The sequence below is a fragment of the Rosa chinensis genome, chromosome 7, assembly GCF_002994745.2.
Source record: "Rosa chinensis cultivar Old Blush chromosome 7, RchiOBHm-V2, whole genome shotgun sequence".
Classification (NCBI taxonomy): domain Eukaryota; kingdom Viridiplantae; phylum Streptophyta; class Magnoliopsida; order Rosales; family Rosaceae; genus Rosa; species Rosa chinensis.
In genome coordinates this window covers 22849492-22918468 of record NC_037094.1, presented here as the reverse complement: position 1 = coordinate 22918468, position 68977 = coordinate 22849492, and the positions used below count along the sequence as shown (strand labels likewise).

The 68977-nt window shown below is 38.1% G+C and overlaps 2 protein-coding genes, 2 long non-coding RNA genes and 1 pseudogene across 22 annotated transcripts; 4 read left to right on the top strand and 1 right to left on the bottom strand.

The window, feature by feature from the left end:
- The first annotated feature begins 17129 nt into the window (after positions 1 to 17129).
- Positions 17130 to 19257, top strand: LOC112177609 (annotated as a pseudogene).
- A 4998-nt stretch (positions 19258 to 24255) lies between these two features.
- On the top strand, positions 24256 to 38959 carry LOC121050555. 14 transcript variants are annotated; one of them, XR_005803413.1, is made up of 9 exons: positions 24256 to 24431; positions 26585 to 26723; positions 26985 to 27054; positions 27329 to 27403; positions 28182 to 28561; positions 29369 to 29520; positions 37647 to 37927; positions 38220 to 38287; positions 38464 to 38959. It is a non-coding gene; the product is annotated as an uncharacterized LOC121050555 (long non-coding RNA). The 14 variants fall into 14 exon arrangements; XR_005803412.1 differs by having other exon boundaries at positions 28159 to 28561; XR_005803418.1 differs by having other exon boundaries at positions 27138 to 27403; positions 28159 to 28561.
- A 452-nt stretch (positions 38960 to 39411) lies between these two features.
- LOC112179577 lies at positions 39412 to 45098 on the bottom strand. 6 transcript variants are annotated; one of them, XR_005802710.1, is made up of 7 exons: positions 44375 to 45098; positions 43808 to 43871; positions 43573 to 43639; positions 42700 to 42777; positions 42111 to 42177; positions 41152 to 41273; positions 39412 to 40726 (listed from the first exon to the last, which is right to left on the bottom strand). It is a non-coding gene; the product is annotated as an uncharacterized LOC112179577 (long non-coding RNA). The 6 variants fall into 6 exon arrangements; XR_005802707.1 differs by lacking the exon at positions 42111 to 42177 and adding an exon at positions 41708 to 41854; XR_005802709.1 differs by lacking the exon at positions 42111 to 42177 and adding an exon at positions 41772 to 41854.
- Positions 45099 to 53079: 7981 nt separating this feature from the next.
- LOC121050626 lies at positions 53080 to 62522 on the top strand. Its single transcript, XM_040511373.1, has 7 exons — positions 53080 to 53138; positions 54328 to 54555; positions 56526 to 56617; positions 56925 to 56954; positions 57225 to 57303; positions 61873 to 62143; positions 62280 to 62522. Exons 1-6 carry the CDS (start codon positions 53080 to 53082, stop codon positions 61874 to 61876), a joined length of 492 nt encoding a protein of 163 aa, XP_040367307.1. The 3' UTR covers positions 61877 to 62143; positions 62280 to 62522.
- A 1093-nt stretch (positions 62523 to 63615) lies between these two features.
- On the top strand, positions 63616 to 64956 carry LOC112177608. Its single transcript, XM_024315891.1, has one exon. It carries the CDS (start codon positions 63616 to 63618, stop codon positions 64954 to 64956), a length of 1341 nt encoding a protein of 446 aa, XP_024171659.1.
- Positions 64957 to 68977: the final 4021 nt, after the last annotated feature.

The window sequence follows — 68977 nt, the reverse complement described above, 5'->3', positions numbered from 1 at the left end:
AGACATATTCCTCTGGGCAGTGTATACCAAACACCTTCATATGTTATTAGAAATTTCTTACTTTTCTCGTTCAAGTTATAGCTAAAGAACTGAGAAATCATTTGCGTTGCAGTGCAATCTTAAGATACATCCATATGTTGTCAGACATTTCTTAGTACTATTGAGGTAAAGGTGATATAATTAAAATGCAAAATGAAAACTGTAAATGTATAACAAGTAACAAGTAACACCTCTGATGATACATGAGTCCTGAGCCTTTATAACCCCCATATTGGGCCATACAAAGAACTTCATAGGTGCACTGGTTTTAACCTAGAGAATAGAGGAAACAATCAAAAATAGAACAGAACAGATTTACAATGACAGAATTAAATCTGATTAACCAAACAAAATCGGTACCTTGAAAGCTACATGGTGTTCTGTATTACTGACAACTTCTAGATCACAAAAGCTTTCCTTTTTCAGTTCAACTGATCAACATAAGTCAAAATATAAGTGTATTGGAAAAAAGAAGAAAAAACAAATCATACCATGACAGAAGAAAATATTTAACCAAGAATGTGAACTACTCCTGCCTGGACTATAAAACAAATCATGTTATAGTACATTAGCTGTTATCAGATTACCTATAGCACAAATTCTTTCAGTTAGGAACATTTCAAAGACCAAGCAGACTAGTATTGGCAGCAATTATCATATGTATTGTAGATGATCGATTTTTTAAATCACATGGATCCAAGACCTGCTTAGCTTTGGGAAAGATATCTTTGATAACTTGTGATTGGCATGTGCTCTACTGTTCGCACCAGTTTTTCATGTGGTTTCTAGTGGGACTCTTTAACAGGTTATATTTATATTTCTGTTATATCTCCCATTCAGCTGTTCCTATATTTCTTTCAAATTGTTCTAGGACTAGTAGTGATATAATCACCAGTTTCCACTACATATTCACACCTCTAGTGATATTCACATTACATATATTCGCAGTCTCACACTCAGTGATATATATATATATATATATATATACAGATCCTATCCAGAGCGAGGCATCGCTTTGAAATTTCAGAGCGAGGCATCGCTTTGAAATTTCAGAGCGAGGTTAGGGTTTAGGGTCACTTTTCGGTCGCATATCCACATCTCAACCGTTCAGTTTTTAGGTACTAATGTATAGATCATCTCTGCAAAATTTCAATGAAATTGATGGTCTTTAAGGTATCTAACTCGATCGCTTAAACCAATGGACGAACTGAATCTGTCTAACTTGAACCGTACTAGCTTCAAGGCAGTTATCAATGCCTTAACGACCATCAATTTGGCTGAAATTTTGTAGAGATGATCTGTACATTAGTACCTAGAAACTGAACGGTTGAGATGTGGATATGCGACCGAAAAGTGACCCTAAACCCTAACCTCGCTCTGAAATTTTAAAGCGATGCCTCGCTCTGGATAGGATCTGTATATATATATACACATATTACATATATTTCAGGCTAGAACCTCATTATGTCCTGATTCGCACCAAAACCTAGCTTGTAACCATGGGAATGGTATTAAGCATACAATTATAGCCAAGTTGACAGTCACTGCAGGGACGTAGCCACGTTGTGGGCTAGTTGTGCAGCCCAACCCAAAATTCGTCTAATATGGTAGATAGCATAAGGATGCATGTTGAACAGCAGGTTTGGCCCTGGTCCAGTTGGCAAAATGGCTAAGACTTTTAACTCATTTTAAGAGTGCAGACCTAGGGTCGAGTCCCAGGACAGTTTTCTTTGCTATTAACCAACATATTTCTCCCTTTTTTGCATCATTTTCTGCCCTTTAGTTCATGTTCTTTTTTATTTTTGTCTCTTTCCCCATTTCTCCTCCCTTTTTCTTTTTCTTTCCCCTTCTTTTGTTACAACTTTTCTATCAATTTTTCCTATCAGTATTTTTAAAAAAAAAAATTTCTCCGAAAGGAAAATTTTGTCTGTTTTTCTTTTCTTTTTCCACATTTTGTTCCTTTTTTTTTTTAACTTACAATATTCTTCATTAATTTTTCTTTTAAAATTTAGTGTCAAAATCTATCAAATTATTATTGACAAAGAAAAAAAAATTGTAAGCAAGCCTTAAATTAGCCCACCCAAAATTTAGATCCTGGTTACGTGCCTGACAGTCAGCTAGCTCAAACCACCACAGATGCAGATTAGGAAGAAGCTTAATTACGAAGGGCTCAAAACCCGAACGATACATGTTAGAGAGATATGTGTAATTGAAGATCCACGCAATCAAAACTGAACATTCAGTTTTGATTGCATGGATCTTCAATTACACAAATCTCTCTAACAATACAAATCTAGAGGCCATGCATGTGAACTAAATAAGAAATCACCCAGTGTCAATGAGAGGTCGAGCAATACACAACTGTATCAAACTCCCTATATGACTTCCAATGGCTTAGTAGACAGTGATCTTTGATCACATTATCTTAACCCTATCAACGTACCGTCAAATTGTAACTTAAAGCCTCTCCAGTCTCTTTCTAGATCATAATAAACTTTCCCAAGCTGTTAACCACAGCAATCGAATAATCAATAATATCTATTGTCTAATTTTCATATAACCACGAAGAACAAAATGCCCAAGGTTCGTTTGTTCATGCAATTCAATTCAATTATCATTGTTCAAGATATTTGAAGAGAAAGATAGAGAGAGTAAGTACACGGAAATCTGAGCTCATCGGGATGAACAGAGATCAAGTGAAAACCACCACCGTCACTCTTAAAAGACGAACAGCAAGATAAGAAGGTTCTCTTCGATCCTCTACCATGCCACAACCTGCCATATATGCACATTACCACACCAAACCCTAGCTCAGAAAGAGAGAATTAATCCCTAGCTAGCTCTGTGAGTGAGTGAAAGAGAGAAAGTAGGTGCGAGTTGAATCGTAAAAGAAAATGTGTGTGTGAGAGAGAGAAGTTCAGTTAGGATCTAACACATGGTGGAAGCAACAGAAATGCTGAGTTATCAATATCTTCAATAATCCAACTCGCTCTGCTTCGGAGATTCAGTCACCAAGAGAAAAACAAAGCTAAGCTCCGGATTCCAATGAGAGAGGACACATGCCAGTGTAGAGGACGTATCAACAGGATGCAAATGGTGAAGTCCTCTTCCTAAGGTGAGAGAAAGAGGGAAGGGTAAAGAGAGGAAGCAGTAGCTTTTTGAGTTTTGACTTTTGAAGTTTTGATTGAGGGGCGCCATTGTTGACATGTCCAGCTGGTTTTCAATTTTAATTTTTTTTCTTCCACATTTACGTCTCGGAAAATTTTATTCGCACATATCTAAATACTTAATACACACTTTTTACTTAATACACCACCCATTTGATTTCTTATTCTATCATTTTATTAAATACACCACTCAAACTGCCTAAATTATCCTCAAATCTCAAAATTCTATATAAAATCACTATATAAAAATCAATAATAAAATCATCATGCTAAACTTTATCATAATCACGACATTCTATATATATATATATATATCATAATGAATTTAAATGCATTTAATTATCAGAATCATCATAATAATTTTAATTTTCTTTCAATTATTATCATGAGACCTGTACAATCTTAACAATATTGTTATTCAAAATTGTTGGTAGTCAAAATTGTTGAAAAATAATCAAGAACACATGAAGAGGATCCCAACTAGGTTTATAACTACATTGTTATTATTTTCTCTCCATTAGTTATCATCAAACAACATATACAATCATAAGCAAAATTGCTAGTAGTCAAGCTTGTAGAAGAAGATTCCAATTAGGGTTTATATATATCATACTAGGTTTTATTTTCTTTCTATTAATTACCAAGAAATTTCTATTCTTAATTTCACAATAACTTGGCATGATCAATTTATATACTCTATATGGTGCTTGACAAATGTTTTTATGTTAAATTTTATGTCACCGCTTAGAATTTACTTATGTGTTACTATCAAAATTAGGTAGCAAGATAGAAGCTAAGGCGGCTTCTCCTGCCCGCACTAGTTCCAACACTACTGCTCTTGGTAATCTGGTATGGGTTTGCTTTTTTTTTTTTTTTTTGGTGTAGCTTGGAACATGATCTAGAGTTTTCTTGGGCTTTTCTTTTGTTCTATTGACGTATTAGAGGCACTGTGCTTTGGATAAATAACAACTAGATATTGTTGATGGATCAATGTTCTCATTGCACCTGCAACTTCATTTATTTATAGCTTCCGTTTTAGAATCAAGATATGCCCTATTTTGTTCTTCTTATGTATGGCATTCTCTTAATATGTGTATGTATTTGATTTTTTTTTGCTGGGTGAATTGATATAGGAGAAGACATCTTAGGCATACTTTAAACTGAAGGTGCATATATTGTTGGTTAGTTTATATATGCTATATTGATCTTGGCTTTGTTGATGTTATATCCAAGGCTGCACACGGATTGGGTTGGTTCGGTTTTGACTCTAAACCATCTCTATACTAAAGTGAGCGGTTTAAGCATTTTGGACAACCGATCATTAAAAAAAATAAGCTTAACCCGATCCAATCCATCCAATTAAAGATGGTTTGGTTTGGTCGATTAAGCGGTTTTAACCTATATTATATTAACATACTATTTATGAAAAAAAAATTCTAGTAAAATTCAATCTAAATAATAAAATTATATTAAATAAGCATAATCTAAATTTAAAATACAATAATCGAATCCAAAACTAATATTCAAAAACTAAAATCTAGAATATATTCAAAGTGATTGAATTATTTGATGGCTTAGCTATAAATACTAGCTTAATAGGGTAGTATTAAAGGTTAGAGAATGAGAGATTGAGATATGTGATATGAGAGGATCAAATTAATTGTGGCGATTATTTATTAGACTTCTAGGCCTTTGGGCATTAGATTTGATATGGTAATATATCATTTGAGAATAAAGTTATAATTAGATATTTAGAACTTACTTACAACGACTGGACAAATGAATATATATATATATATATATATATATCTAACACTTTTTCTTATTATATTTCAAACATACCGGTCGGTTCGGGTTCCGCGGTTTAAGCAAAAGAGAAACCAAACCAACCCAATTCATAAATAGTTTGGTTCAGTATTGAACCGGCTTTCAATTTTTAAAGTTAAAAAACCTTAACCAAACCATATTTACCGGTCGGTTTTGACCGGTTTGGCAGGTTTGTATCGTGTTTTGCACACCCCTAGTTATATCTTCTATTATATGAAGTCTACTGGAACTTTGAGGTACATTTGATTCGTTGTGCTTCATCCTTGTCATTGTTCAGCTTGGTTATTTTGATATTATCTCATTAGTGCCAACTTATAAGTCATTGTTCATTTTGATTCTGAAAGGTTACACTCTTGAAAAAACTTTATTGGTTCATTCATTTAATCAAACTTGTGCATTGTATATATTGATAAAGAATAATAGTAGTAATAGTGTTAGTGGCATGATTTTACCCCTCACCCTTAGATTGTTAACCTTACTAGCTAAAGCCATTGAAATCACTTGGTTAAGTATAGCCAGCAGAATAAATAGGATTACACATTGTCATTTTCTATTTTTTGTTCAATGAAATGGAATATGAATTTCTGTCATTTACATGGACTTTAAACTGAGTTCTTTAGCTGTTTTTTGGTGCAAGGTCGGGACATGTATGTTTTGGTGAGCTACTTGATGGGAATTCTAGAAGTTTACTTACCTAGCATTGAGTATGTGGTTTTGTCAAGTGAATTTAACACTTTTCAGAACCTAAAGAATTTTTTACTTGATGCGCTTGCTTTTGATAATGTTGATAGTTTTCCCATTTCTTCGACTTCTAATAAAGGTGCTATAGTGTTGGCATGAGTTGCTTTGGCTGATCTTTGTTTTTAAACAACCTTTGGCTAGTACTAGCTTTGGTGTGCAATTCAACCTTTGGCTGATCTTTGTAATATTTTTCAATTTATGATATTTGTTGTAGATGGTACTAGCTTTGGTGTGCAATTCACACCATCCTTTATTTTTAATTTTTTTTTTATAAATGAAATATTCTTATTGTGACGGCAAAGTTTCTGTAGCAACCAATTCATCCCATTTTTTTTTTAAATGTGATATTTTGCGACCGGGCAAAGTACCTGTCGCAAATAGTTTAGCCATTGAGACGGCAACAGTTTTCCATCGCAAATACTTTTTTCAACGGAAATTTACCATCCCAAATGGATCTTGTAACACCACCTATTGCAACATTAACATTTCTGTCGCAAAAAACTCAATTTTCCATCGCAAAAGCTTAAATTGCCGTCGCAAAATAGGCGTCGCAAATGGAGTTTTTTTTAGTATTGAAACAATATGAACGATCATAAAATTTTTGTAATGTTAAAGTAAAATGACAATTGGAATTTGTCTACTCATTTCATTTCATAACCCTTTTATATAAGGAGAGAATTACAATGGAAAGAACAATTACAATGATGACATTAACTACTGATTGGTCCGTAATCCATGCTGATTGATGTTAATTGGTAATTGCTTGATTCCCCCTCCGTCAATCACTTTGACGAAGGCACATAATGTGTTTTTCCTTTAACACTCCCCCTTGTGCCAAGTCAAAGATGAAATGGTGCATGAGTTGTTGCCTCACTAAAAACCTTGCCAAGTAACAATAAAAACCCTGTGGGACAAAAATACACTTTGGTCGAAGGAAAAGAGCACAACGCACCTTTTACATTTGAGTATGACATGTGTGTGTTAGACTCCCCCTGACGTCTACACCTCCCCCTGATACTTACATTAATCTAGGGAGCTTGAAAAGTCTTCGCATTCCTATGCTTTTCACATGTTTCTCAAATGTGTCCTTAGGCAATGATTTGGTGAACAAATCTGCCACATTCTCCTTAGACCTTACTTGATTCATTTGAATCTTGAGGAGAGTCTGTTGTTGCTGATTGTAGGACAACTTTGGCGATATGTGTTTTGTGTTATCACCCTTAATATAACCTAGCTTAATCTGTTCGATGCAAGCTGCATTGTGTTCATAAATGCAAGTAGGCTCTTCAGTGGTAGAACTCAAACCACTAGTCCCCGGAATATGTGCAATGATAGTTCTTAACCATACACACTCACGAACCGCCTCATGTAGAACAATGATCTCTGAGTGGTTCGAGGAGGTAGCCACAAGGGTTTGCTTGGTTGATCTCCAAGATATCGCCGTGTTCCCATTGGTAAATACATAACCAGTTTGGGAACGATCTTTATGTGGGTCAGAGAAGTATCAAGCATCAGCAAATCTGACCAAAACGTCATTTGGCGTTTTAGTGTAGTGAGTGGCGTTTTCGCCATCAGCATTTCCTTTAGGGATTACATTTCCATATGCGGTCCCTTTTGTCTCTCTGTAGGGAAAGAACAGTTCCAAGTCAATGGTCCCTTTTAGGTATCGAAGATGTTCTTGATACCATTCCAGTGACGCTGCATTGGCGCTGAGCTAAATCTAGCTAACAAGTTCATTGAGAATGCAATGTCTGGTCGAGTAAATTGGGCTAAGTATAATAATGCGCCTATTGCACTTAGATAGGGAATTTCAGCTCCCAACACCTTTTCGTCATCTTCCTTTGGACGAAATGGATCTTTCCTTGCATCCAAACTTCGACCGATCATGGGAGTGCTAGCAGGATGTGCTTTGTCCATGTTATTTCCCCTGACTTTTGGACATATGCAGACTGGTGGATTAGTATTCCACAAACTCGGTGTTCTAGTTCAATGCCTAGACAGAATCGAGTTTTCCCAAGATCCTTCATCTCAAATTCAGATTTCAAATAGCTCGCGGTTTCTCTTATTTCATCAAGAGTACCTATTATGTTCATATCATCAACATATACTGCTACAATTGCAAATCCATAACTTGTTTTCTTTATGAATACGTAAGGGCATAATTCATCGTTCTTATATCCCTTCCCAATCAAGTAGTCACTTAGACGGGTATACCACATCTGTCTGGATTGTTTCAATCCGTAAAGTGAGCGTTTCAACTTAATTGCAAACGCACTCTGTAGTTTAGAGTCACTTAACTTGGGTAATGTAAGGCCATTAGGCACTTTTCATATATATCTCTGAATCTAGATCCCCATAGAGATATGCAGTAACCACATCCATGAGCTGCATTTCCAATTCTTCGGAAATTACTAAGCTAACTAAGTAGCGGAATGTTATAACGTCCATTACGGGAGAGTATGTCTCCTCGTAGTCAATTCCAAGGCGTTGTGAGAAACCTTGCGCCACAAGGCGAGCCTTGTACCTCAGGACTTCATTCTTCTCATTACGCTTTTTGACAAAGACTTATTTATGTCCTACAGGCTTTACACTTGGTGGGGTTAGCACTACCTGACCAAATACCTGTCTCTTTGTCAGATAATCTAATTCTACCTGGATTGATTCTTTCCATTTAAGCCAATTTGCTCTTTGTTGACATTTTTCAACAGAGCGTGGTTCAATATCATCGTGCTCTATAATTCCTTGAGCAACAGTATATATCATCAATGTGAATGGAAGATCTTTCTATCAACTCATACGCACTCTCGTAATCCTTTGAGATTTCTTTGTTCTCTGGAATCATTTCAAACATCGGAGCGTCCTCCAGTATTGATTCATGGACATAACTATAATCAGAGACAATCTCATGAGAGGGATTCTATACATTGATGATTGGTTTGTGCCTTACTCACCCTCTTCTTCCTTTGGTGAGTGTCATTCGAACCAAGTGGCCTCCCCCTCTTCCTTGGGGAGCCACGGCCTCAACCACACCTCCACTAAGTGCGGTTGCGGTGCCTCTATCTGTGGCACCGTGCCCCTTGTTGGGGACTTCTAACCTTGCAGGCATATTTGCAGCTGGTATATGTGATCTCGTCACTTTTACGATATCAGAAAACTCATCAGGCATTGAATCTGCTACGTTCTGGAGATCGATTATTCTTTTCACTTCACTTTCACTTTTTGAAGTGCGGGGATCAAAATGAGACAGAGTGGGGACAAACCACGACAATTCCTGTCGTTCTCTTGGAAAATCCTTTTTCCTATCTCCCCCTAACGACGGGAAGACTGTCTCATCAAAGTGACAGTCCGCGAATTTAGCGGTAAATAGATTGCCTGTCAAGGTTTCCAAATAGCGGATAATTGTTGGGGATTCGTATCCAACATAAATACTTAATCGTCTCTGAGGACCCATTGTAGTACGCTGTGGGGGCGCAATAGGCACATATACTGCTCAACCAAATATGCGTAAGTGTGAAATGTCAGGCTCATATCCAGTTACCAACTGGTACGCAGAAAATGGTTGGCTAGCTATGGGTCTGAAACAAATAAGTAAAGCTACATGCAATATTGCATAACACCATGCAGATATAGGCAGGTTGGTGCGCATAACCAATGCCCTAGCCACCATCTGTAGCCTTTTGATGGTGGCTTCTGCGAGACCTTTTGGTGTATGCACATGGATATAGGATGCTCTACATCGATCCAAATAGATATGCAATAATCATCAAATGCTTTTGATGTAAACTCTCCAGCATTATCAAGCCTTATAGACTTGATAGGGTGATCAGGGCGGTGAGCCTTTAAACATATAATCTGTTCTAGGAGTATTGCAGCATTTCTTGTGGACAATAAAACGACACATGACCAGATTGTCGAAGCATCCACCAGAACCATAAAGTACTTGAATGGTCCGCATTCTGAGTGGATAGGTCCACAGACATCTCTTTGTATCCTTTGTAAGAATGGAATGTTTTGTTTTTTTATCTTTAGCATAGGAAGGTCTCGATCCTGTTTTTGCTAAAGAGCAGGCTTTGCAAAACGAGTGATGTGCCTTTGAAATAGTCAATGAGGCATAATGGAAGGGAGGTAGTGCTTCTGGTACTTCAGAAGACAATGACTGCATTTGAACAATACTAGAACCGACACCTTGCAGTGTGGCGGATTTTTCTCCCATTTTTCACGACCTCGGTGCCATAGGCAGTCATGCAAAAGCCTGTATGAGTCAGTGTCCCACATTTCATTGTTGGTGACAGTATATGATTCAATGATCTGAATCGTAGTGAGGTACAATCCACTAGATTGATTCATAAGTTTCTCTAAGATGTGTTTCCTTCCACAGTCATTAGATGTAAAATCAAGGTATTCAGTTCCATTCTCACGGTGTGTTTTTACATGATAACCGTTGGCACAAATTGCTTTGAAACATTAACAAGGTTCGATTAGCTCTTGGTGCATACAGAGCGTCTTTGACTTTAAATATATCTCAGATTCTTTAGAGTAATTCTATTTTAGTAGGATGATAATCTTTTCATTCTAATAATAATTTTTTCTCTAGATGTATTGCTTTACATCTTGATATTGCAATTTCGAACCATGTAAATATGTGTAGTAAATAAATTTGAATAAATTCAGTGCTTGAGAATAAAATTCAAAATTTATTAATGAGCCAACGATAATCAAATCAAGATCTTGTTCTAATTCATCAAACCATTATTGAAATAAACTTTAAGACCAAGTAATAGTCTAATTAAGAATGAGGCATTATGCCTTCACAACTATTTTTGGAAAATAAAGTAAATAAAGCAGATCAGTCAAAATCTGGGGCATCGGTTGACTGAGCAAGTTCCTTGTTGCCATTAAAGTCTGCAATTGTGAGGTTGACGTCTGGGTCATGGCCTCCTTCTTCCATATAGTGAGCCTCTTGTTCTTTAGACTCCCTATACCTCTTGTAATTGGCTGCTACTCTGTTGCTTGCTTGGCAGTTCTTGTACCAATGCCCAATGACTCCACACCTATAGCATGGTTCATTGCCAACTCTATTCTGTTTGACTGAAGGGTTCTTAGGTGCCCTTTGCACCTTGTTTCCATGACCACTAAAGCCAGCGCCACCATCTCTGCGCCATACATTGGGAGGGCCTCCACGGCCCATATCATGACCTCCATGTCCCTTGCCACGTGGTGCATTGTTGCCATGTGGGTAGGGATCAGCACGTCCAATCCCCTTTGCATTGGGGTTCTTTCCACCGTTCACTTTGCCATAATTAGCCTCAGGAATTTTCTTTGTTCCAACAGGCCTGGCATTGTTGTTTAACAGAACCTCATTATGCCTCTCAGCCACTTGCAGTAGGTTGATCAGCTTGTTGAAGGTTGTGATTCTTTTGTTATCATACTCCAGCCTATAGTAGTTCGCTAGTATGATTGCTGAAGTAGGAAAAGTGGAAAGAGTCTTCTGGATCATATCATCTTCTGTGATTTCCCTTCCACAGAAATTTAGACGTGCCTTTAGGCGCAACATGTCCTTGTTGAAGTCATTGACCCTTTTGTAGTCAAGTAAGCGGATTTCATTCCATTGAACGGTCAGTTCTGGGAGTAAGGTGTCATGAATGTTCCCAAAACGTCCCTTAAGGGCATCCCACAGTTCTTTGGGTGTCTTCAACTGAACGTATTCCTAGTGTAGGCTAGTATCAATATGCCGCCTTAGAAATATTAAGGCATTTGCTTTTACCTTATTAGATAGTTCATCATCTTTGGGGTCGGTAATGGTGGCAGTGTAGTCTTTTGCCACAAAGGCAGTTTCTACATCGGAAACCCAACAGTGGTACTCAAGTCTGTCTAAGTCTAAAATGTCAAATTCAGGTCGAGTTGGATCAGCCATCTACATAAACAAGAGAGAAAAAATAAACTACGCAGTCATAAAAACATCCACGTGAATTATTTTCCAAAATATGAATTAGATTTCAAGACCAAGATTCGTAATGGTCACATTTTTCGATGCTATGTGAAAATACTTTATCACAGTAAGTCTGTGTTTATAATGCGCATGAACTTTCATTATCATGGCAAAACGCAATTCTTTTTGTTGTATAGCATTCTAAACAAGTAATAATCATAGCACTTAAGAAATAATAAAAACATAGCATATATTAAAATAAATTACATGGCATGCTCAAATTTCACAAATGTATACCAAAATATATGCTACATATATCATGCGTAAAAATAAAATATAAATAATAGCATAATGTAAAACATGCGTAGGCATTATTTATAAAAGCGTAAATAAAATAAAAACATGCTCAGAATTGCATAAATAATAAAGTATAAAGCATGCTTAAAAATAGTAGACATAAATGAAAATCACATGCTTTAGATTCCACGAATATATATCACATATATAACAAGCAATAAAATAGCATGCTCAAAAATAAAAAATTCTAATTATAAATAATTAAATATACCATAGTATGAAAATAAATAAATAAAAGAGAACATACTTGGTATCGAGTAAATAAAATGATTCTAGCGCAGGCGTGTGTAGCGATATTTTTAGACTTGAGAACTGGGCCGCTTCCTCTTTTTCCTTTTTTTTTTTTTAGCAGTGGGCCGGATCTTTTCTTTTATTCCTGTTTTTTTTTTTCTGGCCCCGGGGGGGGGGGGCCTGTTTCTTTTTTTTCTTTTGCTTTTATCTTTTATCTTTTTTTTTTCTCTCTCTCTGGGCCGCAGGCCAGCCTTTTTTTTTTTTTTTCTAATGGGTTGCGTCACCACGCAAGGCCCATTTGTTTTTTTTTTTAATTGGGCCGGACCTTTTCTTGGGCCGGGTCACTTTTTTTTTTTCCTTCTTGCTGGGCCGGGTCAGCCTCTTTTCTGGGCCGGGTCAACCCGCCCTCTTTTTTTTTATTTTTTTTTTTTCTCTTCCTCTATTTTTTTTTCTTCTTCTTCCTCTCTTTCGCGTCCTCTTCTTTCTTCACGTGTTCTGTTGTTTTTCTTGCAGAGCTGCTGCTGATGGGTGGGAGACGCTGGCAGAAGCAGCAAGCTAGCGGGTCTGTTGGAGGCAGGGTGTGCGCAGGTGTAAGAGCGCTGGGCTGACGCCGATCTGGAGGAATCCGATCTGTAGGCTGACGAATCCGATCTGGAGGCTGCGATGGTGGAGAGCGCCGGCGAGCAGTGGCCTTCTCGGGTCGTGCGAGGCTAGGCGAGGTGGGCAGCGAACCGTGCGAGACTAGGCGAGAGTTGGGCCGTGCGTACAGGTGCAGCAGCGCCGTTGCAGGTGAGGTGTGGGCGCGGGCTGCTGGACATGAGTCTGCTGCAGGCAGGGAGGGTGGCAGGCCAGTCTGGGGAAGCCGAGGTGAGGGCAGGCTGATGTGCAGCTGGGGAGAGAAGGAAATTTTTTTTTATAATTTTTTTTAGGGTGGCGGCCAAGAAAAAGTTTTTCTTCTAGGATTTTTGGTAGTTTTTTTTTCTTCGAAATGAGGGCTTTTTCTCTTTGGCTATTTGCTCTAAGCGTGCTGATAACGTGTTAAAGTAAAATGACAATTGGAATTGGTCTACTCATTTCATTTCATAACCCCTTTATATAGGGAGAGAATTACAATGGAAAGAACAATTACAATGATGACATTAACTACTGATTGGTCAGTAATCTATGCTGATTGATGTTAATTGGTAATTGCTTGATTCCCTCTCTGTCAATCACTTTGACGAAGGCACATAATGTGTTTTTCCTTTAACATGTAATGCATAATTGCTAATAATCAAGCTTGTCATGAACTCATGACAAAGATTTCAACTTGACTTTATAACAATATTAAAAGCTATTAAACATATTCCAATTATAGTTCCTTTTCTAATATGAATGTCTTTTCAGTCATTTCATTTACCCATATAATCTGATTATAAATGTAAAAAAATTAGAATAATTAATGTGTATTAAGTATTTAGGGATGTGTTAATAAAATTTCTCTTACGTCTCTACTTTTTTGTAAAATCTTGTTTTACTCTTTGCAAAGTCTAAAAAAAACAAAGCGAACTGAGGAACTATGTCTATGACTGTTGAAGCTCGGCGTGCATTTCCCACTACTAGAATTTTGGCTATAGGACACCATCTATTATTGGTGCCTATTGCCTACAATAGCAACCAATATGAGCTTTAGGCACTATGCAGCCACCCAAGCCCAGTCAGTGGTCTTTGCTCCAGTTTCCATTGTGGCATAGAACACCAATACTCTAATGGTGCCTAATTTGAATGTTAGAGGATTTTGTAGTCAATAACTACTTTGCTTTTTCCCATATCTTTTGTCAGCAATAGTACAATGTTTGGTATCAATTGTAACCACCGTTTCTTTGTTTTCTCGTAAATGGTGTGTAATTAACCCCCACCTGCATATAATGGTGGGTAAAATTTCTCTCTACCTAGCAATTTTTCATGAGATTGGCCTCAGCAATATCAGTGCTAGTAATGGCAAATGGTGGGAATGGAATTTTATTTGAATTGGTTTGATGGCAGCACATATGGATGGTTTAGCTGCTTGCAAATTGTAATACACCATTACTCTGTATTCAATTTCAACAACACCAAGATGTACTCATAAAGGTAAAATTAATCATCATCAATATTAACATTACATCATAAGGGCATTTACATCCCAATAGAGTCAATACAAAGTTCATAGACCTAAAAGTTCATAGACCTAATACCTACCTAATACACTTCACCTTGTCTATTGTGCTAAACCATTCAAATCTTCCATGTTTTTCAAAAAGTAACACTGCATTGCTGGGTAGTCGATTTATTTGAACAAGCTCCTCCATTTCAATGGGAATGTTGATGGCCTTAGAAGAGAACTAACATCATGCTACTTGATTTATACCAAAAGAGCACATAAACAAGGTGAATATTTACCTTGAGCTTCATAGACTGTTATCAAATGGCAAAATTGGTGAATAGACCTCAACATTCTCCTGATCAGCCATTACACAATCCTCTTCATCTATTCTGTCCTTTGATGCCATTTGATTTTCCATTACACCTCTTTCACCATCAGTACTTGATGAGTTATGACATAACTTGTTTACCTCATTCATCATGTTTTCCTTCATTTTTGTAAATGAATCTTCCATCTTTTTCTTGTATGCCTCCATTGTTACGGCTTGCTCGTGTCTCAACTCTTCAGCCAAGTTGACATTGGCCAACCTTAAACTCTCTATTTCAGCATGAGCTTCTTATGTTTCTCCCACGCAGCTCTGAGAGTATGCACTTCCCTACACATACCTCTTGCCTCAGTGACAACTCCTGGAACATCAGTGAATTGGACACCTAAACCATAACCTCTAACGCGATTCCTTTTCTCTGGACCAAGTACATCACTGTACACTTTGTGCCAAATCTCATCTGTCAGTATCTCCTGCCTATCTTCATACTCCTTTAATCCATTTTTGAACTTGGCCTGCACTTGTTAGAAACATTGAAATAAGTTAACCGACACTTATGCATAAGCTTCGATATAACATCATGAAAACTAGTAGCTAGGTTCTATCCCCATGATTCCTACATATTCAAATATTTTAGCACTCACTATTATATCTGCTGACTCGGCATCTACTACTGTTCCGTCTTCAAAAGTATGTGTCATTGTGAAAAATGTTATGCGATCAGGAGCATAACCATTCAATTGTTCCTGAAATTGAATGAACATTTAAATATAATTCCTTTCATAATATAAGATACAGAAGCTATTTTCAGAAATATCCTCACATATTCATATCACATCTGTGCAAAAGTCTTTGTTCTATTAGTGTGACTCGACCTCAGCTCCTTCCTATTGTTGGCATATGTCAAAGCATGTTCCTGAGATTACCAAACATATATGTTCAAAATCAAGGATAATGTGTTTAAACAAGCAGCTCTATTGCTTCTTAATAGCCCATGACCCCCAAGTCTCAAGCATTTTTAAATAAATTTCAACACATGTATGAAGGACACAACAATCATACATTCAGTTTTGTACATCGCTGCAACCAACAATAATGAGTCGAGATGGTTGAAAAATGAAGCAGTTCCAAAGTTTTCAATTTTAATAGGGTAATTCCTGAATGAGGAACTAAATAGTGCAGTTGAATTGACCCTAAAAACTTATATGACTTGTAATACCTGATTAGGCTTTTTATCCCACTCAGCCATAAGCGACCTCCATTGGGCTTGATTCACACTAGGGTGGCTGCAGGCAAATCTCCTTGGAGTACCGATGTTTGGCTTGTAGTATAACCTCCAGAGTCGTGACTTATAACTCCTCCATCTATCATTCAATTTGAGCTTGCAGACTCGGCAAACAAATGGTTGCATTGCCACATCTACATTGCTCCAATCAATCGTTCCCTACCAATAAATACAATTCAACAGTCATAATTGGATTACAGTCACATTATGTTATCTTACAATGAATAATATATGATTTGAGATGGAAAACATGCTCAATTTCATTCTTAACATAATAACATTTTAATAACATTGTACAATTACCTCATTGCTGTATATATTCTTGTGGATGAAATCTTTTTATAAACTTGATTACTTACCTTAATCCTCTCCCAAGCAGCATCCATGTTTGAGGCCTTGTAGAAATTTCTCCAATTAGTATTATTAATCGGGAAGAACAATGACTCCAATGGGAGCCACCCCAAGAACCTAGAGAACCTGGCAACTGTGTGAAGTGGTGCAACTGGTTGTCCTTTGGCATTAAACTTCAGTTTCTCCATAGTCCTGTTTGCGGCCCATCTAGGCCTATTAGGGCCTCCATTAGGCCGAAATCAACGCATCTTCGCTGCACTCAATCCTTCAACACAATTTGGATTTTCAGTCTCCTCCGCTGTATCATTCATAGCAGAATTCACCTCCATATTGTAATGGTACAAAGGGTCTAGCGGTTGTTGCGTCTCTATGTCTGCACCTAATGATACAGCCCAACTTCCGTTCCCAACCGTATCATTGGTCATCTGTATCAATGTTGGCCATATGTATTAGCTAACTAAATGGATTGCCTTTGGGCACACACATCAATGTTGGCCATAAGTCATTCCGTCAATCGACCGTTAAATAGAGTTGTTAACTCGCTGATGTGGCATGCCAACTCAACTATAATGGGGCCCACATGGAAGGTAAAATTCTCAAACTGTCCTTGGTTCTCTTCAAAGTTCTAACCCAAATTTCATCCAAAATTAGGATTTTTCAGCCTCCTTGGGTTTCTTGGCAGATTAGTCTGAGTTTTTCCCCCACACACCCCCCTCCATATTTAGTGTTTTCTGCAGTAGCCAAACAATGAAATGGGAAAAGGAACTGGTGGCTTTGGCAAGCGCCGAAACAAAACCCACACTCTCTGTCTGATGTGGACGCCCAAGCTACCATCTCCAGAAGTCTCGCTGCTCTGCCTGTGCTTACCCCGCCACTCGCCTCAGAAAATATAACTGGAGTAAGAAGGCTCTGCACAGAGAGACCACCGGAATCTGGCGCATGAGGTACCTTCGCGATGTGCCGAGGAGGTTCAAGAGCAGCTTCCTGGAAGGTACACAGGCTAAGCCAAGGAGCTGCTACTGTCTAGATTTGAGTGGAAGAATCCAAGTTTTTTTTTTTAAAAAAAAGGGTTTGGAACCCAGCTTGACTAGGAGGCTTAGCCCCACGCCCGAATATTATTAAAAAAAAGGAAGATTGTACTACGAGGGGGACATAAAACCTTCACCTCAAGCACTAGTACAAGAGTGCAACTTACATGACCCAAATAGTGTGAGAGGACCTTGAAGAAAATTTGCCCTACCTTGAAGAAAAATTCTTTTTTTGCACTGTTGTGGGTGGATAATGAAGTAGAAATCTCATCAATAAGATGGTCATCTTTTGAACCTGTATATTGTTACTGGAGAAAAGTCCACCAACAATCCCTCAACTAATGTGCACCGATCAGTTTGATACCCACACTCTCAATGGTATCAATGTGATACATGAACCCATATTTCACTATCGATGAGGTACTTTCGTCAGATTTCGCTGACGGCTCCGTCATATGTCTGACGTGGCAAGCACGTGGACCCCAAAAATGCCAGGAAATGACTTAAATGACCCCAGACTACCAGACCTTGATTTCCCGCCATTTTCCATAGGGGATGACCACCATTCCCTCCATCGTCGTTTTCCAGAACTGCTGCGACTCCTGCCTCTCCCACCTCCACGACCTCAGCTCTAAGTTTAAGCATACAAAATGTTCAATGTGATTTCAATTTCAGCTCAATCCAAAGTTCCAAACTTTACTAAAGCAATGCTCCATTAAACCAAAATCTAGTTCTCTAATCACAGCCAAAACCCAGTTCTCCAATCACAACCAAAACCCAACATATTGTACACAAACCTTCAACAGGGTACAAAGCAAATTAATGAGGGAAAGTGAGGTTGAAAAAGATAAAGAAAAAGGCCCACAACGCAGATGGTATGAATGTATTGCCATTGTAAACCAGACGCAAACAGATGCAGGTGCTCCACCATCCCAAAAATCTCAGAGGTTCAAATTAAATTGTAGCAATTCCACTTGCAAGTCTTGACCAAAATTGAAATCCGATAACAAACCAAAACCAAATCTGAAAAACAATAAATTTTCCAATCAATTGGCATTTGACATCATTCAAAATCAAAAAACCATTTGTAAACATAGACTCAAGCTTTATGCTTTCTTTCCTTACGAGTTAGATCAAAAACCCATTAATCAATGCTTGCCCAGAAATCACTTACGGAAGAATATTTTCCAATTTGAGAGAAACCCATTGATCCAAACCCACATTAAAAGCTTCAAGCTTTAACATAAGAGTAGAGGAACAACCGAACAAACCGAGATCTAGAGGTGCTGAGGGTGCCGCTTGAAATTGAATCCGAGATCGGGAGGTGCGAAGAGGGATGGGGCACCGAGGCCGAGTTTGGTGCCAATGCCGAGACCAAGAGGTTGACATAACTAATACCCTCGCTGGGTTCCGATACCGAGAGGAGATTGGGCGTTGGTCACCGAGAAAAGCTTCTGTGTTGACTACCAGGATGCACGGCCGGGATTTGATGATCAGAGAGAAATACGAACTCTGCTCTCTCTCTCTCTCTCTTCCATACACGAACCCAGAAGAATTGGTGGGTTTTGCAGAAGCGATTGGGTCGAAGGAAAGACGGGTTTTTAACGACGTCGGAGGGAGGAGAGGTCCTGAGATCTATTTTGTTTCCCCTTGGGTATTGGATTTGATGGAGACTTGGTTGCGCCTGTGTAGTGGATTTGCAGGTGTAGCCGACTGGAGAAAAAAGGCAGGGTCATGGGTTGAAGATATAGGCATCCGGGGTCTCCTTCCAGTCGATTCGGGTATGGGCAAAGGCGGATGTGTCGCCGGCAGTGGAGGAGGAGTTGACGAGAGAGCCTATGTCGAGAATTAGTTGCTTTGGATGATTCTGAGAATGGAGGAAAAGTGGAGGTTTTGATCGGGGAGAGAGAGAGAGAGAGAGAGAGAACAGAGTTCGTACTTCAACAACTTCAGAGTGTGGGTAAAAAGACGTGTTTGCCCTTTTTTTTGGGCCCACGTGCTTTGCATGTGACTTTTTTAACGCAGCCGTCAGCGAAATCAGACGGAAGTACCTCGTCGATAGCGAAATATGGGTTTAGGTATCACATTGATACCATTGAGAGTGTGGGTATCAAATTGGCCGGTGTACAAGAGTTGAGACACTGATGGTGCATTTTTCTCTTGTTACTGACAACACAAAAGAATACCATTTTGAACTTTTTTCAAGACTAAAGTGGAAAATTTTGAAGAAAGAACAAGCTCTGAGTATATGTGAAAATAATCTATTTTGAATATCATAATACTTCGTATGGAAAACCTATTTGATGGACTTTATTTCTTAGGTATGTGATATATGAAAATGTGATACTCCTAACATTATTTAATTTCTCGTACGATAGTGATAAACAAACTGCTATTGAGTATCCAAAGCTTTAATTATAGAAATTGTTGAGAACTATAATGTGACTGAGTGATGACTATAAATTGAGCAAAAAATGCACATTCCATGTGTACGAGAATTTGAAGTTTTGTCCAAAATTTTAGTTACATTGCCTAATCCTAATGTAAAATATCTGATCTTGACCCAATGTCCTAGGCCTGGGATCGGTTTGGCTCGGCTCGGTAACATGCCTATACCGATACCGATACCGATTTTATAGTCGGCTCGGTTCGGTTCGGGACACCGGAAAATCAGCTGCCATACCGATTAGGCCCGAATCCAATCGGTTCGGTACCAATCGGTACCACCTGCTTTGCATAGCAAAATTTCCAGAAACCTGATAAAATGCAGCATTGTAAATTTGCAAACATCTCTAATTAGTTCTCCAATGAACTTCATGCACATTTATGTCCAAAATGCAAATCAAAGCAGAACTTGGAACTACAAGTTAAACCACAGTAGCAAGTTCTGCTTAATATAGAACTTAATATTACATGTTCTAAGCCTATCAGCTTAATATTACATGGAAATGTTCAGAAACCAGTTAACCACAGTAGCAAACTAGCAATTGAAATAAGTTCATGAAAATATGAAAGAGTCCATCCTTGCAGCATAAACCAAAAAGTCAGAAACTGATCACATCAAGGCATCAACTGTTTTCTGAATCATCAGACACCATTTCATCCTCGGAGTCATCTTCACTAAGTTGAACAACTTCATCATTAGTTCCAATACCATTCTTTCCCTTAGCTTTTGGAGGAGGACAAGAGGTTGAAGAGGCTAAGGTTACATGATCTATACCAAAGTACAAAACACAAGAAACTATAGTCAGAATGTAAAAAATAAATGCAGAAACTGAAATGTAAAAACTGAAAACTAAAAAAACAAACACACAAAGTTAAAAATCTGCACCTTTCTCACACTTTTCATAGAACTCATAATCTTTGATGCATGGTTCATCTTCTATGCAGCTAATATCATTCCCCCTCAACCAACTTTGTAGACAAATCAATGCTTCGACAGATTTAGGAGTCAATGAACTCCTAAAATTGTCGATTACTCTCCCTCCGGTGCTAAAAGCGGACTCTGATGCAACTGTCGAAACTTGAACAGCCAACACATCTTTGGCTATTGCTTGAAGTACAGGGTACTTGGCTCCATTGATCTTCCACCATAACAGAATCGGGAACTCGAACCCTTCCTTCTCATTTGTGAATTCAAGAGGGTCCAACAAGTATTTGTCTACTTCATGTGAAACCACAGCCACATCAAGCTCAGAAACTACTTTCCTCCAATCATTGATGTAAGATTGTCTTCCTCTGCTGCCGGTGCTTGTTACAGTGCTTTGTGAAGATGAGCTTTCAACCTCTGTTTGACCTCTCTTTTGTGCAGGGGCCTCCTTTGGTGCATACTCTTCATACAAGGACATCAACACATCACGTAACTCCGTTGTTTTAGTCCGCACATCTTCCAATTCAAACCCTTCATTTGTCAAAAGATGAGTTACATGCCTTAACTTGAATCTAGGATCAAGGATCAGCCCCATAAACACCAAGGGATTCAAATCCCGAAAGCCACCATAATACTTTATGAATTTGGACCTCATATTTTCTGCCATATCACTCAAAACCTTCTGGGTGTCCAAACCAGTTGCAATTTCAGGTTCTATGAAGAGCTTGCTAATCTCCGATTCGATTGACAACACATCATGAAAAGTGGTATGGATTGTGGGCCTATTACTTGCACTAACTCTTAGAGTTACTTCATAAAATACCCTAAGAAACTGCACAAACACTTCCGCCTTATCCCATTCATCCTCGGATGGAGGCCCCACTCTAGGCCTCTTGCTTTTACTTGGAACCAAATTCCCATCCTCATCATACTCTTCGTCAGGCTCTTTGAAATAGGCTGAAAAGCCGCTGTCCGGTTGCTCCTCCATCCTTGCAAAGGCTGCTTTGAACTTCAAGGCAGCTTCCAACATTAAGAATGTTGAATTCCACCTCGTGGGAACATCCATAACAACCAATCCTCTGCAAGGGATCTGTTCCAGTTCTACACATGCCTTAAAACTATCTAACCTTGCTGGTGAAGACCTAACAAACTTCACCGCATTTCTAATGGCCAACACTGATCTATTTAGTCTCTTCAACCCACTACCAACAATCAAATTACAAATATGGGCAGTACACCTAACATGCATGAACTTACCCTCTAAGATTGATTCTGGTTTTTCTCTTTTGTTAAGTTTGGACCTAACAAACTCAATAGCACACTTATTGGCTGCTGCATTATCTACTGTGATGGTTAAAACCTTGCTAATCCCCCACTGAAGCAAACATGACTCAATCAAAAGACCTATGGAATTCCCACTATGATTACAAATAGTGCAAAAATTTATTATCCTCTTATGCATTTCCCACTTATCATCAATAAAGTGTGCAGTTAGCACCATGTAGTTGAAATTTTGAACACTTGTCCAAGTGTCAGTGGTTAGGCAGACCCTATAGTGTGCTAAATCAGTTTTCAACTTCTTCTTTGTCTTATCATACAATGTAAGAAAATTTTTAACCAAAGTTTTCCTACAAGGGACCTTAAACATTGGCACTGCAACATGACAAAAATGCCTAAACCCTTGCTTTTCAACGAAGCTAAAAGGAAGCTCATCAACTACAACCATTTCAACACATGCTTTCATAACTTCAAGAGGATTAAATGCTACCATTTTCATAGAATTACCCTTACTTTTATCACCAGCAAGCACTTTCTGATTTTTATCTATCGCTCTCCTTCCGGGATAATACTTACATGATTTGTTTATGTGCCTAATCATCCCTTGAGTCCCATTTTTGTAGGGATCACAAGCATAGTCTCCTAGAGGACCCTTAGGACAATATATACACTTAGCCCTCCTAAATTCCTCTACAATATCTACTTGACCCTTTACTTTAGTGACTTTTACATCCTTATATTCCTTAAAGTGCTCCCACACCCAACTACGTTTTCTATCAGCTCGAGGATTGTTACTAACCTTCTCAGATGAGGAAGCTGGAGCTCCTCCATCCGTGACATCTTCTTCAGCTCTGTCAGGGATTGAGGGAGAGGTACCAGTTGAAGAAACAACTAGACTAGAATCTCATCCTTTCTGTACTTGAGCTTTCTTCTTACCGCTTTTAAACTGAAACAAGTAAATTACACAACAGTCAGGTTACTCGATTACACAACAGTCACCCGCAGACAACCACAAATGAGGCATAATCAATAACTAAGACCATCTTATCATTGTCAATTTCAAATCAACAGAATCCCAATTTCAAATCTACAGAATCCCAATTTCAAATCAACCCCAAATTCAAATCAACCTACACAATCATGCTGGGCAGAAGACCAAATTCAAATCAAGCTACACAATCCCAAATTCAAATCAAGCTACACAATCATGCTGCTACACAATCCCAAATTCAAATCAAGCTACACAATCATGAAAACAGAAAAATCTGAGAAAGTGAGAGACTTACTCCCAGTTTTCCCATCGAGAGCCTTCGAATCTTCGAGGAGGGCAGAGAGGAGTGAGCGAAGAGCGACAGCTTCCGATCTTCGATGGAGTAGAGGAGTGAGAGAAGAGCGAGAGCCTTCGAGTCTTCGAGTCTTCGATGGAGGAGACTTGGATCGAGTAGGTTGAGCGGTTGTTTCGGTCTCGGTTCTTCGATGAGGCTGAGACTGTGAGAGTGAGAGGCTGAGAGTCTTCGATGGAGGAGAGCAGAGACGAGTGCGAGGTTGAGAGGCTGGGGCCTGGGACTCTGGGAGTGTTCGATGGAGGAGTGAGAGGTTGAGACTTCAGAGTCTTCGATGGAGGAGAGCAGAGACGAGTGCGAGGTTGAGAGGCTGGGGCCTGGGACTCTGGGAGTCTTCGATGGAGGAGGAGAGAGGCTCGATTTAGGGTTTGCAAATTGGGAGTGTTCGATGGAGGAGGAGAGAGGCTCGATTTAGGGTTTGCGAATTGGGAGAACTGATGAAGAGAGGCTCGAACGGCAGAACGAGGGTTTAGGGCTGAAATCAAACGACAAGTCGTGCGCAATATTAGAACATCGGGTCGGGTCGGTCAAAACGGTATGTATTTGACCCATACCGAGGCCGACCCGTTTTCATATTATTCGGTTCGGGTCTGATCGGTATTGTGTGGAATTAAAGTTTCAGACCGACCCGATACCGATCGGGTCGGATCGGTCGGATTCGGATTCGGTATTTCGGTAAGCAATTCCCAGGCCTACAATGTCCAATGATTGTTTTATTTTCAAAAATTATATTTTATTGGGCTCAGACTTGGCCTTGCTTAGTGGGTCTGGCTTGTCCAACTCAGTCACGTCGACTTGAGTTGTTAGGCTACAAAAAGGAGAAAAAGAGCTGAAAGAAAAACTTCGTATAAGGGTATTTCGGACTTTTTGGTTGGGTGCTTGTACAGAAGACGATTCCTTTCCGACCGGGGACGAGAAAGGAAAGAAAAAAACCTCAGACGACCCAGAATTGTGTTGTTGGAGACACCCAGGAGCTAGAAAAAGGGGGCCGACGATATCACTGTCGGAGCAGTGCACAGACAACAAAAAGACAAGGTAAGAGCTGATTCTAATTCCAATCAACGAATTTGAGTTTCATAAATTGTCTTTTGCAGCTCAGCTGTAACAGCTCTCATGAGTTTGCTTCCTTTCTGGCTTTTCTCAAGTTTAATTCTTTGTCTGGTGTTTGTTTTCTACTGTTTGCTTTGCTTAGACTGTTGAAAGATGGAAACTTTCGACCATGAACCTTGGTAAAGATTGCATCTTTTACCTCATGTAGGCTTGAAACACCTATGTTCTCAGTGCCTTATCATCTTTGCTCTGACAAAGGTTAGGCTGAACAAACAAATTTAGTTTGGTACACAGAGCAGCTGGCAAGTGCTATATCCACCTCCTTTGTAGGAGCCTTGGGTATTGAAATTCATTCTTGTCACATGTTGAGATTTGGTTTAGTAATTTCGTGTTCAAATAGGTTGCAGTAGGAAAGTCATAAGCTGTCTTCTGTGTTTACGCTATCTTATATTAGTCACTCAACTTTGTTTCAATAATGGATACTAGCTTAACAATATAACTTGAATGCCCAAGTCAGTACTTGGACTAATATCTACAACTTCAAGTCTCCGTTGGTGACTTTTTCCTTCTCTACACTCCAAACCACCACCAACAATTTCTAGAATGACAATACAATTGGAACCGGTGGCAACATGCAAAATTTGTAAGGGTTCTTTCAAGGATAGGCAACTAGTAGCAGTAAAGCTGCTGACTACCGGAATAATATATGAGAAAATTGCTGGCTTTCTATCTGAACTTGGCATTATAGCTCATGTAGATCATCCTAATACTGCTAAATTAATTGGCTATTGAGTTGAAAAAGGAATGCAACCTTGTTTTTTGGTTACCTCAACTTGGGAGTTTAGGTTCTCTCCTGCATGGTCCAAAGAATGATATTCTTGATTGGAATAAAAGGTGTAAAATTGTTTTTGGGGCGGCAGATGGTTTGCTGTATCTTCATGATAGTTGTCAGAGGAGATCATCCATGGAGATGTCAAGGCTGATAATATTCTACTGACACATGATTTTGTGCCTCATATATGTGATTTTAGCAAAAGTGGCTACCGAAACAATGACTCATCACAATGTTTTTAAGTTTAGGTTATCCTGAATATTTCATGCATGGAATATAAGATGAAAAATCTGATGTGTATTCTTTTGGGGGTCCTAGCTTTGGAGCTTATAACTGGTCGTCCAGCTTTGAATTATCTTCAGCAAAGCCTTGTTATTTGGGCAAGGCCCCTGCTTAAAGCAAACGACCTCAAGGAGCTTGTTAATCCTTATATTGGTATTGGTGACAACTATGACAGCACAGAGCTGGATCATATGGTGTGGACTGCATCTTTATGCATAGAACAGTCTCCTATTCTACATCCTGTCATGAGTCAGGTTGAGGTACTGGAGGTGACGAGTATGTCTCCAAGTGTGCCAAAGAAATGAAAAGGAGGTCCTTGCAGAGGACATACTAAGAAGAATGTTGGATGCACAAGCATATAACCCAACAAACTATCCGAGGGATCTCAACCGACACAAGCAGATTGCTTTTGGCTCTTGAAAACAGATTAATGGGATTTTCCAGACACAACTCTTAGTTCATTTTTCTGGTGTGCTTGCAAATCCCATATGGTAAACTAAGTTGGTTTATTTTGTTTTCCATTGTATTTGCAAGCACCCCTCATTACCTGAAACTGTGACTTCGTTCATATAGCTTCTGATAAGTTCTGTGACATGTATACTGCAATATGTTATGAAAATAGTTGACTGGAATTTTTATTTACTTTTTAAAAGTAATTAAATTGTGCTAGCTGTGTTTAGCCTGAAAGTAGAAAGACTGAGTACTTCAATTTCTTGTACTTATTCTGGGTCAAATAAACTTTGAATTAGCACCTTTATGGAATCAAATCTAGTGAAGGATTATTTATTTCAGGCCTTGAGACAATCCTTAAATAAAACTTGAAGAAATTGGATTTCAGGGATAAGATGAAATAAAAGATGTGAATAACTCTTGTAGGTTAAAGGGTACATTTTTTTGTTTCTCTCTCTCTCTCTCTCTCTCTCTCTCTCTCTCTCTTTTGTTTGTTTGTTTTTTTTTCAATGATAAACTGATCTATTGGTGTCTAATAGAGTAGTAATAGACCAAAGGTGCACTTGCATTGCAGGAAAGGCACTCATCTTTTAATCATATCTGGGATGTAGAAGCTGACATGATCAGAGTATGTTTTGTGTATACTGTGGCCGCGAAACACTTCATGGTAAACCAGGGATATCTGAGAGCCAGGATTTCGAATCCCATGTAATGTAAGATGACTCTGTTTTTATACGTGCAAACAAACGCTGACTTTTGTAATTCCATTGCTTGGCACATAGCTCAAACTTGTAGTAATACCACTGTTTCAAAGATAAATTTTTGACTTCTGACTTGCATTTCTCATCTAATGCTTACACTCTAGTGCTTTATCCTAGCTAGAATTCTGTGTATCCATCCAGTTTTTTGTCTAGTTTATTTCATTTATGAAGTCTGTTAACATATTATTGTCTTCTCATTTGTGGTTGATGTAGGTGCAAAGTTTCTCATTACCGTTGGCTTAGATGATGATGATCAACGCATTGAGGTTGATTTTTCAGCTTGGTATGCTTTAATCTTATTATCAGTCTCTTCATTGATTGCGCTTTAAGGCTGCAGTAACTGTAATGTTTTTGTTCTTCTTCAAGCTTGTGCATGTCCTGCATCTTCCAGAGTTACTACATTTTCGCAGAGTTGGTGCTGTTTTAGTTTTTGTTTTTCCCTTCTTCTCCCAAGATTTTTTTTTTCCTTCTTTTACTAAAGTTTGTGATTCCCCCCTCCTTTCCTCCTTTCTCTCCTCTCACTTCCTCCTCCTTTACGAGTTAATGTTGCTGTTCAGAAAGAGCTTCGTAAGGCTTGAGTCCCATCGCTCATGCATACATGTGGAATTTGACATCTTTGCAACTGGTAATTGGTAAGTTTATGACTTTAACAACTGCTTTTGTCTAAAACATGTGGTGACAGGTTTAAATGTATTTTCTTCACCTTTGTTGAGTGTAACCACATAATGCATGAGCCCAGCCACGTTTACTTTTGTCTAAAACATGTGGTGATAGGTGTGAAAGATGCATTTACTTGTGACCAATGATTTTAGATGCAGATCACGTTTCCTTTTAAGATATAATCCATGTCATTTATGTCATATTAACATATTTTCAAAAGTGATATTTATGTGATGCAATGAAGACAAAAAGCTTTCATTCATAGAACTAGAAAACTACTTCATTGCCTGTCGAAGGGGAAGAAAATTGCGTCTGGAAACAGTGTAGAATCGTCACGGAAGCTTTAACAGAAATTTACAGCAATTACATTTGAGTGTTGGGAAACCCAGTTTCAATAGTGAGTATTAGGAAAGACTTGATAGTTGATATAGAGGCTAATGTGATGTAGAGAAAGCAGCCATCATGTTGTTGACTTGTTTGTCTGTAAGTAACCTTGTTGAGAAGGAGCTGAAGTGTCCATTGTCTAGATAAAGCAACCTTAGCATCTTAATCCCACATGGTATTGAGATGTTCAACAACCTTCTGAGGGATAATGATGTCCCCAGCTCCCAGATTTTGCCTCCTTTGTAGTGTCACCTTTTTCCTCAGCCCTGGAAGCGTGTTCTGGACTTTATTCAGTGTGGAAATTTTGTTCTCATCGTCCATTCCTTCAATTGCTTCACCCAAGGTACATATCTGCTTTATCATCAGAGACAAGAACTGTTTCACCTCTTCATTCATGGCTTGTTCACGAAGGAATTCTTCATCTGTGGTTGGCTTTGTCCACTCAACCAACCTCTTCAGGAAGAAGTACTTCACAACCTTGTGATTAATCGGGGATGGAAGGTGGAGACAAATGGTTTCTGAAAGTTCAGAGAATTTGGTAGTCAGATGAATCCCTGCTGTAGTACCAGCTCTTCTGTGCAACTCTTTTTTAAATTGCTTCAACTTTCCTGCAGTCCCTGGTATCGTTGCCCTCGCAAAAGAATATCTAGTTAAAAAGGATGCCAACTCGGCTGCAACCTGGTCTGCCCTCTCTTGGAAGTGTTTTTGGTCCATCTGTACGACTGTGTTGTTGCCTTTGCTGCAAGGTATCAAAGTTATGAGTTGATGAACAAAAGCAATTAATTAGTGCTATTAAAATACAAGCAGAGTGTAAACCATTAGACGAGGTTTCATATATTCAGCCAGCCTTAGCTAGATGATAAGAACAGAGTAACATTTGGATTCATTAATAGAGCAGGTTATAACAGCAAGAAAGATATAAGTTTCTATTTTTTTTTAATAGGAGACATCTTATTATACAGATAATCAGATCTCATAATCCATCACCAGTTTTGCCTTCTTCAAGAAGTACCAAACATTGTTTTGCATACGAAGTAACTCAAATAACAGCTTGAGTGAAGTTTTTCTTTTGCATCTCCGACTTAGGAACACTGCACTAGGTGTAGTTATGAAAACCGGAGAATGCTCCGCTGCTTTCATTGAAATTGTTCTGAAAGGCCTATTGAATAGATTTTGTTAAGTAAAACCTAAAAGTAATCAGAAACATGTATTCAAAAACCTATCAGGATAACCTGTTTCTGCTTATTAGCACATTTAGAATCATAAATTTCCCCTATTGTTTCCAGACAAGATTAAACACCATTGAAAGACAGACTTGCTTGTGCTTTCACTGTAAGAAATTACATATGGACATGTCATGATTTAAGTTAATATGCAACAACTTAGCTTTGCTACTAGCAGAATAAGTAATTGACAAGTGAATGATGTCTCTAATCCTTATGACCTCTAACAATATGAATCAATATTGTATAAGGTTATGGAGATCTATCTTAAGATTAAATCCATATTGTACATGACTTAAGTTTACTTTTGGTATGTGGTTTCGGACTTAGTATCCTTTATGGGAGGAGCTAAGTTCGATTCCTATATATACAGACATAGGGTCCCTGCTCTGTCAATCACAAGCTATTAATCAACTCAGCCCCATCAGTGAGTTTAGTATCAAGGATTGATCAGAGGAGAAGATTCACAATGTCGCATCAAGGTTAGATCACTTGTATTATAGATATGTTTTCATCAAGGCATGATTAAGTATTGTTTGTACTGAGAATGTATTCTTATATTTGATCACAACTAAATTTTTACTTACATTTGGTATCAGAGCCACTGTGCTCAAATTAAGAATCGTTTTGTTAAAAAAAAAAAAAAAACGTCATGCAAGGCCTTATGCAGTTTGAAAGACCAAAGCTTTTGTCCTTTACCCACATTCATTGCCTGCCAATGTTTCCGCCTTTGCTCTGTGTCTTTCATTAACGGACAAAAGTTTTTTTTTTTTTTCCCCCCAAATTCATCAATTTGTTCTGCAAAACTCCATATCAAGGGTTTCGATTGTGATTGAAACGAGTTTTTGTCCTTTAAGAAACATGTTTCGATGATGATGGATGCCCCAGTTATTAAAAATTTTCCACTTGTCTTAAAATAATGGAGCTAACGTTTGAAGGAGCTTAAGGTACACAGTTCTTTCGTATTTCTTTATGATTAATCTTGATGGACATCGTTTATTGCAAATTAATTGATATTACTTGCCTAAAAGCTATGGATTGTGTTTGATATTATTTGTATTCTGAGTTTACTGCTGCATATGCTATATATGTGTGTTCTGCATTCTTGCTATAAAATTCTCCCCTAAATAAAACACAAAAGTTAAGCCTACAGTTACAGAACAAAAACAAACTCATAACAAGATTCTTTCTTGGTCTAGGAGGGATCAAATTTTCTGACATTAAGTATTGCCGTAGCAATCATATGATTAGGATGTATGATCCAGCCCTGAGTATTAGATCAATACCTTGCAATATTAAGACTTAAATACTATTCTTTGCTCCCATAGGAGGTTTAAACATTCACTAATTTAAGCATTAATATTGGCATATAACAATCATTAAAAATCACATTCGGAGGAATCTGCATATTCTTTTGCCACTATAGGTTTTGTAATATGCCTAAATATTCCTAAACGTTGGTTTTTACTGTTTGGTTGTATGATTCAGTGGTATCAAGGAAATCCTTTTGCTCTAATAAGTAAGGTTTTGATACTGTATTTATTTTATGGGGGATCTTCATTAATATTATGCCTGCATACTAAAGGAACTGTTTATGTTTATTTTAGCCATGAATTTCACCTTAAGCCTCAACCAGATTGAAACCCTTAATGGTTCAGATTTTAAGAAGTGGAAGCAAGATGTAGAGCTTCAACTAGGACTAGCTGATTTTGACCATGTTTTGAAAGAAGATCCGCCTGCAGAATTAACCCCACAGTGCTCTAAAGAAGTTAGAGATAAATATAACCAATGGCACAGACATAATAGGTTGTCTCTAGTCATTATGTAGAAATCAATTTCTGAAGCTGTTAGAGGGGGCATTGGAGATACTGAATATGCTCGGGAATATATGAAAAATATAGAGGATAAGTTTAAGCTTTCAGAAAAGGCTGAGACTGGAAATCTCATGGGTTCTATTGTAAATTCAAAGTTTGATGGGATAGGAAGCATAAGAGAGTATATTATGAAATGCATAGATATTTCTGCTAAGCTTAAAGATCTCAATACACCCATTGCTGAGGATATGCTAGTGTATTTGGTGTTGATCTCTACCTGAACAGTATAGTCAGATTTATAATAACTACATCACTCAGAAGGAAAAGTGGACGTTGAATGAGCTTATCTCTATTTGTGTGCAAGCTGAGTCCAAGATTAAGAAGGGGAAGAGTGTAGCTACTGCTGTGAATCTAGTATCTAAGCCTCAATTCAAAAATAAATTTACCTACAGACCTAATGGAGCTTCTACCTCAAACTCTAGTTCAGCCTCTACCTCTAAGGCACCTCAGGGATCTAACAACAACCAAAAAAATTTCAAAGCTGGTGGAGTAAAATGCTTTTTCTGCCGTAAGCCTGGACATGTCAAAAAGGATTGCAAAGGTTTTAAAGACTGGTTAAATAAAAGAGGTAATAAATCTATTTTTCACATTGAAACCAATTTAGTATCTTTTTCCTCAAATTCTTGGTGGTTTGACACCGCCTCACCTATTCGCGTAATAACTTCAATGCAGGGTTTAATAAAAAAGAGGATCCCAAACAAGGATGAAGCTAGGATTTGCTTGGGGAATGGGAACAAAGTTGCAGTCAAAGCTATAGGAGTTGTTAGGCTAGTTTTTCCATCTGGTTTTGTCTTAGAATTAGATAATGTCTTTTGCATTCCCTCCATGTTGAGGAATTTAGTTTCTGGTTCGCCAACTCTGGTTTTTCTTTTACTGGAAGCAATAAAAGTTTGGATTTCTTTAAATTCTCTGAGTTTATTGGCAGTGCATCGCTTATTGGTGGTTATTGGCATTTAAATTGTAAAACTTCTTCAGAAATATTTTTCACTGATAAAACAATAGGTGTTAAAAGACCCAGGTTTAATGAAAAATAAGCTTTTTTGTGGCATAAAAGGTTAGGACATGTTTCTATAGAAAGGATAAAACTGCTAGTTAAAGATGGAATTTTGCCTGCACTGAACTTTGATGACTTTAATGACTGCATTTTTTTTTTTTTTTGAGAAGAAACATCTTTTTATTAAAAAAGCAAAAATCAAGATACAGGGAGGCGGACGAGGAGTCCGCTTTAATGATCTAAAAAGCGCAGCTAGGGCTATAGGCCTAGCATCTCGTCTAATAATACTAATCAAGGCTTAGGGGCTTATACTACAGCTGCTTGCCAGTTAAGAATAATGGAAGAAAGGTTATAATCCTTGAATTCCTTAGAAATATGACTAATGTAAACTTTAATGACTGCATTGACTGCATAAAGGGAAAAATGACTAATGTAAGGAAGAAAGGGTCAACTAGGAGTCAGGAACTTTTGGAAATCATACATACTGATATCTGCAGTCCTTTTCCCTGTCAAACAATATGTGGAAATAGATTTTTCATCACCTTCATTAATGATTTTTCAAGGTTTTGTTACATTTTTCTTATCTCTGAAAAATCTCAGTCTTTGGAAACTTTTAAAATTTTTAAGGCCGAGGCAGAAAAGCAACTGAATAAGTCCATTAAGGTTGTTAGATCAGATAGGGGAGGTGAATATTTTGGTAGATACACTGAGTCAGGACAGCATAAGGGTCCTTTTGCTTTATATCTTGAAGAGTGTGGAATTAGAGCACAATATACTACCCCTGGAACCCCCGAACAGAATGGTGTCGCTGAAAGAAGGAATAGAACCTTAAAAAATATGGTTAGATGCATGATTTTCAGGTCTGGTTTACCGAAGTTTTTGTGGGAAGAAGCTTTAAAGACATAAAACTTTATTTGTAACAGGACACCAAGCAAAGCAGTGGATAAAACCCCTTTTGAATTGTGGTATCAGAAGAAACCAAGTTTAAATCATCTGCATGTATGGGGATGTAGATCAGAGGCCAGAATATATAATCCTCAAGAACAAAAACTTGATCCGAAAACTATGAGTGTGTACTTTATTGGTTACCCTGAGAAGTCTAAAGGATATAGATTTTATTGTCCAAATCACACAACAAGAATTTTGGAGACTAATAAAGCTAGATTTTTTGATGAGATATCTGATTTTGGTGAAGCTTCTGTTGGTTATTTTGATGAGGTTCTTGCTGATTCTACCTCTAGTAATTTTGATAGCTGGTTTGTGTATGATTCTGGATTGTATGATTATGTTGAGAATGCTGGCATTATGGATAATAACGAGGTTGGTGAGCATATAGTTAATCATCCATTAGGTCACATTGAAGCTGAACATGAAAATTTTGATGTGCATGCTGAGAATCCCAATCTTCCTCACCCTATTGAACCACAACCAATTCCTGAACTAGATGGAAATCCATTATATAATCATGATGCAGTTGTTGTTGAGCCTAGAAGGTCATAGAGAGTAAGGAGGTCTGCTATATCTGACATTTATGAGACTGTGTTTATAACAGAAACTGATGTTGATTTAGGAGAAGTTAATGATCCGCTGAGCTTTTCACAGGCTATTGAGTCTGATCAAGCAGAAAATTGGTATGAAGCAATGTTAGCTGAATTAAAATCGATGGAAGATAATGGTGTCTGGGAATTAGTAGATAAGCCCGAAGGATTTAAACCTATTGGATGTAAATGGGTTTTTAAAACTAAAAAGAATTCGCAGCGGAAGATAGATAGATATAAGGCTAGACTTGTGGCTAAGGGTTTTACACAGAAAGGAGTGGATTACACTGAAACTTTTTCACCAGTGAGTACAAAAGATGCCTTCAGAATTCTGATGGCTCTAGTTGCACATTTTAATTTGGAGCTGCATCAAATGGATGTTAAGACAGCTTTTCTAAATGGAGATTTGAATGAGGAAATTTATATGGTTCAGCCAGAGGGTTTTGTGATTAAGGGTAATGAAAACAAGGACTGCAAGCTCAGAAAATCAATTTATGGGTTGAAACAAGCTTCTAGACAGTGGTATATTAAATTTGATTCAGTCATTATTGGTTTTGGTTTTGTTGAGAATAAGCTTGATGAGTGCGTATACATGAAAATATGTGGGAGTAGGTTCATTTTTCTCGTTTTATATGTTGATGATATTCTGCTGGCGAGTAGTGATTTCAATTTGTTGAAAGAAACAAAAGATTTTCTGTTAGCTTATTTTGAGATGAAAGATATGGGGGAGGCTAATTATGTTCCTGGTATAGAGATCAAAAGAGACAGAGAAAGAAGTTATCTAGGGTTGTCTCAGAAAAACTACATTGCAAGAATACTTGAGAGGTTTGAAATGCTGTATTGTAAAGGTGGTGACTCACCGATGTCTAAGGGAGATAGATTGCATGGAGGACAATGTCCTAAAAATCTGTCAGAAAAGACTGAGATGGATAAAAAGCCTTATGCTAGGTTGGTGGGTAGTCTGATGTATGCACAAGTGTGTACAAGGCCTGATATAGCTTTTGCTGTGCGAATGTTGTCTAGATATCAGTCTAATCCTGGACACGAACATTGGATAGCTGGTAAGAAGGTGTTAAGATACTTGCAAAGAACAAAAGATAATATGCTTGTCTATAGAAAACTCGAAAATCAAGAGTTGGAAGTGGTTGGCTATACTGACGCATCTTACAAGGCAGATATTGATGATTTAAAGTCTACTTCAGGCTATATTTTTATGATGGCTGGGGGTGCAGTATCATGGAAAAGTGTAAAACAAACACTGACAGCTACATCAACTATGCAAGCTGAATATATAGCAGTTCATGAGGCAACAGGACAAGCACTGTGGTTAAGGAATTTTCTTCTAGAAATTAAGATTGTGGATTCCATTCAGAGGCCTCTTAGATTGTACTGTGACAATGCTGCAGCTGTGTTTTTTGCCAAGAATAACAAAAGGTCCACTGCGTCAAGAAATATTAATGTTAAATATTTTGCAGTCAGGGAAAGTATTAAAGATGGTGAGATTGAGGTTATTAAGATAGGCACTACTTCTCAGCTGGCAGACCCATTAACAAAAGCTTTAGCTGTGTCACCTTTCCAGCAACATGTTAAGAACATGGGTATTTTAGAAGCTCTTGATCTTTTAGATTAGTGGGAGCTGAGATGTTTCATACTAAGCTGTCTTTTCTCTTCAGTTAACTTGATTTATTATCAGATCATTGATAAACACATGAACATTCAGAAGTTCTAATTGCATAATACGTTTTACATACAAGAATTGTCTTCATCTGCTGCTATTTATCTACCTTTTTATTTAACTCGAGTATATTAAGTAAATAGCAGGTTTATACAATCTTGGTATAAGTTTCGAGAGAGGCAACTATGTTGATTCTGATACGTCAGCAGAATTCTTAAGTTGGACCATGGAACTCACTTTAGTTTGATTCATTTATTGAGTATTCCATTTTCATGTACAGAGTATAACTACTGTGAGTTATAGTTGCTGCAGTGTGATTGGAGAGTGCTTATGTTCTATATACATATGATTTTCTTCAGTCTTCTGTAGTTAATTATGACTTGACTTAGTTGAAATAGATTCTGGGATTTTTTCACTTGTATTTTGTGCACACTTCATTGATTACTACATCTGATTTACAAAGCATTCTTGTTGTTTAGATTATGACAGTACAAGTGGGAGAATGTAAGAAATTACATATGGACATGTCATGATTTAAGTTAATATGCAACAACTTAGCTTTGCTACTAGCAGAATAAGTAATTGACAAGTGAATGATGTCTCTAATCCTTATGACCTCTAACAATATGAATCAATATTGTATAAGGTTATGGAGATCTATCTTAAGATGAAATCCATATTAGGCAGGGTTTAAGCAATTTATAGAAGAAAAAGAGAATAGCTGATTTGAAATAGATCCAAGAAGGCAGGGTTTAAGGGTTTAAGCCCAGAACCCTTGTCAAGAAGAAGTAATTGAGAGAACAGAGAGAGAGAGAGAGGGAAGCCTGAGAGAGGGGAGGGAGAGAGAGAGAGAGGAGGGGGACGCTTTACCTCGAGATAGTTGACGGAGGAAGTGCGCAGGTCTTGTACTCAGAGAGAGAGAGAGAGGAAGTGGTTATATTAGAGAGAATTTCTGTTTTTCTGTACTCTGTTTTCACGGTTGTTAGAAACAGAGTATATGAAAGTAAATAGAAGTGCGCCATTGTTTTCTTTTATTCTAATTTTGCGATAATAATAATAATAATAATAATAATAATAATAATAATAATAATAATAATAATAATACTAGTAGTAGTAGTCGTCGTAATAAAGTGTAGTCGTAATAAAGTTAAAGTGCTCAAAAAAAATAATAATAATAATTCAAACACTGACAAGTTTGGGTCTGTTTTGTTTAAGTTCCACATTTTCCTGTCAACATATTTTTATTTAGAAGGCAGGGTTTTGGATCCCTTGAACCCTATTATAACGACTTGACCTTTCCACGAGCAACTAACCCAGTAAAGATCTTCACCTTGGATAGTACTATGGCTTTCCAAATTAATCGATGGGGTTGGCACAATGTCAGTCTTGATCAGAAAAGTTCTGTAGTATGGGTACATCATGAGGGTTCTTCCAATTATGCCAAGTGTCATTCTTCTTTCACTGCAGTTCGCATACTTAATTATGTAATTGAGAATTGAGGCTTTTGATCCCAGCTGATTTTTATACAAAGCCATATAAAACTTTTGTATTTGTATGTGAAGAGGTAGTTCTGTTTGCTGAAGTTCTAAATTTTTCTTAAGTTAGGGAAACCAAATATGAAAGACCTTGTGTGTGCATGTCTTTTTGTTTCATATTGTGCGATTATGATAGGTGTAAAAGATGTGATGATAGGTGTAAAAGATGCGTTAATGATTTTTAGATGCAGACCGTGATTCCTTTTAAGATATAATTCATGTCATATTAACATCTTTTCATCAGTGATTTTTATTGTGATGCAATGAAGACAAAAATCTTTCATTTGTAGAACTAGAAAACTAGTTCATTGCCTGTCGAATGTGGAAGAAAATTGTGTCTGGAAACAGTGTTGAATCGTCACCGAAGCTTTAACAAAAATTTTCAGCAATTAATTTGAGTGTTGGGAAACCCAGTTTCAATAGTGAGTATTAGGAAAGACTTGAAATAGAAGCTAATGTGATGCAGGGAGAGCGGCCTTCATGTTGTTGACTTGTTTGTCTGTAAGAGTATGTAACCTTGTGGAGAAGGAGCTGAAGTGTCCATTGTATAGATAAAGCAAACCTTGGCATCTTTGTCAACCAATCGAAACTTTTTTTTGTGGATGGCCTCTTAAGTGCTCGGAGTCTTGGAACATGTCTGAATATTATATTTTACTATTCCAAAGTTCTGTTTGACCGATCATTGATTGATGGGTGAAGGAACAGAATTCAAATTTTAATTTTCATATTTATGCAAGCATCTGTCAATACATGGAGTGATTAGGAATGACTGTCATTAGTTCTGACAGTCACTGGCTGTGTGATTTGGTTAAAAAAAACATCTTTTTGGTGTTAACTGTTAATGAGGGGTCATATGTAATGTGAAATAATTGCTGCCTAAGCCCAAAAACAAGGGTTCATGTTTGACCTCCTTTAATTGTTCTGAATTTTTATTTTTTTGTCTAGTCTTGGTATGAAGAAAGTGATGATTAAATTTCTTTTAATTGTCTCAGATGAAAAACTGGAGACCACATGCGTGTTTATGCAGATATATGTAATGACACAGTTGAAGAAGCTGAAAAGTTTTTGGGTCAACCTTTACATTTTCTGTTCTCATTTACACTGACTGTACTGATGGGACATCCCTTGGAAGCTCATTGTCACCTCCTTTCCCTGGTCCTTGCACACTCGGAACATCATTGGCACCTACAAAGTGTGATTTGTTGAACCCACCTAAAACGTGGTCTAAGTCCAATCGGCAGAATTCAGAGAGTTGTGTTACTTCTGGATGAAGGTAATATTGAGCTATGAATATTCAGAAACTTTCTCCTCTGTCACTAGCAATTGATTTGGCTTTTCATTGTCAAAACCAATCATTTTTCTCATATGATCGAGAAGATGTGGATTAAAATTGTATCTAATGCCAATCTGTGTTGAATAAAATCAGAATGCAGTTCCTCTATAGAAAAACCATACTGGGCTCCTATTTTTATTAGGCAATCTAATTTCAACTTACCTGCTCACCATTCCGATTGTTTACTAACAATTTCCTATTATGCTTAACAGCTTATATATGTTTGGTGTAGGTAAAATGCGTAAATCAATATGCAAGGTGGTCTTTTGGCATTTCGGTACTGTTTTCATAAAGCTTTTGGTAAGTTCTGTCTGCTGTGACATGTATACCGCAACTTGTGATCGATTAAATACTGCAACTTGCTAAATTCGTTTTTGGCCTATAATTAGAAAGACCGAGGATTTCCATGTCTTGGTACTTATTCGGAAACTTAAGCTTTAAGGTTATTTCTTACTGGTATGTCCTTGGGGTCACAGATACTTTGAAAATGGTGTATGCGACCAGACGAAACGGACTATTCGGAGGTTTTTTGTTTGGGTGTTGAAAGCAAATGACGGTTGATGGTGCTGGAAAATTTGCTGGGTTTAAAACACATGTTATTAACTGGACTGGACTGGAATTGATTTCGGAGGGTTCAGATATCGGTACGGGCAAACAAAGAAATGTCAACTGCAATACAAGACATTCCGGAGGTTCAGATTTAGGGCTGATTGTTTTGTAATATCAATAATATATACACTTACCATGGTGAGCCGGATGAAAATTAATTGGTGGACAATGTCACTACCATTTCAATTGGTTCACAAAAGAACCTTGTAAAAGAGTGAGAATGAGTTGGATACTAAAGTATTTTGGAAGATCAAGAACATCAGAACTTGGAGGCAATTGTCCTCTCAAAAAGTTGGCATTTGGAATTGGGCAGTGTATTCCAAAAACACCTTCATATGTCAACAGAAATATCTACTTTTCTGAGTTCCTCGTTAAAGTTACAACTAAAGAACCAGGGGCTTATTCGTGTTGCAGGGCTTAGTAGTATTGGGGTGAAGACGATATAATTACAAAGCAAAATGTAAACTGTAAATGTATAACAAGTAACAAGTAACATCTTTGATGATACATGAGTCCTGAGCCTTTATAACCCCCATATTGGGCTGCACAAAGAACTTCATAGGTGCAGTAGCTTTAACCAAGAGGATAGAGCAAACAATCAAAAACAGAACAAAACAGATTTACAATGACAAAAGTAAACTGTAAAACTCACTAACCAACAAAATCGGTACCTTGAAAGCAACATGTTCTGAGTTATTGACAACTATTCGATCGCAAAAGCTTTGCTTTTTCAGTTCAATTGATCAACGGACGTCAAAATATAAGTACGTTGGAAGAACAACATTATACTATAACAGAAGAAAATACTTAACCAAGAATGTGAATAACTACTGCCTGGACTATAAAAAAATTATGTTTTTGTACATTGACTACCTGGACTACTAGTGATATAATCACCAGTTTCCATTACATTATGCAAACTCAGTGATATGTATTACATATATATTCCGGTTAGGACCTCATTATGTCCCGATTCGCTCCAAAACCTAGCTTGTAACCATAAGAGTGGTATAAAGCATACAATCATAGCCAAAGTAACACCGAGCTAGATCAGAGCACCACAGATGCCAATTAGGAAAAAGCTTACGAAGAGCTCAAAACCTGAACGATACAAATTCAGAGGCCATTTGAACATTAGAAGCAAAATATTACTCAATAAGGAACTACCTGAGGTTGGATGAGAGGTCAAGCACTAAAATTCTGTATCAAATCAGCCAAAACAAAACCTACCTAAATTTTGCCCATAAAGACACAGGTGACTTCCAATGGCTTCGTAAACTGATTTTATTTATTTATTTATTTTTTCATTGCAGTTATTTCAACCCTATCTAACATCAATTGTAACCTAAACCCTTTTTAGTCCTTCTCTAGATCATAATGACTTTAACCTTCAGCATCTGAATAATCAATAAATTCTAATGAAAACCACCATCGTCACTTTTGAAACACGAACAGCAAGATAAGAACGATTCTCTTCCTTTGCCACATATGCACATTACAACAACAAACCCTAGCTCGGAAACAGAGCAATACTAATCCCTAGCTTTGTGAGTGAATGAAAGAGAGAAAGAAGGTGCAAATAGAATTATAAGAGACATTCTGTGTGAAAGAGAGAGAGTTCTAGATACAAGGTGAAATTATCGGTCTTCTAATATTACTAGCAAAAAGACCCGCGCTATGTTGCAGGTTTCTTTGTTTCCTGAATTTTATACGTACTAAATTCATTGAGAAGAAAGACATGCTAGACTCTGAATTATTTGTGAAGAGTCGATTGGTTTTCATTTTGGCACCCTAGATATGCAGTTCTGTTGAAGAGAGTAGATATGAACTATTAAGAATACTAACAGTAAATAAACATTCAGCAAAGCCACATCATTTTTTCCAAAGAAATGATATGTAAACAAAATGATGGATCTGAGCAGCTTCAATGTAAAAATTCTACCTCTCTTCTTTGCCTCTTGTTTCCTTCTATCTCTCTCTTCTTCTTCTTCTTCTTCTTTTCTTTAGTTTCTTCATTTCTCCACTTTTGTTTCTTCTTCTGAATTTCTTCTTCTTCCCCTTCTTCCCCTGTTCTCTTCTCTTGTTTTTTTTTTGTTTTTTTGGTTTTGTTTTGGGGTCTTTCAGACCAACCTGCAAGAAGAGTAAATCCTTAAAATAAGAACAACTTTGAAGATACAGCTGCAATGGGACATCAAAACCAAAGGGATATTCACATAAAGACAATGAATGAACACTTATATGTGGAAAACAAAAGCAACAACAAAAAATGAAGAAGAAGAATTAACCCTTTTGATTATCTCGAAAACAGAGTTTGTTTGAGACTTATTCTTCACTTTGACATCACTAATGAGGTTAGAATCAGGAGGAAGACAAATACAATTACTTTTATGCTTCAATTCGATAGGATGTGGTTGTACAGAAATATTTTTTGGCAAATGCCTTCAATGTAATGATGCAGAAATAAAGGAGACAGTACGTTGAAATGAAACTATATACCTGCAAAAATTTCACAGAAAAAAAGAAAAAACCAAAAAACCACATGTTCAGTTTGTTACCTGGGGTCAGGTCAAGGCAGAATAGAGAGGGGTTTTTTTTTTCCAAGGCGTTGACGTCAATTGGGCTTCATATCCATGGCAGAACTGGTACGTTCTTTGGATTATAATCTTCTTATATCACCCTAACCAACAAAACCATCGATACCATTCAGATTGAAAGATATATCTGAAGGGGGGAAGTTTCAAACTCTAAGCTAAAACACCAGTAAGCTCTATATATGAAGGAAAGTTAAAAGAATTTGATTACAAAAATTCAATGGATTCAAAATGTTTAAACTTTTCCATACCAAGAACCGAAATCATATCAGGTACAATCTCAAGCACTAAATATGGACTTGCTCCAAATCATAAACTCATGCATTTTAAACATGAATGCATGTTAACTAAGCAACTGTCCTTTGTCATAAGGCCATGATTGACGAACGATTAGGCAGAAAATGGACCTCAAAATTGTCAGCCTATATGTAGCTCAGAAGAATCAATTAAGTCAACTACAAAATTTTACTCTTCAAATATATTCATATGTGAATAACATCTCTTCGCAAACAAATCTGACCTATAAAATCCCTCATTTGGACCAAACATAAGTAGAACTAAATAGCTCAAATCAGAACAAATACTTTTCCCCATTACGGAAAAGCTCAGCAAGATTATGAAATTGTCCATCAATATCACCGTAGATAATTACTGGGCTTTTCACAGGCTGCAATGCAAGAAAATCAAAGTTAAATTTAAATGTTTGCTTTGGAACTTTATTCTTCCTGGCATCTAGAGTAACAATTAAAATCTAGAGATAAAAATTGTTGCTGACTATACAATTTTCAGTGTTATTATCTGAATACTCCAATGTCCAAGCTGCAAAGGACTTGAAACCTCATTTCTATGCTTCTTTGTAAAACAAAAACTGAAAATAATTGACTCGACATCAGTATTCATAACCTCAGTGTAGAATGTCTCACCTAAACTCTCATCGCAAGTTTCTGAACATTGCTCCAAACTTCCTCAAATATGGGAATGCATAACATTCTAGAGCATACCAAAGCGAAGAATGATTGAAATCGTTTTGTCAATATTTAACTTATTAGACATCCCCAAAACATCAATTAAACCCATTTACTACTCCAGGTTGATAGTTTTTATGCAGCTACCCAATGAACAACAGAGGTAATGGAATCAAAGCTGAAAATAAGCCATCTTCTGTGGATGGAACTAAGGAAATCACTTTAGTTATATCAACAGAAGAAGAATTTATAATATTTTGACACCTGAAAGCCAATATACTCATTCTTTCTTCACCAAAAAGAAAATGGGGAAAAAATAAACAACAAAACAAAAAAAAAGACACAGGAAAAGAAAGGTTTCAAAAGAAACCGATCTCAAGAATCAGCTGCCCAAAAACTGGAAAAGACACAAAATGAACTAACAACCTAAACCATAGCAATCATCATAACCAAAAAAAAAAAAGTTCACTAAGCTTGAACATTGAATCTTAAACAGCTCTCTGGCAACATAAGAAAAAAGTGGTCACCAATAGGGAAAGAGAATTACCTTGCTTCTAAGGGTCTGGGAGAAAAATATCAAAGTTTCTAGATTGCTAGTGGCTTCATGAAGCAAGTTATCAGCAACCTAAGAGAAAAGCAACACATTAGAGCTTGTAAAAAGTACAGTGACGGATTTTACCTGATTAAAAAAAAAAGCACTCAAAAAACATCAAGAGATAGCCACAATAATACACTCAACTCAGAAAGGAACAAAAATGCAATACAAACAAACAGGTAATAAAAAAAAAAAAAAAAATCATATCTCTAATAGTCCTGCACCCAAAGAAAAAAAGAAAAAGAAAAGGAAACAGAAGATTAGAAACCAATTTACTAAATAGAAAAGAAAAACAATCTCATTTGGCCTCCCTAGCTCTCTATTATTTACTGATTACAAAGATAGCTATAGGGTTGACTTAATTTCTTAAAAAAATAAACAATATCAGCAAGCATATAAGAAAAGTTTTGGATACTACTCATGGTTTGGATAAACTCATCCCAGGATAAATTTATCAGTTATGGTAACAGAAGTAACAATCAAAAGGTGGAAATACAAAAACCTCTACAGTCCCAGAATTTGAAGCTTAAATAAGCCCCTATCACTTAGCATATATCCAGCCAAGTCTCTCCCTCTCCCTCTTCCCCTAGCAACTATTATGTTACTTGAAAATTGATTAGCATACCTTGCAAGTTGCAAAACACAATCTGCAAGGCACACCAACAAATTTTGATATGAGTATTCAATAGTTACGGGCTTGAGACAAAACAAAGTATCTTTCACAGCAAACCCAACCAATTTTGATGAAACAAACTACGAAGTTCAAAAGATAACTAAAAGTTATACCAATCATGGAGGAGAGAAATATCAAAGATGAGAACTTACTTAGTCACTGCTGGCCATTGTACTTGTACCCAAACTCATTGTCTCTGCATCAATTCCGGCAACTTATCTAACAAACCAAATTAAACCAAAGATACAGGTCAGAGAAGAGTCACTTGGTTTGAACCCTTTATATAAATTCCAAATCTTCCAGACCTGAAAAAAAACAAAAAAAAAAACTAAATCCTCAATTCAAGGACTCAAACTTTAATTGGCAATCTGCATAAGCATGCCTTACCTTTGTATTTCTCAAAGTCTTCCTCTTTCTGTTTCGGTCATGACAATTGCATCTGAATGGACCCCTGCAAATGTAGATGACCAAAATCACGAAATTAATCCATCATTTTTTCTCCCATTCATAGCAAATCAGTTGCATATTAAACCAAAGTACCAAACAGTATAAAGTAAAAAATCAACCAAAATGTCTTTACAGTTCATTTGCTCTGCTTATGTTCCATTTTATATATGTTCATAACTTGATATTATTCAAAGTTACACCACTATTGTGATACTAATTGTCATTCTTAGAATAAAACCAACCCAACCCATTCTTAGAAGGAAAAAGAAAAATTGCAAAAACGAAAATGTAGATTTCAATTATGGTAAATGTTCCAAGCAATGATCAGATGAGTGTCAAAACTAAATCTCTTTGGAGCTCATTGAACAGAAATTATAGCTTCAAAAGAAAAAATGAATCAAACCAATGGAAATCATAATCGCAATGACATGAAAAGGAAAATATAATTGTGCAATTGGTAAACACAATTTGATTGAAAAGGAGAAGAAAATGGAGAGGGAAATTTACCTGGAACAAAAGAAATTAATCATCTCTTCAAGATACCTGCAAAATTCAGAATAAAACAACAACAAATAAAAATTGATGATCAGGTAGCTGAAGAGATTGAGGAAAGAGCTGAAAGCAAGAAACGTAATTCAAAGACATCTTACAGAGAAGCCATGAAGAGATTGACTACTTTCTACAACAAAATAGCAACTTAAAAGAGAAATTAATTTAAAGCGCAGACTATAGCCATGGCTCCAATTACTAAGCGATCAAATAGATCAATCGTGAATTCGGATTCTTTCACTGCTGTTGATTTTGATGGCTGCGAAACATTGAATATGGAAGTTGATAGTTGATAGAGGCTTCCCGAAGAGACTAAGAAATGGGATTTTGCTTATACATTAAGGGGACATGGCAAGGCCGTAAGTCAAAGGAAAGACAGAGAGCAAACCAACTTGGAACGACTGTTCACTGTACTTAGAACAGTGTAACAGTGAACCGACGCTGAATATATAGAATAATAAGGAAAAGAATGCATGAACACGAGTTATTTCAAACAAATTACTAAAGCGAATACAGTATTGGAGACAAACAGTGATATGAACTTTAGCGCTACCAGAAACTTTTAGCTTGAAAACAACTCTGTTCCATCAAGAAGAACAAGTGAAATAACAATAACAAGAGAAACCCAGTTTAATGGCCTAGCTAGCTACCAAGAGGGGAATCCTTAATCTCTTTTTCTAAAGTCTGCGGCAGATCGGAGATCGACAAATGGGACATATATGACTAGGCTTCTTGAGCCACCGATCGATGCATCGTTCATGGTAAAGGTGCGAACAAGGCAAGCGGATAACTTGGACACCGGCCTCCAAGTCCTCGATGCAAATAACACATGATTTCTCTGCAGCTTCCAAACTATCAAGTTCCACTTTCTCCAAATTCAATGATTCGAAAGCCGGTGATGTTTTAAATGCAGGAGGAGGAATAAATGGCAGGTGAATGGTATCGACTGGAACCGTTAGAGGCCTAGAACAGTAGAGACTCAAATTCACGTTCGATCCTCTCACACTAATAGGCCGCAAGGGGACGGTCCGTTCATCATCAACCACCTCAAAAATCTCATCAACAATAGCTCGAAGCCTATCTTCTAGGATATGATCGTAAATTCGGGAAACAATCTCAATCAAGGTCTCTCTGTGCTCACGTCTCCTAGATGAAAGCTTGAGGCTGGGCAGAGAAACCCTAATCACTTCCTCTTTCAAGAGGGTTGATTCTTCCCGGTGAGGTCGACCTTGTAATGGCTGACCGTCATGTTTTATAATAAACCTTTCCAAGTAATTCCACAGCGTAAATCTGATCGGAACCAGGTCCGCCTCATGCTCGGAGGGAAGGGGTTCTGTTTCAGGAAATGTTTGATATACGCCGCTGCTAAAAAACCGTCTCTCGTCGACCTTCATCTCCTTCAAATCTTCCAATGAATTGAGGAGTTGGACGGACTGGGTACGCGTTTAGCTTATTTATAGGCAAAGCAACCCTAACTAATTCTCTCCTTCTCCTGTAAGGATTGGAATACCTGAAGAATTACTTTTTTGGGTTCTATAAATTTAGAAACACTTTTTTTTTTTTTTGAGAAAATAAATTTAGAAACACTTGAGGCCCATTTTCTTGTCAGAGAGAAAAAAAGGGGCCCATTTTAAATGTGACTTTTGAAGAGAGGTTCGCTTTGGTTGTCCAATCAATTTGCAGCAATTAAATTACTCAACATTGCAACGCTTCTAACGATACATCGAGATCATTATAAACAGCGAAGCTGGCCACGAGCAACATGCTTCCTTACCAAAAATCACACATTAATAAAATAATGTCATCAAGAAGTTAATGACCACTGCTATCACTCAAGTCAAAAGCATTTTTTTTTTAAATAATACTCAAGTCCAAAGCATTGGGTGCCAAGAAGTTAATGACGTTAAGGTATCTCAAAAAAGCTTCTTTTTTTTTTTTAACGCATTTTTAAGTTTTAACGAGAGCAAGAGCTCTCGCCCCAAACCCTAATCGCCATGTCTTCTAGATTCAAAAGTGTCCTCTGCTTTCGACATCAACACCGGGCGGGAATTCCCGCGTTGCTGTTTTGACTGACTTGGATGAGTTCACATTCTTGTTAGTGTGAGTCATAGTTCCCTATTAGGAATAGACTAACAAGGGAATATATTGTTGTAACTACTTACCTTATATATGTTGCGTAGTACAGTAGCACACAATAGTTGTAGTATGTTGTAGTACGACCACAGAATGGGTGTTATAAGATATCTAAAAATTCATTCTCTCAATCTCATTATATTTGACTTGGTATCAGAGCAGAGATCCGAAAGGACTTTGTCTCTTTGTTTTAATTTTAGTTTTTGTTCAAACTTGAGGAGTTAGAACCCCGTTGTTAGGGTTTTTTTTTTTTTTTTCACCTCTTAACGACGTTACTATCATCGTCGTTTGTCTGCGTCCTGAGCGTCCGTCAAAAGAACGACCAATGTCTTCTTCTTTGACTTCGGCGACATCATCTCCAGTTCAGTCCCCTTCGTCTGCATCGGACCCGATTCCCTTCTTCGTCCGCATCAGAACATACCCGGCGGTCTTTATCTGCATCAAAGCAGATCCGTGGGTCTTCAAATCATTCAGAACCGTTGCCATCGGTTTCCAGGAGCTCCGTCGCCGTCGACTTCCAGATCGCCCAGAACCAGCGATCCTCGCTCGCTCAGCTCCGTTGCCCAACAACCAGAGATCGATGCTCACCCAGAACAGGCGATCCTCGCTCCTCACTCAGCCGTCAGTTCTCTAGACCGGACCGCCTTCGTCTTTCCTGTTCAGACCCAAAGTTTTACTTTGGGCACCGGAGATCAACTTGTTCCTCGTTCTCCAGATCGGTTCTAGATCAGGTTCCTCAGCGTCCGGCCATTTGTTCCTTCCGGCGTCGTTAGCATCAAATTCTGTTCACATCAGACCCGTCGATCTAGACCCGCGACTTCCTGTTCGTCGGGTTCCTCAGCCCCGTCGCACGCACTTTGTCAGCCCAGACTCGTTCCTGTCGGGCGCACTCCGCCAAACCAGACCCTCGACCTCTGCTCACATCAGTCGGCCGTCGCTCAGCCTCGTTCGGTCCTTCTTCAGGCCATCAGTTTCTCTTTGTTTGGGAGAACCCAGATCAGTTTCAGGCCTACAGTTCTCCGGTCACCACCGTCGAATTTTTTGTTTCTTAATGCGTTGAGTTGACTCACCTCAACTCAGCCCAGTTGTTTGAACCAAAAATGAGCATTTTGGCCTGACAAGGCGTGTCTTGGAGAAATTGAGTCAATATCAGTGGCTCAAGCTATATATTGTCAACAAGTTTGAAATATATTATTTATAGGCTAAATAAAGCCTACTTGCAGAATTATGGAAGATTATGAGAGCTGCAAGAAAATGAAATGATGGAAGCATGGAAATGAAAAGTCAACTTTAGCATATTTTCCTATTTCGGTTAGGAGAAAGCGAGCTAGACAAGAAATGAGGGGTGGCAGACTAATCATCCGAACTCCAAATGAGTTGAAACTTTCCAGATTCATTCTAGACATCCTAAGAATCATTTCTTATGAAGAGTGCAAGAGCTTGTTTTGAGCAAAAAGCCTTCAAACAATCAGTCCAATTTTCTGCAGAAGCAAAACTGGAAAACTGGACTTGTAAGAGGTCCAGCAGTATTTCCGGCCCATCCACATGGAAATAAATTCTGAAATTTTACCACAACAATCTAAATTCATGGTGTATCATTTCATATGAATAAGTTGAAGGCTAAATCTGAGTTCTTAGTGGAGATAAAAATTAAAGGAATAAAGGAGCAGAAAGTGCTCTCACCTAACAAATCCATTAAGTGTTTAAGTGCTCTCACCTAACAAATCCATTAAGTGTTTAAGTGCTCAAACCTAACCAATTATGATTTATTTAAAGGCCAAAAATAGTGTTGCTTGGAAGCCTATATATAGAGGCAAAAACAACACAACAAACACACCAACACATTCACAACAAACATCTCTAAGATGATCTAAGTTCTCTCTAGAGCAACCTCTCTAAGAGCAACTCCTCTCCTTCTCTTTCTCTTACCGGTGATCACACTCCTAGTCCTAGTCTTCTCAGAAGCCGACTTTCAGTGCCACCAAACCCTCTGTCAACGTACTTCGGTCCTAGTCTCCTCGGGAGCCGACGGTAGTGCCGCGACCACAACGGTTACAGAACCAGCCAAGCAAGGGTAACGCCCTAGCAACCCAGCCAAGCTAAAGTCATGCTTTAACAAGATCTCAACACTTCTCAGTGATTTCGCTCTGCTCAATCTACAATATTGAGTATCGATTGTGTGAACAAGAAGAAACTACAGCAAAGTCCTCACCACGAGGCACAAAGAATCCTGTGACGAGGTTGGTGCTCTCCTTGTCCTCAATCGCTCAAAATAAGTCAGGTCAAGGGACACCCCTGACGACCGCACCCGAACGGTGCTGGCACGCCCAAGCAGAAAAGAGACTGTTGACCAGCTCAAACAAAACTGGAGCCAAACACCAGTTAACTCGCCTCAACTCGATCAGCCTCACTCGGTCTACCCATTCAACTCCAACGGGTTCAAAAAAAAAAAAAAAATTTGAGTCGCCCTGCTCTTCTTATTTCGGCTGCGTACCTTGAGATTTGTGTTTTTTTCTCTATTGTATTATTGCGATGGGTGGTGATGCCAGTAAAGGTCAGAGTTCCAAAGTTAATGATGTCCAAAAGGTTGAGGTGTCTGTGCGAAGTTCAGATGGAGGTTCTTTTGGGGATTGTGGTAAGATTGGTATGGCTTTAAAGGTTTCTAACTTTGTTGGTTCTGATACATGGATTATTGATTCTGGTGCCTCCGATCATATGACTTATGATAAATCGTATTTTACTGACTTGTCTTCCCCACCAGTGTCCTATGTCACCAATGCCAATTGTGAGGCTTTTTCTGTGTTAGGGTCCGGGTTAGTGCGTATTACTCCCACTTCAGAGCTTCATAATGTGTTATGTGTACCTGACTTGTCTCATCACTTGATATCTGTTCCACAGTTGAATACTGAGTCTAAATGCTCCGTAACCTTTTATCCTATGTATGTGATTTTTCAGGATCTTCTCACCAGAGAGATAGTTGGTCGGGGGTATCTAAGGGGCAGGTTGTTCCATCTGGATCATACGTACGGGGGAGAGAAACCAAGAGCACAGTCCCAAGTTGCTTTGACTTCGAATTCTGATAAGATAAGTGAAATTTGGTTGTGGCATCGCCATTTAGGGCATCTTTCTTTTCGTCTTATGAAAACAACCATGCCTACTCTGTTTATTGGTGTGAATGAGTCTGCTTTAAGTTGTGAAACATGTGTTTTGGCCAAGAGTCATCGTGCTACTTATTCTCCTATAGTGTCTAATAAAAGTGTTATTCCTTTTGAGTTGATTCATTCTGATGTTTAGGGACCTTCTAGAGAGCCCACTGTATCGGGTATGAGATATTTTGTGTTGTTTATTGATGATTGTACGAGATTGTCATGGGTTGCCCTTCTTAAAACCAAAGATGAAGTCTTTCCAGCTTTCCAAACTTTTCGTACTCTTGTTCAAACACAGTACCATAGCACCATTAAAGTCGTTCGTTCTGACAATGGGGGGGGAATATGTTAATCATGTTTTTCAAGAGTTTTTTAACACCCATGGGATTGTTCACCAAACCACATGTCCACAAACACCTGAACAAAATGGAGTGTCTGAAAGGAAAAACCGTCATTTACTTGATATGGCTCGTGCCCTTCTCTTTAGTGCCCATATGCCTAAGTATCTTTGGGGCAATGCTGTATATGCTTCCTCCCATCTTATCAATCATCTTCCTTCTAGTGTCCTGCAGGGAAAAATTTCATTTGAGGCTCTTGCATCTCATGTCTCCTTACCTTCATTTCATAATCTTCCAGCTCGTGTCTTTGGTTGTGTTGCTTTTGTCCATGTTCCTAAGAACCAGAGGTCTAAATTGGATGCCCGAGCACTTAAGTGTGTGTTTGTTGGCTACGGAGGGTATCAGAAAGGGTACAAGTGCTTTCATCCACCTACTACGAAGTATTATGTCACTATGGATATTACTTTTTTTGAAGACATGAGTTATTTTACCTCTTCAGATACAGCTCTTTAGGGGGAGAATTCTTTTTTGAAGAGTTGTATCATGGAGAGGGGGAGGAATCAGAAGGAGAAGAAGAAGCAGGTAGTATTTTGATGGATCCAGTTGAGACCATTAGCTCGCCACCAGAAGCAGAAGCTCCAAACATCCAAGAACCAGATTCTATGGCCGAAAATGATGTTGAAGATACAACTCCAAACATCTAAGCACCAGTCTCTATGGCCGAAAATGATGTTGAAGACACAACTGTCCCTCTTACCATTGCTTCTACCCCTGACCCACAGCTTCCTGGTACTGGAGATCACTCATTTGAGGTATGTCCACCCACTAGTACTAGTAGTAATGAGTCTAATGTTGGGCAATATGTGTTACCAAATAGGACCACTCGAGGTCAATCAGCCAAAAGATATTAACCTACCCTTACTGCCAAATCAAAATACCCAGTAGCCAATTATATGTCCACTAAGAGGTTGTCTGAGTCATATGAATCTTTTGTGAATCAAATATCTGCTATATCAGTACTTAACAAAGTACAGGATGCATTGGGGGATCCAAAGTGGAGGACGGCAATGGAGGAAGAGATGGAGGCGTTGCAGAAGAGCAATACTTGGCAATTTGTGCCTCTACCATAAGGCAAGAAGGCTGTAGGTTGTAGTTGGGTGTTTATCGTGAAGCATAATGCAGATGGATCAGTGAATCGGTACAAAGCACGCCTTGTAGCAAAGGGGTTTACTCATACGTATGGTATAGACTATGATGAAACGTTTGCTCCTGTTGCCAAGATGAACACTATTCGGGTTCTGCTCTCATTCGCTGCTAGTTTAAACTGGCCACTCCGACAGTTTGATGTCAAGAATGCATTTCTTCATGGAGAGTTAGCCGAGGAAGTGTACATGAGCCTTCCACCTGGGTATGTAGTTGCTTCTCCTGGTGATTTTGTATGCAGATTGAGAAAATCTCTGTATGGTCTTAAACAATCACCTCGTGCTTGGTTTGGAAGATTTTCACAGTTCATGCGGAAGGTTAGTTACAGACAGAGCAACTCAGACCATACCTTGTTCCTTAAGCATCAATTAGGGAAGGTAACAGCTCTAATTATTTATGTGGATGATATGGTAATCACTGGCAATGATACTGTTGAGATAGATAGACTGCAGAGACAGCTAGCCTCTGAGTTTGAGATGAAGGACTTGGGTGAACTTAAGTATTTCTTAGGAATTGAGGTAGTCAGGGGGAGAGAAGGAATCTATCTGTGCCAGAGGAAGTACGTTCTTGACTTGCTGACAGAGACAGGTTTGTTGGATTGCAGACCTGTTGATACTCCTATTGAGCAGAACCATTGTTTAGCTGAGTATCCAGATCAGGTACCTACTGATTGAGCTCGCAATCAGAGGTTGGTTGGGGGCTTGATTTGTTTGGCTCATACTAGACCAGATGTTGCATATGCAGTGAGTGTGGTAAGTCAGTTCATGCATAACCTGAGTGAGAGTCATATGGATGCTGTTATGCGAATTTTGAAGTACTTAAAGTCAGCTCCTGGAAGGGGAGTACTGTTTTCTAAACACAACAACATTCTTGAGGTTTGTGGTTTCACAGATGCAGATTGGGATGGAAACATTACAGATAAGAGGTCAACATTGGGTTACTTTACCTTTGTGGGAGGTAATTTGGTTACATGGAAGAGTAAGAAACAGAAAGTTGTGGCACGATCTAGTGCTGAGGCTGAGTATAGGGGTATGGCTCACGGAGTGTGTGAATTGTTGTGGCTGAGAAATTTGTTACGTGATTTGGGTTTCAAACTCAAGAGTACAATGCAGTTGTATTGTGACAACAAGGCAACCATTGACATATCACAGAATCCAGTACAACATGATCGTACTAAGCATGTGGAGGTTGATCGTCACTTTATAAAGGAGAAGCTAGATGCCAAAATTATTAGTTTTCCTTTTGTTCAAACTGAAGAGCAACTTGCAGATGTGCTTACCAAAGGAGTTTCCAGGAAGACGTTTTATGACTCACTAAGCAAGTTGGGCATGGTTGATGTATATGCGCCAACTTGAGGAGGAGTGTTAGTGTGAGTCATAGTTCCCTATTAGGAATAGGCTAATAAGGGAATATATTGTTGTAACTACTTACCTTGCATATGTTGCGTAGTACAGTAGTACACAATAGTTGTAGTACGCTGTAGTACGATTGTAATCTGTTTATATACACCACAGAATGAGTGTTATAAGATATCTAAAAATTCATTCTCTCAATCTCATTATATTTGACTATTCTACCTTATGGAGAAATTGTACTCAACTTTTGGGTTGGGATAGCGTACCAATTTCAAGACGGAGGTCTCAGCTGAGTAAGGGACGTCTCAAGAGTGATCAGAACTACATGTAAAATTGGATTCAGCAACAGTGGATGACTCTATGTAGCTGGGTGATCTACACCCTATTATGGTGTTGATAAAAACAACGATATCGTGGAAACCTTGAGTTGTCATTCAAGGACTTAATTGGAGAGAGGGTTGCGCTGGAAGTTCATCAAATCTGCAGCCATGGCTTCGGTTTTCGGGCTCAACCTGGTCTGCAGGGATCGAAGGGTGCATGTGACATGGTGTGACTGCGATAGGCTCAACCGGGTCTGCAGGGATTGACTGCGCAGGTGGCATTGAGCCGAGCTGGTTCTGTGTGGAGCCTAAAGCAGGGTGGGTGCCCATTGCAATCTGGGCTTTTGGACTTTGGGCCCAATGTGGCTTGCTGGGCTTGCATCATATTTGGGACCCTAGAGGAAGATCAAAATCATTTTGCTCATATTTGGAGGGGCTTATGCGTGCAAACTACATTGGTTTATCTTGCCTACATATAATGAGATAATTTTTACATCTAATATATAAAGCTCCTGGAGCACTGCAATCGAGCGCATTGATAAAGGTTTTCTCAATCTATATTACCTTTGTGTGGGCTGATTGTTATAGTTTGTAGTCGATGTATAAGTGAATGATGCCATACTTCTCAGTTTTTGGGATGTAGTTCAGGCTTAAGTTTTCTAATGAAATTTATGTATTTATTCAAAAAAGATTTTTTAAATATTTTTTTATAATTTCAATTTTTTTCAAGACAGGAAAATAACGTTTGTTTTTCAGGTGGTTCATGGTTTGATATTTTGATATGTACTAACAAAAATAAATATGACCCAAATAGTGTGAGAGGACCTTGAAGAAAATTTGCGCTACCTTGAAGAAAATTATCAATAAGATGGTCATCTTTTGAACCTGTATATTGTTACTGACAACACAAAAGAATACCATTTTGAACTTTTTTCAAGACTAAAGTGGAAAATTTTGAAGAAAGAACAAGCTCTGAGTATATGTGAAAATGATCTATTTTGAATATCATAATACTTTGTATGGAAAACCTATTTGATGGACTTTATTTCTTAGGTATGTGAATGTGATATATGAAAATGTGATACTCCTAACATTATTTAACTTCTCGTACGATAGTGATAAACAAACTGCTATTGAGTATCCAAAGCTTTAATTATAGAAATTGTTGAGAACTATAATGTGACTGAGTGATGACTATAAATTGAGCAAAAAATGCACATTCCATGTGTACAAGAATTTGAAGTTTTGTCCAAAATTTTAGTTACATTGCCTAATCCTAATGTGTAAAATATCTGATCTTGACCCAATGTCCAATGATTGTTTTATTTTCAAAAATTATATTTTATTGGGCTCAGACTTGGCCTTGCTTAGTGGGTCTGGCTTGTCCAACTCAGTCACGTCGACTTGAGTTGTTAGGCTACAAAAAGGAGAAAAAGAGCTGAAAGAAAAACTTCGTATAAGGGTATTTCGGACTTTTTGGTTGGGTGCTTGTACAGAAGACGATTCCTTTCCGACCGGGGACGAGAAAGGAAAGAAAAAAACCTCAGACGACCCAGAATTGTGTTGTTGGAGACACCCAGGAGCTAGAAAAAGGGGGCCGACGATATCACTGTCGGAGCAGTGCACAGACAACAAAAAGACAAGGTAAGAGCTGATTCTAATTCCAATCAACGAATTTGAGTTTCATAAATTGTCTTTTGCAGCTCAGCTGTAACAGCTCTCATGAGTTTGCTTCCTTTCTGGCTTTTCTCAAGTTTAATTCTTTGTCTGGTGTTTGTTTTCTACTGTTTGCTTTGCTTAGACTGTTGAAAGATGGAAACTTTCGACCATGAACCTTGGTAAAGATTGCATCTTTTACCTCATGTAGGCTTGAAACACCTATGTTCTCAGTGCCTTATCATCTTTGCTCTGACAAAGGTTAGGCTGAACAAACAAATTTAGTTTGGTACACAGAGCAGCTGGCAAGTGCTATATCCACCTCCTTTGTAGGAGCCTTGGGTATTGAAATTCATTCTTGTCACATGTTGAGATTTGGTTTAGTAATTTCGTGTTCAAATAGGTTGCAGTAGGAAAGTCATAAGCTGTCTTCTGTGTTTACGCTATCTTATATTAGTCACTCAACTTTGTTCCAATAATGCCAATACAATTGGAACTGGTGGCAGCATGCGAAATTCGTAAGGGTTCTTTCAAGGATAGGCAACTAGTAGCAGTAAAGCGGCTGACTACCGGAACAAGAGATGAGAAAATTGCGGGCTTTCTATCTGAACTTGGCATTATAGCTCATGTAGATCATCCTAGTACTGCTAAAATTAATTGGCTGTTGAGTTGAAAAGGGAATGCACCTTGTTTTTTGGTTACCTCAACTTGGGAGTTTAGGTTCTCTCCTGCATGGTCCAAAGAATGACATTCTTGATTGGAAAAAAAGGTGTAGAATTGTTTTTGGGGCGGCAGATGGTTTGCTGTATCTTCATGATAGTTGTCAGAGGGGATCCTCCATAGAGATATCAAGGCTGATAATATTCTACTGACACAGGATTTTGTGCTTCATATATGTGATTTTAGCAAAGTGGCTACAGCAACAATGACTCATCACAATGTTTTTAAGTTTAGGGTACATTTGGTTAGTTTGCTCCTGAATATTTTATGCATGGAAACATTTGATGTGTATTCTTTTGGGGTCCTGCTTTTGGAGCTTATAACTGGTCGTGCATCTTTGAATTATCTTCAGCAAAGCCTTGTTATTTGGGCAAGGCCCTTGCTTAATGCAAGTGACCTCAAGGAGCTTTTTGATCCTTATATTGGTATTGGTGACAACTATGACAGCACAGAGCTGGATCATACGGTGTTGACCTCATCTTTATGCATAGAACAGTCTGTTATTGTACGTCCCTGAGTCAAGTTGTGGTACTGGAGGTGACGACTATGTCACCAAGTGTGCCAAAGAAATGAAAAGGAGGTCCCTGCAGAGAACATACTAAGAAGAATGTTGGATGCACAAACATATAAATCAACAAACTATCTGAGGGATCTAAACCGAACAAGCAGATTGCTTTTGGCTCTTGAAAACAGATTAATGGAATCTTCCAGACACAACTGTTAGTTCATTTTTATGGTGTGCTTGCAAATCCCATATGGTAAACTAAGTTGGTTTATCTTGTTTTCCATGGTATTTGCAAGCACCCCTCATTACCTGAAACTGTGACCTCGTTCATATAGCTTCTGATAAGTTCTGTGACATGTATACTGCAACATGTTATGAAAATAGTTGACTGGAATTTTTATTTACTTTTTTAAAGTAATTAAATTGTGCTAGCTGTGTTTAACCTGAAAGTAGAAAGACTGAGTACTTCAATTTCTTGTACTTATTCTGGGTCAAATAAACTTTGAATTAGCACCTTTACGGAATCAAATCTAGTGAAGGATTATTTATTTCAGGCCTTGAGACAATCCTTAAAATAAAAGTTGAAGGAATTGGATTTCAGGGATAAGATGAAATAAAAGATGTGAATAACTCTTGTAGGTTAAAGCGTAAATTTTTTTGTTTTTCTTTTTAATTTTCGATGATAAACTGATCTATTGGTGTCTAATAGACCAAATGTGCACTTGCATTGCAGGAAAGGCACTCATCTTTTAATCATATCCGGGATGCAGAAAACGACATGTCAGAGTATGTTTTGTGTATACTGTGGCCGCGAAACACTTCATGGTAAACCAGGGATATCTAAGAGCCAGGATTTCGAATCCCATGTAATGTAATATGACTCTGTTTATATATGTGCAAACAAATGCTAACTTGTGTAGTTTCGTTGCTTGGTACATAGCTCAAACTTGTAGTAATATCACTGTTTGAAAGATAAATTTTTGACTTCTGACTTGCATTTCTCATCTAATGCTTATAGTCTAGGGTTTTGTCGTAGCTAGAATTCTGTGTATCCATCCAGTTTTTTGTCTAGTTTATTTCATTTATGAAGTCTATTAATATATTATTGTCTTCTCATTTGTGGTTGATGTAGGTGCAAAGTTTCTCGTTACCGTTGGCTTAGGTAATGATGATCAATGCATTGAGGTTGATTTTTCAGCTTGGTATGCTTTAATCTTATTGTCAGTCTCTTTCTGGATTGCGCTCTAGGGCTGGAGTTACTGTAATGTTTTGTTCTTCTTCTAGCTTGTGCATGTCCTGCATCTTCCAGAGTTACTGCATTTTTGTAGAGTTGGTGCTGTTTTAGTTTTTCTTTTTCCTTTCTTCTCCCAAGATTTTTTTTCTTCTTTTACTAAAGTTTGTGATTCCCTCCCTTGACGGGTTAATATTGCAGTTCAGAAAGAGCCTCATAAGCCTGAGTCCCATCGCTCATGTATACATGTGGAATTTGGCATCTTTGCAACTGGTATCAGGTAAGTTTATGACTTTAACAACTGCTTTTGTCTAAAACATGTGGTGATGGGTTTAAATGTATTTTCTTCACCTTTGTTGAATGGAACCATATAATGCATGAGCCAGCCATGTTTACTGTTGTCTAAAACATGTGGTGATAGGTGTAAAAGATGTGTTTACCTGTGACAAATGATTTTTAGATGCAGACCATGTTTTCCTTTTAAGATATAATTCATGTCATATTAACATATTTTCGTAAGTGAGTTTTATGTGATGCAATGAAGACAAAAATCTTTCATTTGTCAAACTAGAAAACTACTTCATTCTAGAAAACTACTTCATTGCCTATCGAATAGGGAAGAAAATCTGGAAACAGTGTAGAATCGTCACCGAAGCTTTAACAGAAATTTACAGCAATTACATTTGAGTGTTGGGAAACCCAGTTTCAATAGTGCGTATTAAGAAAGACTTGATTTAGAGGCTAATGTGATGCAGAGAGAGCAGCCGGCACGTTGTTGATTTGTTTTTCTGTAATAGATGTAACCTTGTGGTGAAGGAGCTGAAGTGTCCATTGTCTAGATACCTTAGCATTTTAAGACCACATGATAGCAAGATGGTGATTGACCGCCTGAGGGACAATGATGTTCCCAGCTCCCAGATTTTGCCTCCTCTGTAGTGTCACCTTATGCCTCAGCTCTCCAAGCGTATTCTGGAATTTATTCAATGTAGAAATTCTTTTCTCATCATCCATTGCTTCAAGTGCTTCACCCAAGTGACAAATTTGCTCGATCATCAGAGACAAGAACTGCCTAACCTCTTCATTCATGGCTTGTTCACAAAGGAACTCTACATCTGAGGTCGGCTTTGTCCACTCAACCAACCTATCCAGGAAGAAGTACTTCACAACTTTTTGATTAAGTGCGGGTGGTAGGTGGAGACAAATGACTCGTGAAAGTTCAGAGAATTTGGCAGGCACATAAGTTCCTGATGTAGTACCAGCTTTTCTGTGCAGCTCTTTCTGAAATTGCTTCAACTTTCCTGCAGTCCCTGGTATCTTTGCCATTGCGAAAGAATAGCTAGTTAAAAAGGATGCCAAGATGGCTGCGATCCGTTTTACCCTCCGTCGGAAGTGTCCTTGGTCCATCTTACGACTGTTATGTTGCCTTTGCTGCAAAGTATCAAAGATATAAAGTTGATGAACAAAAGCAATTAATCAGTGCTTTTAAAATAAAAGCAGAGTGCAAACCATTTGACAGATCTTCAGCGACCGTTAGCTAGATGATAAGAATTAAGTAACCCTTCTTCAAGAAGTACCAAACATTGTTTTGCATACGAAGTAACTCAAATAACAGCTTGTGTGAAGTTTTTCTTTTGCATCTCCGACTTAGGAACACTACACTAGGGGTAGTTATGAAAACTGGAGAATGCTCCGCTGCTTTCATTGAAATTGTTCTGAAAGGCCTATTGAATAGATTTTGTTAAGTAAAACCTAAAAGTAATCAGAAACATGTATTCAAAAACCTATCAGGATAACCTGTTTCTGCTTATTAGCACATTTAGAAGCATAAATTTCCCCTATTGTTTCCAGACAAGATTAAACACCATTGAAAGACGGACTTGCTTGTGCTTTCACCTCAAAGATAAGTAAGTTTTTCCTTCACTTTCCTACTAAAGTATTTGACATAGTGCATTTGTTTGTGGCACGGGTCCAATAAGGCAATACACATCCTGAAGCATCATCAAGACTGTTTTAAATTTCTGAGAAGAAGCAGATAAAGATTTACCTGATTCCTAGATTCTTGCTGTTCACCTTTGAAAGGAGCAGGTTAGTCTGTAGGCCTGAAAGAAAGAAAAATATGATAGCAATATGAGTTTTCATTTGATTTAAGTGAGAATTAGGTTCAAGAAGGCAGGCAGGGTTAAGCCCAAAACCTCAGAATAAGCAATTTAGAGTACAGAGAGTTAGAGCTTAGTTGATTAGAACTAGGTTCAAGAAGGCAGGCAGGGTTAAGCCCAAAACCTCAGAATAAGCAATTTAGAGAACAGAGAGTTAGAGATTAGTTGATTAGAACTAGGTTCAAGAATGCAGAATTTAATCCCAGGACCTCAACCCTTGTCAAGAATAAGCAATTTATAGAAGAAAAAGAGAATAGCTGATTAGAAATAGATCCAAGAAGGCAGGGTTTAAGGGTTTAAGCCCAGAACCCTTGTCAAGAAGAAGTAATTTAGAGAACAGAGAGAGAGGGAAGACTGAGAGAGGGGAGGGAGAGAGAAAGAGGAGGGGGGACGTTTTACCTCAAGATAGTTGACGGAGGAAGTGGGCAGGTCTTGTACTGAGAGAGAGAGAGGAAGTGGTTATATTAGAGAGAATTTCTATTTTTCTGTACTCTGTTTTCACGGTTGTTAGAAACAGAGTATCTGAAAGTAGATAGAAGTGTGCCATTGTTTTCTTTTATTCTAATTTTGCGAATAATAATAATAATAAGAAGAATAAGAAGGAAGGGCTAAAAAAAAAACATAATAATTCAAACACTGACAAGTTTGGGGGTCTGTTTTGTTTAAGTTCCACATTTTCCTGTCAACATATTTTTATTTTGAAGGCAGGGGTTTGGATCCCTTGAACCCTATTATAACGACTTGACCTTTCCACGAGCAACTAACCCAGTAAAGATCTTCACTTTGGATAGTACTATGGCTTTCCAAATTAATCGATGGGGTTGGCACAATGTCAGTCTTGATCAGAAAAGTTCTGTAGTATGGGTACATCATGAGGGTTCTTCCAATTATGCCAAGTGTCATTCATCTTTCACTGCAGTTCGCATACTTAATTATGTAATTGAGAATTGAGGCTTTTGATCCCAGCTGATTTTTATACAAAGCCATATAGAACTTTTGTATTTGTATGTGAAGAGGTAGTTCTGTTTGCTGAAGTTCTAAATTTTTCTTAAGTTAGGGAAGCCAAATATGAAAGACCTTGTGTGTGCATGTCTTTTTGTTTCATATTGTGCATTCAGTTTATTAAAAGGTTCAATAAATATCACATCACTTGCCGGGAGTTCTGTTTCTATTGGTGTTCCACATGAGTTCCTTAAATGAGTAGCCCTGTGCATGCATATACACCCACAAAATCTCACTTGTATTATAGCAAGACCATGTTTGGATTAAACCAGTATTACTAGTATCAATCTTTTCATCTTATTGTTTTTTGTCTAGTTTATTTCATTTGTGAAGTCTGTTAATATATTATTGCCTTCTCATTTGTGGTTGATGTAGGTGCAAAGTGTCTTGTTACCGTTGGCTTAGGTGATGATTATCTGCATTGTGGTTGATTTTTCTGCTTGGTATGCTTTAATCTTATTATCAGTCTCTTTGTTGATTGTGCTTTAGGGCTGCAGTAACTGTAATGTTTTTGTTCTTCTTCAAGCTTGTGCATGTCCTGCATCCTCCAGAGTTGCTACATTTTCTTAGAGTTGGTGCTGTTTTGGTTTTTCTTTTCCCTTCTCCCAAGATTTTTTTTTTCTTCTTTAGTAAAGTTTGTGATTCACCCCGCGGGGGGTTAATGTTGCTGTTCAGAAAGAGCCTCATATGCCTGAGTCCCATTGCTCATGCATACATGTGGAATTTGACTTATGTGCAACTGGTGTTAGTCATGTGGTGATAGGTTTAAATGTATTTTCTTCATCTTTGTCGAATGTAACCATATAATGCATGAGCCCGGCCATGTTTACTTTTGTCTAAAACATGTGTTGATAGGTGTAAAAGATGCATTAATGATTTTTAGATGCAGACTGTGTTTCCTTTTAAGATATAATTCATGTCATATTAACATCTTTTCATTAGTGATTTTTATGTGATTCAATGAAAACAAAAATCTTTCATTTGTAGAACTAGAAAACTAGTTCATTGCCTGTCGAATGTGGAAGAAAATTGTGTCTAAAAACAGTGTTGAATCGATACCGAAGCTTTAACAAAAAATTTCAGCAATTAATTTCAGTGTTGGGAAACCCAGTTTCAACAATGAGTATTAGGAAAGACTTGAAATAGAAGCTAATGTGATGCAGGGAGAGCGGCCGTCATGTTGTTGACTTGTTTGTCTGTAAGAGAATGTAACCTTGCGGAGAAGGGGCTGAAGTGTCCATTGTATAGATAAAGCAACCTTGGCATCTTTGTCAACCGACCAAAACTTCTTTTTTGTGGATTGCCTCTTAAGTGCTTGGAGTCTTGGAACATTTCTGAATGTTATATTTAACTATTCCAAAATTCTATTTGATTGATTCATTGATGGATGGGTGAAGGAACAGAATGCAAATTTTAATTTTCATATTTATGCATGCATCTGCGAATACATGGAGTGATTAGGAATGACCGTCATTAGTTCTGACAGCCACTGGCTGTGTGATTTGGTTAAAAAAAGCATCTTTTTGGTGTTAACTGTTAAGAGAGTGGTCATAGATAATATGAAATAATTGGTGCCTAAGCCCAAAAACAAAGGTTCATGTTTGACCACTTTTAATTGTTCTGAATTTTTATTTTTTTGTTAGTCTTGGTATGAAGAAAGTGGTGATCAAATTTATTTTTAATTGTCTCAGATGAGAAACTGTAGACCCCGGGGGTGTTTATGCAGATATATTACAGTTGAAGAAGCTGAAATTTTGGGTCAACCTTTACATTTGCTGTTCTCATTTACACTGACTGTACTGATGGGACATTCCTTGGAAGCTCATTGTCACCTCCTTTTCCTGGTCCTTGCACACTCAGAACAGCATTGGCACCTAAAAAGTGTGATTTGTTGAACCCACCTAAAACGTGGTCCAAGTCCAATCGGCAGAATTCACAGAGGTGTGTTCCCTCTGGATGAAGGTAATATTGAGCTATGAATATTCAGAAACTTTCTCCTCTCTGTCACTAGCAATTGATTTCTCTTTTCAATGTCAAAACCAATCATTCTCTCTTATGATCGATAAGATGCTTAACAGCTTATATATGTTTGCTGTAGGTAAAATGCGGAAATCAATATGCAAGGTGGTCTTTTGGCATGTCAGTACTATATTCATAAAGCTCTTGATAAGTTCTCTTCTATGACATGTATACAGTATACTGCAACTTGCTATGAAAATAGTTGACTGGAATTTTTTTTTTTTTTTTTTTACCCTTGCGATTGATTAAATGGGTCAAGGACCCTGATTAAATACTGCAACTTGCTAAATTCGTTTTGGCATATAATTAGAAAGACCGAGGATTTCCATTTCTTGGTACTTATTCTGAAACTTAAGCTTTAAGGTTATTTATTCTTACTGGTATGTCCTTGGGGTCACAGATACTTTGAAAATGGTGTATGCGGGGGCAGTTGAACGACTAGGCGACACAGACTAGTCGGAGGTTCTTTGTTGGGAAAATGACCATTTACCCAATTTCTGCTTAAAAATTGTCAACTTGTTCCACTAACAGGTTTTTAACCCCGTTTACTCAAAACACTCTAAGAGATTATTTCCCTAATACCCGATTAATTCTTTTTTATTTATTTTTGAGACTTTTTTGCCCTTTTCTTCTTTCTCACTTAGAGCAAGTTCACCCGTAGTCAAGAAAAGGCAAAGTCGAGAAGTCAAGAATTCGACCGGTCAAGTTACTATTCACTGCCACGGGACATGGGTTTGCACCCGTTGTTTTCTTGCCCGGTCAACACTGTTCACCCCTTTTCACTGTTCACGTACTGTGCACCCAAAATTCACTGTTCACAAGCGGGTTTCACTGTTTAAATTCACTGTTCATTTTTTAAACTGTTCATATGTTTTTCAAAAAAAAAATAAAAAATTTGCTGTTAATAATGAATATTTAAGGATAATTAATGTCATAATTATGCAATTTACTTTTTTCAAAAATATTTTAAGGTGGACAAATTATGAGCCACCGACACCGACATTTTATCTTGAAATGAGTGAAAGAACAACCGACAAATTATGAGCCACCGACAATTTATCTTGAAATGAGTGAAGGCACAACGGACAAATTTCCTTGAAATGAGTGAAGGCACAACGGACACATTTCCTTGAAATGAGTGAAGGCACAACCGACACTTTTTGAACGGACCATATCATTTGCATACTATTCAATCTAACGGTTATTGTTGATATAATCTTATCTAAAATTTCGATTCAGATTATGTCGAACCAGGAGTGGACACGTGTCCTCGAAGTCTGATCACTTTTTATGTGAAAATTGTAAATAAATTGAGCAAGAGGCAGCACACCATTCCTCACAAGCTGATATTCACAAATCTCATTCGTTTTCATATTCTCCAGATCCAACACATTTCCTCTCCTTCCCTCCTTTCAATGAAGAGATTGTGGGCTAAGTATCGACAATCTCAAGATGAAGATCTTGAAGAGCTGTGTACAATTAATGCTCTTGTGGTAGCAGCAGTCGCTGAAGCTGAACCTTCCTCCGGATCACGACAACGGGGTTCTCAACCGGGGCGTGCATCGAATGAGGAGCGGTTTAGGGAATCAAGAGGGAAAAACATGATGGAAGATTACTTTGTGGAGCGTCCAGTTTTCAGTGAAGAGATATTCCGGACAAGGTACAGGATGAGTCACAATGTGTTCAACCGCATCTCTAGTGATCTTTGTGGTACCGACCCGTACTGGGTCCAGAAATCAGATGCTGCAGGCAAAGTCGGACTACTTCCCCAGCAGAAGCTGACATGTTCCTTAAGAATGCTTGCTTATGGTGCATGGGCAGATCAATGTGCTGAGTATTGTCGGATGGCGAAATCTACCTCCATTCAGGCTCTGAAACGATTTACAAGAGGAATCGTTAATCTGTACTCGGCAGAATACCTCCGGGCTCCTAATCCGGCCGACCTCAGAAGACTTCTCACCAAAGCTGAGAGAAGGGGCTTTCCGGGGATGATTGGAAGCATCGACTGCATGCACTGGCAATGGAAGAATAGCCTAACAGGTTGGGCTGGAGAATACAGCGGGCGCAAACATGTGCCCACTATCATCCTCGAAGCAGTCGCTTCTTATGACACATGGATATGGCATGCCTTCTTTGGAATGCCTGGATCATGCAACGACCTCAACGTCCTTGCTAAGTCCCCGTTGTTTGACGATGTCACTCCTGGTCGAGCCCCTCGGGTCCAATTTCAAGCAAATAACAGGATTCACAATTTAGGGTACTATCTCGCTGATGGTATCTATCCGCAATGGGAGACTTTCGTAAAATCAATTCCAAGGCCTACACGACCGAAGGATCTGAAGTTTTCCCAAGCTCAAGAGGGGTACAGGAAGGATGTCGAAAGATGTTTCGGCATTTTACAGTCGCGCTTTAGTATTATTCGAGGAGCTGCTCGTGGCTGGGAAAGAGATGACCTTCGTTTCATCATGCTGACGTGTATTATATTACACAACATGATAATCGAGGATGAAAGACCAGACGACAGCGATGAGGATTTGGAGTCCGATGAAGAAGAGGATAACAATATGAGGCCCAGGTTGGCCCAAGTTTGGGAAGGACCGACTGGTGATGACTTCGATCCTGTTGGTAGAGATGGTTATTACTTCAACGGATTCATGGATCGATATGATGCCATTAGAAGTGCAAACAGTCACTCAAACCTTCAAGGGGATCTGATAGAGCATTTCTGGAACGTTCAAGGCAACATGGAGATCTAGATCATAAATGAGCATTTTTGGAATAATTGGCTAATATCTATGTTTTGTTATGTTTGTGTGGTTTGAATTTGGCTTGTATTATGTTTTGGAAAGTTGGTGTGCTTTTAAATTGGCCAATGTCTATGTTTTTATGTCAATGTGATTTGAATTATGTTTATTATGTGCTATGATTTTTAATATAAGGTGTGTGCTTTAATAAGGGGAATTTCCAAATACAACTTTTATTTCCTTAAATTGTCGCTTACATAAATGAAAAACTAGGAATAAGTACAATACAATTACAAACATGCAGATTGTGGGCTAATTATTTAAATCATAATCCTCATCCTCTCTAGAAATCCAATTTGTGTTTGAAGGCTCATCATTAAGGTTAGGGTTGGTGGAATCACCCGTAGGGAAAGGTGAAAATTGTGATTGTGTAGGATATCCCCCGGGGTAAGGTGGTTGAGGATAGTATCCACCGGGGTCAAGGGGTTGTGGGAACCATCGGTGAAGGGAGGTGGCGGAAATCCACCGGTTAAGGGAGGTTGTGGGAATGCATCGAGGTAAGGTGGTTGCGGGTATGCACCGGGGTAAGGAGGTTGTGGGTATGCACTACCAAAATTTGGTTGTGGGAATGCACCACCAAAATTGGGTTGCGGATAGTATCCACCCATAGAAGGTGGCGGCTGCTCTTCAAGATCTTCTTTCTCCGCTATCTTTTTTTGTTTTCTTGACCAATAACGCTTTTTATTTGGCGTCATTTTACTTGTATCAATCTCCATAATACGCTCTTCCCTCTCTTTATTTCGCTCTTCCCTCTCTTTAATTCGATCTTGCCTTTCTTGAAATAGGAGTTGCTCTTTTCGTATTTCGATTTGCAAGAGGATACATGCTCTTTTCTCTTCCTCTTGGAGACTTCGAGCGAATTCGTCATCGAGTTTTTTCTTACCCTTGGTTGTCTCTATTTGGTTGTTCGCTATACTCTCGAGACTGCTTGACAAATGACTTTGATCTTTCGCTGCCTTCTTTCCTTTCCGTATTGCTTCTTTCGCAGCCTTCCTTCCTTGAGGCCTCACATTAGGATCTGCAGTTTCACCTGCAATTACCTCATCTACATCCATGTCCAAGTTGATGGGGGAATTTTCAGCAATTGGTTGTGTGCGCATATGTTGATTTCCTTCATTTGATGTTCCTCCGGATGTATGGCTAGGGATGTCTTTAAATTGTGCAAAGCCCTCCACAGCAACGTAACTACCAAAGCTCTGAAAATTGTGTTTTTTGTCCTTCCCAGTTTTTCTCTTCATCACGGCATGCCACAATTTATGTGCTTCATCTTGCCACGTAATTAAAAAAAAAAAATTGCAATTAGTACAAATAGAACGATATTATGAAGGGTCATCTATTATAAAAGTCATAATTTTAATAAGACATTATCTCACCGTTTTGCGTTAAAAATCAATAAGTACAAATATAAACATCCTTGTAATTACATTATAATTTATCAATTAATTATTTTAATTGTAACGAAAAGCAAGTTACTACAATTAAAATGATATTATAATTAATAATTATTTATCAAGCCATATTTTACTATAATGTATCAATAAGATTTATCAACAAATTAATATAAAGGTCATAATTTTAATAAACCACTATCTCACCGTTTTACAATAAAAATCAATAAGTACAAATATAAACATCCTTGTAATTACATTATAATTTATCAATTAATTATTTTAATTGTAACGAAAAGCAAGTTACTACAATTAAAATGATATTATAATTAATAATTATTTATCAAGCCATATTTTACTATAATGTATCAATAAGATTTATCAACAAATATAAAGGTCATAATTTTAATAAACCACTATCTCACCGTTTTACAATAAAAATCAATAAGTACAAATATAAACATCCTTGTAATTACATTATTATTTATCAATTAATTATCTTAATTGTAACGAAAAGCAATTACTACAATTAAAACGATATTATAATTACTATATTATTTATCATGTAATATTTTACTATAATGTATCAACAAATTAAATGATTTATCAACAAATACATACCTCATCAACCGCATTCGAACCGCTCTTGTACCAATGTTTCGCTTGCCTTAATGCACAATGCCACTCAAAGAGTTCTATCTTCAAAATTTTCCACCTTCCCTGCAAAGATTGGGCTGATTGGCTCTTGGGCCAATTTGCGTCAAAGTGTCGCTTCACGCGCAACCATAAGTCGTTTTTTTTTCTGATTTGTGCCCACAGCCGGACATTGGCCTACAACTTTCCAAGACTTGCACAATTGAACATCTTCCTCATCCGTCCATCTCCTTTTGTCTTGGGTAACCTCATCTTCATTTTGATCTCCCTCTTGTCCGACCACTGGACGTGTGTTTCCCCTTTGTTCGGCCATAGTGGATAATGAAAAATATGGATGATGAGAGCTATATGAAGAGGAGGAAGGTGTAACTATGAACTCTAATTTTTTTGGTGTGAGATGTAAAGAAAATCCTAGGTATTTATAGAGAAATTTTTAGAATTTTTTTTCTTACCGTTTATTAACGTTACATACATATATAGTGGTTATTAATTAGTTACCGTTGGATCGTCTTCTTAATTGAAATGGACGGATCAGATTTATTGACCGTTAGGCAGCCATTTCAAAATGACCCAACGGGTCTGCAGCACGTGGCACATGCTGGTTTAAAGCAGATGCACTACACGACAAGAATGTGGAGTCACTCGCCCGGGATTGCAGCGCCACGCGTCGTCTGTTCGTGACCCAGTCGCTGCCTTCAGCGCGTTGCAGTGGACGGCCTGCTGGTGCGGTCGCTTCACGTCAATCATCGGGCCGAGCTGGCAGCCCTTCTTCCCCCTTCTTCCCCCTTCTTCCCCAGTCATGAAATAAGTCATTCTGTTGCCTTTTTTCTTTCCCTCAGTCAAGAAAAGCCAATAAATGGCTGGGCAAACTTTCACCGGTGGAGGACCAACTTTGTTCTTGCCCGGTCACCACGTCGGTTTTCCTTGCTTTTGCCCGGGCAAAGTGCAACCGCTGCACTTGCTCTTAGAGGGAGAAGTCATCCTCCACTTTGCCGGACTTCGGTGACCCGTGGCCGGCCATCGACTCTGGTGATGGGAATCCGGCGACCGGACTGGTGTCGGGATTTCGGTGTCTAAATTTATTGCCCCCTAATAATACCCAGTAACTATATTATTGCCCCCCAGTAATCATATTATTGCCTCCCAATACTCATATTATTGCCTTTCAATAATCATATTATTATCTCCAATAATCATATTATTGCCCTCCAGTGAATTGTATAAACTCTCAAAACCAAAATGAATACACTACATGCACAATTAATCAATATATATGCATATTATTGTTTTCCAATACTCATATTATTGCCTCCTAATAATCATATTATTGCCCCGCAATAGACATGTATAAGTACTCAATAATTTTTTTTTTCATTCTTCTTTCCTTTTTCCTTATAAGCCTTCTGCCTAATTTACCCAAAAAAAAAAAACGTCCGAGCCCTGCCAGCAAAGCCCATACCTGATTCCAGCGCGGAGCTTTGAGCTTCCCGGAGTTGACGTGCGACTGGGCGAGGTCGAGCTCGCGGACCTTGGCGCTGACGTGGTCAGCGAGGTCGCAGGTGGAGAAGACTTTGGAGTAGGGGTCATCATGGGCCGGGCTAGGGCCGGCCCTAGCCTAAATTTTAGGGCTTAGGGTCGAGCCGGGTCGGGCCTAGTCAAAGTCAACAAAATTTAGGGCCGGGTAGGGTCGGGCCGGGGCTTAAATATACTAACTCTTACCCGCCCGAAAAGCCCGATCGCTAGGGCCGGGTCGGGCCGGCCTTCCAAATAGGGCCAAATAGGGCCGAAATGGGCCGAAAAGGGCCATAGTTTGTTTAACAAAAAAAAAAACATTATTTTTCTTCTTCTCAAAATATGGCTCAATGGTATATATAGGTAATAAAAAACTCATTGTTTTTTATTGAGCATATTTAATACACACACACACACAT

Coding starts and splice junctions, on each gene's coding strand:
- LOC112177608 (XM_024315891.1), top strand. CDS start 63,616: ATGAAGAGATTGTGGGCTAAGTATCGACAATCTCAAGATGAAGATCTT.
- LOC121050626 (XM_040511373.1), top strand. CDS start 53,080: ATGGCTTCGGTTTTCGGGCTCAACCTGGTCTGCAGGGATCGAAGGGTG. Junction 56,618..56,924: donor TGGCCGCGAAACACTTCATG/GTAAACCAGGGA, acceptor TGGTTGATGTAG/GTGCAAAGTTTCTCGTTACC. Junction 56,955..57,224: donor TCTCGTTACCGTTGGCTTAG/GTAATGATGATC, acceptor TTAATATTGCAG/TTCAGAAAGAGCCTCATAAG.